Consider the following 72,089-nt stretch of genomic DNA (forward strand, 5'->3'; position numbering starts at 1 on the left):
ATTCAATGATGCCGTTATAAATTTTCGTCGCAGGAAATACAGTATTAATTTTTTAGGAGTATTTTATTTAATTTTCTTAAATAGAACATTTTCAGGAAAAATGGTATCTACTTCTCCAGTACTAAACGGGAATTATAAAAATTTGCTATTCGAATCTACACGGAAAGAACGATTTTATTGAAAGATCTAAAAATTTTGCTTTAAAAACAAATCTGAAAATAATCTTTTGTTGAATCATCAAAATAATTTGTTGGAATGTTAAAACTGATAAGCATTGCTAGAAAACGTTTTGATATTCTAGCAATCACTTTGACTTTTGCACAAAATTATTCTGATTATTGAACAAAAATTATTTTCAGATCTGGATTCAGTAAAATTGTTCTTTCCGTGTAGGACAAAAAATAGACAAATTAAATGGATATAATAAACGAAAAAGTAAAATTAAATACATGCAAAAAAATATATATAATTTTTTGTGCAATTCTATTTTATCCTATTTTTTTCCTATTTCCCAAGTATAGTCCTCGTTCGTGCAAAATGTACCATCAGCGACATCCGCAAGGGCCAGGTTTGTAGATCCGAGCTGTGCGCACGAGCGGCTGCAGATAGTCGTCGTCGTCGATTCCCCTACGACATAACTACGTATTATAGGATGACCACTAGGCGAGGATTAAGCCTCGATGTCATCGATGTGGCCGGGCATGAAGTGGGTATGGAACGAACAGTCCTTCGCACACGGACAACCAGCGCGCTGGTTATCGGCCGGCCGCGACCGCTACAAATCTTGGGCTATCGTCGGATCTCTCCTGGTTTTTGGTGGCTCTCTAATGCCTCTGCTCTCGCTTTCGAACATCGCGAATGCTCAGGGAGGGACCGTCGTCTACGGTGGAGAGAGAAAGAGAGCATGCGTATGTTTGTATGTGTGTGCACGTGTGTATATGTGTGTGTGTACGTATGCTGGAGAACGGGTAGGGGGCCGAGAAGAGGTCTCGTGGACTTCGATGGATATCCGGTATCCATATATACCCATCGGTGGCGGAAAGGGACACGGGAATCGGCAACGGCGGTGGTACTTGTGAACACGGGGGGGAGGGGGAGGAGCGAGGGAAAGAGAGAAGTCACACCGACGGTATAGATAGTAACTGGGGATCCCCATAGCTCTTGGCGTGGTGCACATAAAGAACAGAAACGTCGGGACATGTTCAAGACGAACTGCGCTTACGCGGACGCGGATTGCGCTACGAGGATGAGACGGCGAGCGGGGAGGGAGAGATCGGAGCGCAACGGAGGATGGTCGAGGATATCGGTAAAAGGAAGAAGAACGAATCTCCAGACACTCTCCAGAGGCGAAAGGAAGGGAGGGAGAGGGGACCTTGCGACCGACGCGAGTTCATTGGCGAGCCAACCGCCGAGGAATTACCGATTTCGATATCGTCAACAGTCTTCTGATATCCGATTCAGCGATTCTCATGCGGGAAAATTTTGTATATAGCGAGCTCTTATGATCTTCACACGCGGAGGGAGATCACTTCTCGTATCTGTAAGTACCAGTTTATTACGGTTACTCGCGGTGAAAAATCTATTATGAAAACGAAAGCACGCGTTTCCGCGATCTACATACGTTGCAAGAGATTGAGGCGATATTGCCATTTTTCTGCGTGTGTTCATCTGCATTGACGTTGCTCCACCCCCGAGATTTCGCCCGCCAGCGGCGAAGAGAGTTCCTTTTCCATTACAGCCGCTCCGCTCATCGACGCGGGGATGTGTGTATCGACGGTAGCGTTTAAATACCGTTGGGAGGAATGAGGGCTCGTTTCTTTAAGACGAGGGTTAGTTTAAGGGCCGTTCGAGAATCGGTAGCCTCTCCGGCGATGTTTTATTTTATCCTCTCCGCTCCATAAGATCGCATTCTTTACGACCCATTAGACGAATTCATTACCAGCCCCGGGCAATAGGTAGGTGAGGTTCGTAAGCCCTCTTTTCTCCTTCCCTCTCCCCTTTTCTCTCTCTTCATCAGTTATCCTTCCATCCCTCCCTCCCGCTCTTCTGCCTCCTCTTCTCTTCTTCCTGTCTTTCTGTCTTACACTCTTTCACTCCGTCTCTCGTCTCTTTTCATCCTTTTCCTTCGTCTTATGCGCGCGCGGAACTTGATCGTTTTCGTCCTGAATCGTCGACTTATCCTCTTCCCCCCCTTCTCTCTCTCTCTCTCTCCTTCTCTCTCTTTCCCCTGCCCACTTCGGAAACTGAAGAGGTCGATCGCTTCGTAATTATTATTCGAATGGTCGATCGAATCCGAGCGCGGATAGGGCATATATGTACGTTCTATGTTTACGATAACGTCGCCCAATTGATGCGCCGGCTGATGCACCCGGCGATTTAGATAGGGAAATCAGAGGCGATGCACCGATTCGAATTGAATGCACTGGCGATTACCAAGAGCGTGTACGCTCGATCGACGGTTTTTGTTACAGTATATATCGCGGCTATCTTCGCGCGCAATTGCGCGCGCGACGATAACCGTCGTTCTTTCCGCGCATGGGGAAGCGCATTATCGGGCGCGCAACGTTTTAGCGCTCGCGCGAGATCATTCGGTTTACCTTCTTTCGGATCGACGAATCCACGATCATTATGCTTGAGTAATTACGCGCCGTTGACCATGCGTAACGGGCGACTTCCGGCGAATCGACGGACGTTTGCGCGCCGGCGGCTTTAATAGCCCGACTCGTGGAATCGAGTCTTATCGAGGATTTATTAGGCGTTCGCTAAGATAGAGCAAGATTTAAATTCTTTATCGTTACCGTTACCCATCCGTCTTGCGTCCCCCTCTTCCTCCCTCCCTCCCCTCCGCCCCTCCTCTCTATCTCTCTCTCGGATTTCACTGGCCTCATCGGCTCCCTTTTTCGCCCTTCACAAATCCTCCTTTACGGTTTCCTTCGCTATTGAGCTCGCGACGGGCTTACCTTCTCGAATTTGGACGAACGTATTTCAAAGTCGATCCTTAATCGCGAACTTCTTACCTGACTTTACGAGCATTGATGACTCACGGCAATTTGCAATGTATAATATTACGTTTTGTATGTTAAATAAGAATGCGAAACGTTACTGACTCGTAAAATTAAACGTTCAACTTTATGGGTTACACCCATCACGTGTATTTCTGGGATTTTATGCGCGCTTTATTTCGTCCAACGTAAATTATAAGTACAACTATTATATATTTCAAATTTTTTTTTCTGGAGAAATCAAAACATTATTTCGATATTTCAAATTTTTTAAATCTTATATAGTACGAGTATGCTTCTATCTTTCCTCTTTCTCTGTTATTATGTTTTAACATTATATATACTTTTTAACATTAAATTAGATAATTAAAATTCTCTTAAAATATCTTAAGACCCACCAGAAAAATTACGTCAGGCTGGCGTTTACATTAAGCGTAAACACTCTGAAGATGTGCCCTGCACACTTAGGGAATCACTTCATTCCAATATTAATCGTTCGTTAGTCGAATCCGGAGTTGCTCGGAGAGATCGTTTCCCGCGACGGCATCACAGCCGCCGATCCTCCCTTGCGGAATAAGCGAGCGGAGTAAAGTAAAGAACGGTGGCGCGAGAGGGGGGGGGGAGGAACGAGAGGCAGCCGCTCGGCGCTGTATCAATTCATTAGCGCATTACGGTTAAAATAAAAGTATCCGCGTATCTGCGGCATGCGGCGTATCTCTTATGAAGAGGACGAGTAGTGGCCGACCGGTTTCTGCAGCTCCTCTATACTCACCTTCCCTCCCACTTCCTTGCCCCTCTCCCTCTCTCTCTTTCTTTCTCGCGATGTTCCCCCTCTGTCGCCGTTCTTCCCTTCAGCTCCTTCAGCGGACCGACCTTCACCGTGATTTGCTGGCTGGGCGACCACCATCCGGCGACTCGAAGTCATCATTATGCACCGCAAATGGCGAAAAAAAAAAAAGAAAAAAAGAAGAGGAAGAGGTAAAGACGACTCGCGCGAATCCAGCCGGTGTGGGTGAGGAGGAGTCGACGGGCGAGTGGGATGATCGGGGAATTCGTTGGATTCAACGAAGGGTCCGAAGGCGAGCGGCGGCCTTGAGGGAGATGATATCTCGCGAAACGTCTCCCGGCTGATAAGCGAAATCGTGCGCTCGTAATGTGGTATACAGAGTCACCGGTTTATCTAGTTTATCCGCCGACCATGTCTATTCTTTGCGGCTAACATACGCGGGGGTGAGTTTGATACTGATGCGGATACATTCGATGCGGTATTGTATGGCATTGAATTAGCGAGCGTGCAACGCGGACTCCGGACTTGCCTGCTATATTAAGGACTCCGTCTCTCTCTTCCTCTCCCTCCTCCTCCCCTCGCCTCCCTCCCCAGTCTCTCACACACTCTCTGGCGTTTACAAACATAAATTTGAGTGCCATTTCGTCGAGAAGGCGAAGACGAGATAAGCCACGCGCGGAGCGAACGCAGATGGATACCGGTATTCCTAATTAATGCAGGCATCTGCCGAAAGAAAGCGAAAAGTAAGTTTCGCGCTTAACGATCGCGCGCGAATCCGCGTTATTAGTTAGACATTTAATGATTGAACCGTCAGCCGTTTACTTAGCGACACACCATGGTGACTAATTGCTTCGAATCGACACTTACCTGACGCTCTCACGCACTCCGTATACACCGTTCAGATTAATAAGAATTAATCGAGACACACGACGGCGCCGGTTTCCTGAAATATGTAAAACCTTCACGACAGACGTCGGCTGCAAGCTGCTCGAATCGCCTCTTGATAGTTGCTTCCTCGATTTCTCAACCGACGAGTTGAGAAATTCACTACCTGTGACTCGTTCTCTCGATTTCCACAAAAAGGCCCGAATTCAAATTAATGACCATGTAATGAAATAAAAAATTACATTCCTTAATATTTGTAAGATAATTAAGCTCATCTCCATAAAACATTTCCGAAAAAATACGATATCGTTCGCGATGGATACTTTTTGTCGGATTCTTAGAAGATTATTATTAGGTACTCGATCGCTTTTCTTTGGACGGCAGGCGGGAAATAAATGCACGAAACAAACATACATTCTTAGTTTATAACATATATATTTATTTGAGCTTTAATTGCATTTTAAAATACAACCGAAATAATTAAATAATGACAAATCTGGTAAAATGGTTTCAAGAGTCGCGTATACATGATGCATATCTTTGTGGTTGCGTGTTTGTAAGTAGGTAGGTACGTTTCGAGCGTATCATTCGCACGGCTGGCTGTTCCTTTCCTCGAGTGTTACTGCGACAGTGTAACGCGTGTTTTCACGTGTGTACGCGTGCGTATCGCGTATGTATATATGGTGTGTATGTGTGTGTGTGTGTGTGTGTGTGCGTGTGTGTGTGTATGTATGCATGTATGCGTGTAGATAGGTGTACATGTGTGTCGCAGCCACGTAATCGTCTCGCGCGTTACGTTCATCACACTCTCAGCAGTCGTATATAATTACAATATAATAATATTAATATTATTATTATGTCGATAAATACTTTTAAAGTCCGCGATGGAAGAATTAGAGTTTACAAGAAATACGTATACAAGTTATGTTCCGTTCTTTTTCGCGGCCTTCGTTGTTGAGGGCCGCACGCAGCTGCTCCATCTTTTCCGGTCTGCTTCTAGTCTCTCAATCTCTCGGAAGCATTCTTTCTCGTCCTCAGACTGTCACTCTATATCTTTCTATCCCTCGCCCCCTCTCAAACACACAAACAAACACACGCAGACACACGCATGCACGCACGCATGCATTCTCTCTCGTTCTCTCTTTACTCTCTCGTCATCGTCACATTCGTATTTTCGTCTAATCCACTCGCGCCCTATGCTCCGCATTTATCACCACACTCGCCACGCCACGCATCATCGTAATATAATAATCGTAATTATATAATCAATATACACAGTAGTCGCGATAATTCGAGTGATAATAATGACAATATTTTACACGTAAAATGACGCGTTGGCTCGCTCACGGCGCAATAAATATTATTTGAACAAAGAAAATTTACAATGATCTACACGTACGCGTTTACGTCGAGAAAATATGCGTTCTTCGACGGCCATTCTTTCTTTCACGCATTCTTTCTCTCTTTCTCTCTCTCTCTTTCACCCCCTCTCTTTCACTCTCTCCGATTCGCTCGCTCGTTCGCTCTCCACCATTTCACGCATGCATTCGACTCGCGTGTACTTATTCAATTAATCGCGAGCCTCGCTATTGCACCGCGTCTCCGCACCCCTTGGCTCGTGTCACTTTTACACTCGCTCGTGTAAATCTCCACACCTTCGATTCGCTGCAGCAGTCGTGAACGCTCTCCGAGGCGGCTCTCGTCCGTGTCCCCGCGAGCAAACTCACCGGTTTTTTTTTTTCGTAGTAATAAGTATCAACAAAGAGATTCCTATACAGGGTCGAACCCTAGCCTATCCTATGCGCTAATAAACTACGGCCTTACGATCTAGAGGTATACATGCTGACGATCTTACGACAGATGATAGGTAAGCTTCCTCTTTTTTTTTCTCGCTCTCCATCTCTTTCTCTCTCTTTTCTTTCTCTTTCTCTATCTATCCATTTCTCTTTGCTCCAATCAATTTTTGCTGTTTCCTTTGTCTCGTCACGATCTTGCTCATCTCACGTCGTAAACGTCCTTAAGTATTTATAAAATCACAAACTTGGCCGCGTGCCGAGCCCCGTGACTCAGCAGTGCCGCGAGATATGGTGGCATCACAATTTAATTAACGCTCGTTCAACACCCACATCTTCGTCACACCCTCTCACGTTCCTTGGGCACGAAAGAAAGTAAGAGTCACTGGTACAATTCTTTAATTCTCATACCGATGGAAGGAAAGTGATACGGAAAAAAAATAATAATAATAAAAAATAAACGAAAGGCAAAACGTGCTGCGAGAAAGTCTTAACGACACGGAAATGTCGATTGTACAAAGTTATGCGCGTTCTGCCGTGGACTCGTAATTCCCATAGCGATTGCGATCGAGGAAAGATTCCGCGAAAAGCAGAAAAATTCTCTCGCGACGTTTCCCAATGTTGCACGTGATTCTATAGCGAGAAGGAAACATTCCAAACGATTACGCGCGCAGGTCTACTCTAGAGAATAATCTTTTCGTAACGACTAAAAAAATATAATAAAATGGGGAAAGAAGAGAGGGATCCGTATATAAAAAAAATAATGTGAAAGAGGTGTATATAAAACGGAATTTGAGGCCCCTCTCCAATGTAGAGTTTTTTTGAAGGGTCTGACGCACGCTAATCGTGCCACCAACCCAGGAATGATTAGATGCGTCCTCGATGATAGACTAAAAACAATCGCCAAAAAAAAGAAGAAAGAAACGGAAAAGGAGTCGCGTTGCGTTTGGATTTATTCTGCGAATGAACGAAATCTCTTACTATAATAATATCGTCGCAACGGCGAAGTCTTTTCGACGGAGATATCCACATTTAGGCTGAAAGAGTGCAGTGGCGAGGCTTAATTCTTAATGATGCTTAATTATGCGGAGTCCTTCGGCATTATTACGGAGCATCAATTTCAATTTCTATCTTTCACTTGTGCACGCACAAAAAAAAACTAATAAATAATTAAGATATACTTTCAATATAATAATTTGTTTATTTCTATTTGTAACTATTTTTTCTAATTAATAAAAGTAATAAAAAACATTTCCAAAAACGAGGTACACTACCGCTTAAAAGTTTGGATGGACATTTTATTAATTTTTGGAATAAATTATATTTTCTTTACAGATACAATAATCTTATTGAAAATATTAACACATTTATGAACATACATTATTTAAATAGAGTGTAAAATTAAAGAACTTATACATATGTAAAGTTAAAAAATAAATTTTATTAAACTTTTTTCGTAGAAGGCGAACAATTTAAGTTTAATTATTTGATTTTAAAGATTGTTTCGTATGTTTTTCTATGAAAGAATTATATCGAATAATATTTTCCACAGAAAAAGCAATACATAAAAGTTCTCGAAAATTATGGTATTCTTTCAGTGCGGGAATTAATTATAGGTAAAGAATGCAAATGGATAATAATCTAAAATATACTTTCGTTCTTTGCAAGAAGTACTTGAAATTCAAAAAAATTTTGCCAAATATGAATAGGTCTTCTTATATATAACATATAATATTATAAACATTTTATATTTATAAAATATATTTATATTTTATATAATATATAATTTTATCCAAAAATTGTAAAATGGTTCCTATTTTAAGTAGTAATGTATGTGTGGCATGACTTTATTTACCAACTGATTTTTTTTTATATCACTAGTTAAAGATTAATTCTTGTAGCAATGAGTCATAGTTGCCAACGTACAATATTAATTATATTTCCTTATTTTTTATTGAGCAACTAATAGGCTCATTATACAGAAGTCTATAATAAGGGTTGGAAGGTATAATTATGACGAGTTCACATTTCAATACTATAAGCATGCGAAAAAAGGATTTTTCTATTATTCATTTAAACACAAAAATCATCTTTCGTTCTTACGGCATTGAAATCTAAATTCAATAAATTTATATCGACTTCAATCCTTGATTCGTAGGTATACATTAATTACAAGAAAATTGATCAAAACTATGAATATTACGATTCAATTTATCTCGTCTTACAGCAACAAGAATATACGCGCAATAGGATTTGTTTCAAATGTATAGATAATAATGTGAAATTATTTTGTAATTATATAGCTCTCATAGGATCTCTTTTCATTATCAATATAGCCACGACACAGCCTCTTTAAGCATAAACCCGAAGACGTCGGATGCGCGACGACGTCCTTCGGCGCGGCGGTGTTCGCGGGGAAGGGGATGAAAATTTTCACATCGCTAGTTTTACAGTCGTTACAGTATAGATACACTTATGTACAAGTGGCACCGCTACTTACGGGGCTCGGACTATACGTACTTGCTGGACAATTGCTTTGCCAGCTCCGTATACTTGAGAAATTTGGAGTGCGGGCTCTCCTCGAGGGGCGCTGACTGCGACGGGCTGCCGTTTGCCTGCGAAAGCGGCGGCGACTTGTTGCGCTGCGACGTCGGCGGCGACGAGGAGTTGCGACTCGACCCGCCGGAAGTGCCCTGGGAGGCCGCCGCGGCGGCCGCGGCCGCGGCCGCTGCCGCCGATCTGCCGATGGTCAGTGGGTCCGGGATCACGCCGTCCTTGACGAAGTGCATCTTGGACAGGTGGTGCCTATACGCGCCTTTCGAAATGAAGGGTGTATCGCAGAATGCACACTTCATTATTGAATCCGCCGTGACCACGGCGTCGTTGCAGGCCCAGCTGAAAGCCAAGATGGCACCTGGTGTTGGACCGGGACCTGGACCGGTCACTCCTACCGTACTACCACTGCCCGTACCACCGATGGCGCTAGCTGCGGAACTACCGCCGGATCTCGAGGAGCCGCTGGCGCCGGGACCTCGCGTTTCCGTCTTGTCGCATAATTTCTGCAGTGCCGCGAGAGGATGGCTGCTTGTTTTACGTCCTTGCGAGTCGACGTTGTTACCGCCGCCGCCACCACCGCCGCCGGACAGGCTGTCGAACATGGAGGAGAGCGCTCCGAGACTGCTCGATGCCTTGGTGTCGGGTGTACCTCGCGGCGTAACCGATCGGTCGCTGCTGGTAGGACTGCTCGTGCTGTTTCTACAAGGACTACGCGCGACCTGTTCCACTTGGCTGGTCGGTCGGGGCGTAGGTGGATTCATGCGAGGTGACAGAACCTCTCGTCCATCTTCCGGCGTCTCGTGGAGGCTACTTCGTCGGTGATTGTAGGAACTCTGATCCTCCTCGTCCCTGCAGTCGTCTACTATCTCCTTCTTCACGAACACCTCCCTCGTTGACTGCGACTGTTGTTCCTCCTCGTTTGTGCTTCGCTCCTCTGTATCTTCGTCTCTCGGCTCTTTCTTCACCACCACGGTAGACGACTCCTCATCCCCGGATTCTTCTGTGGTTTGACGATGGCGACTAGGTAACGGAACGGCCTGCTTCTCGGGAGTGACGCGATGATGATGAGGAGGCAGGGAACTGGTGTGTCTTTCGTGACTCGCGTTAGACAGGTCCATGCGTCTCTCCGGTGTCATAGTGTCCGTTCTGCCGCTTCCTCGCTCTGATATCGAACTCGACTCGCTGCCGCTTCGCTCCCTTCTCGCCGCGGCATTGGTGTTGTAATGTTGCTGCTGATGTGCTTGCTGTTGATAAGATCGAAGTAGATTCATCGTTTGTGGATCCACCAGAGGTTTCGTGTAATCTACGCTCTCGTCGATGCCTAAACGCTTGAGAATGCTCGTACCCATAGGCGCGTTAGGTTGAGCGTGATGTAAGCCGGGCGTGCCGTGCCTCACGCGTGAATCGAAACTCTTCTCGATGAGCTTTTCTATTGCGTTCAAAACCGACGGCGAATTACCGACTGAACCGCCAGTCTCATTAGCGGTCGGTGTAGGAGTATCTTTTCCCGGTGTGGTCGCGTCGCTGGCCGAAGATGGTGACCGATGATGCCTCGACGATATCGAAGACGTTTCCTCGTTGACGCTCTTACGTCCGCTCTCGCTTGGCGGTAACGTCGCGGACAAATGATTCGACATGAGCGCGTTCTTCAGGAAGTTCCGCTGATTCGCGCCCACCGTGCCCGCGCCGATGCACTGGCGTATGTGCTCGACGAAAAGCGGAGTCTCGATCTTCTCGCCGCATTTCTCGCACGTGATTCTGCCAGCGTGCTTGCCGAGACTGTGAGTTAGACCGGCGGCGGCGTCGCCGTTCTTGAATTCGTTCTGCGCGCGTTCCAGTTCCAGCAACTTCCTTACGGGCAGTGACTTTTTTCGCTTCTCGCGCGTTTGCCGCCGACGTCCACCGCTCTCGGTGATCGAGCGCATTATGTGCTCCTTGTAGTGCGAATTCTTCACCATGTGGTTGCTCAACTCTTTCAGGGAGCTGAACGCTTGATCGCAAACCTTGCAGGTCAGCACGGCGCTAACGTGACTGCTTGTGGCGCCCGCACCGGGGCCACCATTGTTTCCGCCGTGAGGTCCGGACCCTCCGCTCGGCTGTACACCCCCTGCGCCGCCGCCTCCACCGGCGACACTTCCACCACCTCCGGCAGCGCCAGTAGCATTACCGCCCTTGCCATCGTCCGATGATTTCCAGGATATTATCTGTTCCTGAGAGATGATGTTGGTGTAATGTTGCGTTTGCTGCATGTGTGAGGTCATCTCGGCTAGCGAGCGGAAGCTCTGTCCGCACCACATGCACTTCAGAATCTGCCGCGTTTGTTCAGCCCCCTTGCCCAACCAAACATCCTGACCTCGCACGAGTTTCCGCGGCAGTGGCATCGTTTCCTTAATCAGTAGGTTCAAATCGGATGGACTTTGTTTGCTGCTAGGTGTAGCCGAATTGTTGCTGCCAGTATTGCCGGTGGATGTCTGCGGTTGATGTGGTTGTTGAGGCGGCGGTATGGTGGGCATCGTCGTCTGCTGTGAGTGAAGTCCCGGCGCTGGCGGCGGTACCGGCATGTTCACGCCGCAGTGCTTCGCCTCTTTCATGTGCGTCGTCATCGCGGCCAAAGTCGGGAAGCTTTGCTTGCACCATACGCATTTCAGAACGTCCTTCGCTTGATCAGCACCTTTATTCAACCAGTGGGATTGCCAGGCGCTATGACGACTGCTGGACGTCGTCGCCGGCGCGTTGGCACCCGTCGCGGTGGCGCCACCTCCACCGGAAGACGACCTGAAGAGATCCTCGCCACCCAGCTTGCTCAGCTCGCTCATTTTTTCGAGCGCCTTTGTAGCCTCGCTAGGTTGATACGGCTTTTCTAACGCGGCCGGCGGCTTCATCTTCCCATTCCATAGCTGATGATGATGATCCACCACTCCGCCGGTGCTCTTCGGCGAAAGCTGCTGCTGACTAGTAGCCGCTGCCGCTACCGCTGCGGCGAAATACGGAAAGTGCGAGGCCACCACCGGAGACGTCCAGGGAGACACCACGGGCGGTCTACCGTAACCGGATGCCGTGACTCCCGGTACTGTTTCCTGATGGCTCGTGGAGCTCGTCGTGGAACCCAGTCTCGATGACTTGCGCGGTGGCGGTGGCGGCGACTCTTCCGGGCCGGGCCGTTTCCTGCTGGGTACCGAAAGGTCCAACGGACCATTGTTCGTCTCCGTCGAGGAAGACGGCGTAGGTGGTTTGCTGAGATTTAATATCTGTTCCTCCTCGTCCTCCTCGGTCGAGGATGTTTTTCTCGTGCTAAAGTCTAGCACAGCCGGCAGGGGTGTCGCCGACGGCGAGATCTCCCCGACGCTGGTGGGCGACACCAAGAGGCCAGGGGTGGCGGCCGGTGGCGAACACGAGGAGGAAACCAATGGCGACACCGAGCCACGCGATAAGGGCGAGTGGCCAAGAAGGAGGCGCTGATGGGTCTGTTGCAGATACGCCGCCATGACGTGGGATGGTAGCAGGGAGTGAGTTCCAAGGGGTAGAGGCACGATACTACTTGGACTGACTGGGCTCGCGCTGCTCCTGGTAGCAGGTGGTGGGGGACTTCCGGTCGCTGGACCGGATGATTCCCGAGAATCTCTCGAGGGACAGCGCGGACTCATTGGCTCCCTGAAATTGCAAATGATACCGTGCGCTATAATTTCGGAGTACAGGCGCGCGTACTCCCCCCTTCGAGATCTCTCTAGGATTCGAAGTGGCTTATGATGGATGAAACAAATCTTATCGGAGCTTGGCGTAAAAGTACGAAACGTTTCGTGGTCGGGCAGTGCGGTCATTAATCATGATAATCGCGCGATAATTTTCTTGTAACCGATCCGCGGGCACCGCTGCATAACGCAGGTGACGCCGTGACGTTAATATTTCATAAGCGCGTCCGCCATAGAAATTACTACGCAAACAGCTTTCGCCGTGCTGTATGATGGGAACGACGGATACCCGGAATCATCGGTAGAGGTAAACGGAAAAAAGGCTCGCGTGATAAATAGAGCCTGGAGACGTTAGCGTGTTACAACGATGGTAAAAGCGATGGATAATTCACGCATGAAAACGTCTGTCGTTTGCTAGCGCGCTGCACGCGAAATGCGCCACAGCACATGAACGTACCTTGTAAGTGTACGCGACGGACATTACAACAGGATACGACAGATTATTATCGACTTCGACAACAAAAACACACTTTTGCTACGCGATGAGTTATTTGTCCGACCTTAGAATGCGCACGTTCACATCGGCGGCGAGTAAACTCCTCGGCTCGCGCACGGCCCCGCGAATGTACGATGTAATGACTCGCGCGAGGTAACGGAGCCTCCGTCCGTGGACAAATTACGATTAATTGCACGCTCCGACGATGAACGTTAGTCATCCGGCTCGCGACAAAAACCGCGCGGATTGGTCGGAGTGTGCAGGAGCGATCGATACCTGTCGCAACGTCATCAACGCGCGCGAGGATCGACTGTCGGATGGGAGCACGTGGTCGGAACGATTAGAGCCAGCGCGGTTGTCGTAATGGGTTGTATGTACAAGGCCTCTCGACGCAATGCGCGCGGCGCAACGTAGCGCGGCGCGACGCTCCAGGCCTGTCGACGGCTCGCTCGTAACTGACTGTTCCTGACTGAATGCCGAATGCGTGCCGCGAGATGAAAGGGGACCGCTGCCACGCATGCAGGGGAAGTTTTTGGGGGCTGGCGGGACGGCGCGGGTGTACGGGGGGGACGGCGAGCGCCACCGCCGCCCCCGGTTAGGAGGCAGCGCCTGCTAGTGGGGCATCGTCGGTGTGGGACGATGTGTAACACGTGCCTATCTCTATTAGCCGTGTGACGTCGCGCGCGGTAGACACCGATATCAACTCCGACACCGGCTTATTTATCCCTATCCGGAGCCTCGCCCCCCGCCCGCTTGTTCCGTTACCACTTAACCCTCACCGCCCGACGCTTACCTCGCGCATACATGTATTTACGAGAGAGGCTCCGTGACGATTTGTTGCTCTTAAACAACGACGTTGCCTCGTGTACACACGAGGCGCGACAACGGCGAACATCAAAAAGCCCACGGTGTCGCGTCGCGTCGCGTCGCGTCGGCGCGGCTCGCAATGATTTAAACGTTTTATTATAAGGCGTCTTCGCGCCCGGATAAAGCACCGAGTATAATGAGTCGCGCTGGTAGACAACGTCGAGTGAAATTTAGGTACGAACGTCCGACTTTATGCCCGCCATTACGCGTCGCTTCTACGATCCGCTGTAAGTGATTTGCGCCGAAGCGTCGCTCGCGTGCGGCTGGCTATCCGCGACTGATTTGCACGGACCGCTGCCTCGCATGGATAACGCTTGACATCGAGTGTCCCTTTCTTCGCGAACATAACACCCACGTGTCGGCGCGCAGAGACACGTGGACAGTGACACGTTACACATATAGGCACGAATGTACACAGACTCACTCGATCGACAAATGTAATAAGGAGGACCGAATAAAGTTGATGTAGGTATAAATTGCTACTGAGAAAGTGCGAATAAAAGTTGTCATACTTGTCGTTTGAGCTTGCATGAATGATATTTCTGGCCATTACTGTATACAGATTTTTTTTATCTTCTAGGCACAATTAAGTCTTTCAGGTTTCAATGATTATCTCTATTATTATAATTATCTCATTTTCATTTATGTTTAATAAAGAGAAATGCGCATCCGCGTTGCTTTTCTGATGCGCATTTTTGTGGTCGCTTTTCTCAGTAATCATTAAGACAATGTAATTATATACACAGAACATCGATTGTACAATGGATAGAAAATTATATAGATGCAAAATTCACCTATCTGGAGGTCCCGTGTCTCGCAGGATAGTCGGGTTTAACCTCGAGGTGGCGGAAGGCGGAGGCGTAGGTGGCGATGCCTCCTCGTCGTCCTCTTCGTCCGTTCCCTCGACATCCTCATCCTCTTTCGCAGCGGGCGCGCAGCCCCTCTCGCTGGGGCTAATGGGGCCATCCTCGTCGACGCAATCGCCCTCCTCGCCTTGGAGGTCCGTACCGGGCGCAGAGCCTTCGACGCCGTCCTCCCCTGAAACAAATCAGTAAAACAGCGGATTAGTGGACTAGATCAATTTAACAAGAAATGACTACTCCATCAACATGCCACATTTCATAAAATAACGGCATGCTAGCTGCTACATTTCCACTAAATATACGACGAATATTTCATCGATGGTCTTTTGCCACTTGTATAACGGAGCGGAAATAGTTATGTCGCATGCATTGCCAATCTAGATATCTCATTGACCTATCGGCGAATTTTCTATTACATTCGCAGATAAGACGTTGGACTTGAAAAATACGATTACATGACTCTGTATCGTTACCGAGAGAAAAATACTCGCTGTCAGTATAATCTTGGCGTGACAAGCGAGCAAACTTGTATTGCAGGATGTACTTATGTATTGCCAAGCAATTTAGAAATCAAAAAAATCGGACGCGAATACGTATCGGTTGACGACGTCGTGTGTATCGTCTTTTCTGCGCGGAGATCGTTGATGTAGGACGCGAATCAAATCCTTCTGTCACCCGCCGTATCTTGATAGAAGAGCAGAGAAGAACGTACGACCTAGGAGTGGAGATACTGAGAAATGACGAAGCTAAGTACCTAGGAGTGATATAAAGGTTTAGATGGCGAGTAACACAATGGCACTATCGGTTCATTTATCAGCCTTTCGCGACGACAGCGACGACGACGACGACGACGACGACGACGACGACGATGGCGATGGCGACGGCGACGACGACAACGACGAATACGACGCCCAAGAGGGAGAGGAAGAAAGAGAAAATGCGAGCTATGTCGGATACGTCGACGTCGACGACGACGAGGTATTGTGTGGCGGGACAAGGAGTTCCATCATCTGCATTATGAGTTTTAATCAAATCGTTTCCATTTGAACCCTTGGTAATGAACGGCAGACCTGTCGCTTTACGACTGTGCAAAGAACATGGCCTGATCTAAGATCGACAAATATTTATGTGGGGGAAATTACGTTGCGTAAACTTTATTCGGAAATTTCATATCGTATCTGATAAATTTGAATCCCTCACCTTGGTGTTACCTTTCGATTCAGATATTAATCACGCATGCATTGGAACGTCTCATTAAATTACTATCAGTATAGTTCTCTGCCAACGAAAGTAAAGCTACACTTGACAGACCCGGACGCGAATACTCGGCAACGCGGAACCCTCCTAGTCGCCATCTTGCTCCTCTCTGAAGAAGGGAGTGCCGTGGTCCTCGGTCGCGAGGCAATCGCCAGACCAAACGCGAGAGCAGGGCGAGAGAGCGGAAGGTGGTCAAGCACACCTCCCCTCGTAGAGGGTGGGGACAACCAGGAGCACCGTCCTACTTTGCCGAGTGACCAACCAAACGATCGTTTGTTCGCGGACAGGCCGCGGAAGAGGGAGAGAAAGGAGATCGCACATTGATCCGCGGGTGCATCAGCAACTAATTACGCAGATTTATGTCCCCATTGTCCATTGTCTCTCTACCGGGAGCGATTCTCTGGTGCCCCTGGCGTGGACCATTCGATGGAAGGCGACTGGCCGGCCGATCCGGTCTGGGACCAGCCGTATAGGACGGCGAGAAGGTGCACGACTGCGGAGAGAACGACAACGGGGCGACGACGCGAGGAGATAAAAGGAGGATCCTCTCGGAGGATCGCTCTCGGATGCGGGCGCGTATCGAAGAGGGGAATGCAAGAAGTAGTCCGAGGAACCGAGCGGGCGGACCACCGGCGGGCAGCCCCGCCCGCTACGAGCGTGGTCCGTCTTCTACCCTTCCGAGGGGCCCCCCTTCGGACGCTGGCTCGCGGGATCCGTGGAATCTAGCATTTGCGTGCCGCTCATTTCTATCCCTTCCTATCACCCGCTTGTCTCTTGAGATATTCTGGACTCGACGAGATACTGTGTCGAAATTTTAATCGTGCAGACCGTCAGCACCGCGCCACCTCCGTCTCCAGTCAGAGACTTCAACGAGCGTTACTCCGTTTCCGGAAGCAGCAGATGTCATCTTGATATGCGATTTTTACGTACGTGTGTGCGACAATTATATTTAAAAAATCATTTTTTATAAACGTTTATCAAAAAGATAAATTATTTAATTATTTAATTATTGTATAATTGATTGATTCATTGATTAGTTCAATTTTTTATTTAATTTTCTTCAGAAAAAAAATATATATATATACATGCGCACGACTTGCTTGTTATGCTCCGAACGGGATTTCGATAATTTAGCAGAATACCGACTTGGTCGTAATGACAAGGGTCATCGAGGGTTCCGCGACTCGAAAGTACTCCATCGGTGATCGGGATCGGTCGGATGTCGACGTCGGGGGCTCAGTAGGATGCAAATGCTCGCACGAGCGGAGTTCGTGCGGGGCTATTGGCAGGCCGCTAACAAGGACCGCACCGGGTTGTGCATCCCGGACGTAGTCCGCCGTAGATACGCCTTGGGTATATACGAGAGGAGCGTGGCGTACCGAGCTTAAAAGCGGCCGAGAGTCTTGACACTCGGCGAGATGCTACCGACCGATATCCGGCTCCTCCTGTCCTTGACTCACCCGAACCGGTGCACGTTAGAAAAGAAGCGCAGCGTATTAGCGGCCTGTGCTATGCGAGAGACGCGCTATCTACGATGGCGATGGGTTCTGAGCCAATAGCCCGCCTACGACTCTTGGTCCAGAACAATAATTAGTCTTATCGGCGAAGCATCCGCTTTCGAGCCCGTTACGATCTCTGCTTGATTTTTCTGTGCATTTTCTCTCTCTCTTTCTCTCCTCTCTCTTTTACAAATGTGTGTCGCTGTGCATTCCCTATCTTCCCCTCTCGCCCCTTTGTCGTGTCTCTCCTCGCCCGTCTTCACGACAAACCTGCGCACGAGTTACGGATATAGATAGCAGACACCTGCATATATTGGTGTACACATGTTGTGATGTCCCAAGGGCTAACTGGTATTGGTACGGTATTAGCTATCCTATAAGCTAGTCGTAAAGACGATCCAGTCGTAAGTCGAACAGCCGAACTAGTCACGCACGCTTTTCGCGCGGACGATCGGCACTAATTGCTGATAAATCCCTCCGTATGCGAAGTTTTGAGAGTGTATTGTGAAAGAAAACTATATGTCGGCTTTAATCAATTGCGTTAACATCGCGAGTTTATGGAGAAATATATTAATCATTCTTTGAATGCATACAAATAAATTCCATTATCGCAAAATATAAAAAGAATTTCAAGGCCGGCGAGATAAAATAATACTCGCGATAAATATTATCTGCATTTCCGTATATTTTATAAGAAAACCTTAATTTAATTCATTTAACAATGCGTATGAAATATTCAGAAAGATATTTTAGGCACACAGAGATTGCTAAAATATCCCTAATTTATCACAATCCAAATTAAATCACAATCTAAGATATTTATTTCTTACGTAATCTTTTGCAATTATGTGATGTAATTTAATATGTCCTTCAAAGAATAAAACTGATTATTTTCCGTCAATTTTTGAACGTATTCTTTTTGAAGCCATTCTTCCGGAAAACGATTTGTCACTCTTAGACGTACGAAGGCGGAACGAGTCGCCGAGATGAAATGCGGTAAGCCTTACAAATGGCAGAACGAAAAATAAGGTGTTAAGACAAGGATCCTTTAGTGCATGTTCATAAATTGCGGCCGTGAGTAAGGCGTAAATTTTAGCGTTCATAGGCATCCGCACTAGTGCCAGCTTGTGTACTTTAGTGATTTACGCGCAATCAACGCGCTAAATCAGTTAGGTTTGCTTGTAATTAGCATCTACGCCGAACGTTCATCCAGTAAGAAAATTTATAACGCAAGGTGTCTGTTTAATTGTTTGTAAAGAACCTGATATGCAGAGCGGCAGCTTTAAAAGAGACGTAAGATAACCCGAGTACTTTTTCTGTAAATACAATATACAGAGACAACTCGGCGCGATTAAGCTTAGGCGTAATTAGAAAAAAAAATCAATAACAGTGAACTTAAAACATTACAAATATCATATCTAAAAAGGTTATTAGAAGCTGTTCTCAAGCATTGAGGATAATCTCGCACATTATTTCGTAGGATACCAAACTATATCAATCGCTATGCAATCTGGATTATGATGATATTCAGACAGAAAAAAAAATCTTCCTTCGAAAATTACTTTATATCTATCGATTCAATGTAGGCACCGGGCATTTACAATCAACTGTGTGGGAGCTACTACGTACATGAGCATCTACCGGCCTTTACTCTGTTTCTCATTGTCAGACAGGCCGTCGGTGGATACCGGTAATTACATAACCACCGTGTTAGAATGTAGAGCTGCGTACATCAGAAAAGATGCTTCGCGAGAAGCCGCCCGGCTTCACGGTGCACGAAGTTAATATCTCGTCTCTTCCACGTCGGGACGGCCGAGCGAAGTTGCCGGGACGCCTTCCGAGACGGATCTTTGATAAGTAGTACTACTCGCGCACGGTTATCTCGGCGAATATCCCGGGGAGGCGCGCAGATCTTTCTGTCTCACTCTTTCTCCCGCGGCAGCAATGACGCCACGCCGGGGCAAGTAACCGGGTCGAACTTTAGCAACGTCCTGGCAATAAAACAGTACATAATAACAAGCCGGCGGCTGCGGCGGCAGGGAAGGAACAAAAGGAGAACCCGGAGGAGGACAGGAGAGGAGATGAATTTCTGATGCGAGAACCGTCGGAAGGCTGGCGGGGAGAGTGACAGGAGGCAGACGAAGAGACGAACGGATGGACAGGCAGACAGACGGACGAACGGACGGGCGGACAGAAGGACGAAGAGGGACGGCGAGAAGAGGGAGGCCTCGCATTGTGATTCTCTCGCGGTCTGCCAGAGAGTGACTGACGGGTGAATCCGTTTTCTCCTTCCTCCGCGTCTCTTCCTCTCTCCCTCGCGCGTGCCTTCTGTCCTTCTTTCCGTGTCTCTTTCGCTTCCCTCTCCTCCCCACCCCACCCCCCCGTCTCCGCCATCCTCCCCGCGTACACCCCGCGATTCCTCCTTCTCTCGGAGGCAACCGGCTTTGAAAGCCTCATACTCAATCCGTATTCGAGAGATACAAGACGTTGATTTACGACTTCCTCAAGTGATGATCCAGATTTTTCAGATCGATCGGGAGGGTCGCGCTCCAAGCCCAGAAGAATATCATTCTTGTTTCGAGAGTTTGAAAGCAAAGACGATTATAAGATATTCTTAGAATAACATAATATTTAAAATACCATTGTGTAAATGAATTGAATAACAGTTAGTGTGATAGAAATAGAGCAATTAGTACAATTTTCCCAATATTTACGCATGAAGTAATTAAAAACTGTCGCTGTTCAGGTCTTAATTTCGGGTCTTTAATCAAGCCAGCATCACACTGAATATATACCGTAAAAAATAAGATAAGACTAGAAATTATTGTTCGAAATTTATTTGAATGACAAAGATTACGATTTTAAAGGAAAAATTTACATCCTTAACAGAAATTAAACTAGTGACTATTTTACTCTCAATATGCTTCAAGAAACATATATCCGCGGAGGAATTAGATCAATGCACTCGGTATCGGGGACCACAAACAGACTTCTTAGCATTCGATCCCTTCAGACTCGTCCTACTCTCTTTCGTTCTTTTTTTTTTTTCATTTTGGCCCTCGATCTCAAGTCCCTTGAATGTCAGGTGGTCAGATTCGTGACTCACTTAGGTGTTCTTTAGGACGACGTGAACAGAACAAGACGACAGGCTCCAACCGAAGACGGAGTACCTTCCTACCGTTGTCTACCTGACTGATTGACTGATGAGGCGACTGTTATCCTAAGTCAACACTCACTCCATCAGCCTGTCGAATTTCCCCCTCCGCAACGAACCATTGCTGCGTTCCTTCGCTGCTACTCGCGTCATCGTAAACAATGTTCCCCGATCAGATTCTACATCTATATGTATAATTCCCGAGGTGGTCCATCGAAAGAAATTGCTGACAACATTGACGACCCGCGGGTCCATTAGAAATGCAAGTAGAAAAGTGCGATTAGGATTAAGATAAATGTATGAGACACTGGTATACTTGTTGAAATTAAAAATGTTATTCTAAAAAACAGCGTTTGTAACGCGAAATTTGAACTGATAATATAATATTGAAAGACTTTAATTCTCCTGACTATAATGAAATTTCACCTACGCAAATACAACCTAAAATTTCAATTCGAGTTATTCATCTGGAAATGTATCAACATTGCATGTTTCTTAGCCAGGAGAGACTTCGAGTCACACAATCTGTCACATACGCATTAAATATACATATAGTCTGCGTAGAGACCATCGGTTAACCGTTTAAAAAGCGATCGACGGATGCAATGCCACGCTGTGGGGTCCGATGGAAGCGGAATCCGCACAGAGCGTGCTCTCCTTCAATTTTCCACGGATATTCCGAAGTCGCGGCACTTGGACACGCCTCGTTCAATCTCGCGCGATCGACAAGGGCTGTGAAAACCCCGAATCCGCGTCGCCCGATTGCTTTTCCCTGCTGCCGTCGCCTTCTCTACGTGTACTCGAAATCTTTGCCTCTTCTCTCTCTCTTTCTCTCGCCCTCTTTCGCGCGTCCGCCTTCCAGCTACCCTTTCAAGTTGCCCCCGCCTTGAAATACCGAGCTCGGAGATCTTGGATTTCCGGGGCCGGTGTTTCTCTGCTGCGAAAATTGTCGTGCCGCCTCGTAACAAAATCGCGCGAGCTGCCGCGAATATTACGCGCCGCAATCCACGGAGCTTCGTTCGCGCTTTTCATCTCGTTCGACCGAGCGCTACGAAATCTGACGTCTATAGGACGCCTGCCTATGCGCGACTTCGACTGGTATCCATTGATTCGACTGGCGCTCGTCATAAACTAAAGCTAGTCTCAGACAATAGTCTCTAGACGAAAATCTCGGTAGCTTTTCGATTGTCGTTTTCCGGCGGTTAGTAATCATTCAGCGAACTTATATCGTAATTTATTAACATTACACGTTGGCGCGTCCCCTCGGCTTGCCGTACGGCTCACATTATGCGACACGATATTTTTCGTTATTTTGACAGGAGAAATCCAGGCCTGACTTTCGCATTTGTTGCCTGACACACCTGATTTCGAAAAATGTACTTATATCAATCTCACGGTAATAATATTATCCGTATAGTGGATAATAAGGAATAATACTGAAGAGTAATACTGCTGCGGCGGGCGATATAGAGTCCGCCTAACTGCACGCGTACGCGCGTGGCGATAAATTATCGCGGCGGGGGTGAAAACATCGCACAACCGAGTGATTATTTATCGTAGAGGCCGATCGTGAGGACTTTATCACCCTGTTGGCGATCATTCCCACACTACATTCCCGCGCGCGCTCTCACCGGATGATAGCAGGTTACGCTGCGTGTGCATCGCGCACATAAACTGTTAAATTAAAGTCGATCCTTTCGTTGATCCACACCGTCGATAGGCTCCCCATTAATAGCTCGTAATTTACTATTGACGATCATGGCGTAATGGCTAATTAACATTTGCGAGATTAACACTTCCGCATATAATTTTATCGGTGACATCGGCATATCTCGATTTCGATCAAAAACATTTTGCGCATTAATTATGCACAAAAGAATTTCACACACACGCGTAAGAATAGCGGCAGTATTTCCAAGAAAAATTGAAATTATCATTCTCTAAAGCTTTATCAAGATAACTAACAGCTATAATTCTTCTACTATCACGCTCTATAATTTATTCTTAACCACGGAGATAATGAATATATTCATCGGTAGTTAATTTATTTTAATAGACAAGTGAACGCGAATTTGATGTTAAGAATTATATTGATAACTCCCCCCCCCCTCTCTCTCTCTCTCTCTTTCTCTCATAAACAGATATCTGTTTCACGTAAATAGTTTAAATTCTGCTCAGAGTTAATTTTACCTTCTGACGTCATAGAAAAATTAATATAAATTATAAATAAAGTCGTTTCGTCGTTACGCGCGGTTCAGCGAAATTCCATGGAAATAAAACCCAGTCCTTCAACACGTTTGCTCTCTCGGCGCCCGCTAATCCAATTTGCGCGTACATGCGACAAGGATGAGCGAGCTCGATTCGTGTATTAATTCGTTCTGGCGTGGACGCGGATTGTCCGCGCGCGATTAGACGTCGCGCCAACGTCGCAGTAGCGCGTTAGAAACGTATCCGAGATCCGGGATGATGAGTGACCCGGCGTAGGGGGAGGGAGGGACACAAACGAGCGGCGGGGTATAACCGAGCAAAGACATTTGGGCTTGACGGTGAGTGATGGACAGGGAGGTCCGGCGACGCGCGAGAGCTGTGTCCCGCGAAAAAAAGGTTGGCGTTTTGGCAAGGCACGCCGCTTCGCCGCTCGAACGCGTGTACGAGTTATTAACGTTCATATTTTAGTGACAGTCCTTGCGTAGTGTGTATCATGCGCAAGGGGGGGGAAGAGGCTGCCCGGCACACGGCGAATAACCTGCTGGTAAAAGATATTTTTCGACGTTGTCAGTCTACGTTTCCTCCTCCTCGTCTCTTCGGAGACGTTAATCTTCGCAGATCTGTTTCTCCTTTTTCTCCGCCCCCCCCCTCTCTCTCTCTCACTCTCTCTGTCTCTTTCTGTTTCTTTCGAATGTAACAATTAAAAGTATCTACAAATTGTACACAATGCAAACCCGCGTCTATTTTTGGAACTGTAGCATAATATGCGAAAATAACCGACACGCTATTACATGCATTGTTAATCTCGAAGAATTCCAAAACACGTTTGATGAGTTGCTATTAAACGAAGCATCCGACAAACAACGATGCAAATTATCTCGTTAAGTTTGCAAAACAAGACGACTAATGAAAATACTTAATGTGAAAATCAGCCAAGTGTTACATATTCTTCGAGTTTCCGAAATTTTGTCACGCTCAAATATAGACGGACGCGCGTGTAGTTAAACGTTTTATGATCTCTTATTTTTACATCTGACAAATGCACTCGATCCATGGGATCAGATGTGACGAATATCGCCTTCGCTCTCACTCAGTGAAAAATATATTTATAATGAGGTTGAAGCGTGAAATCAATCCATACTGAAATTTCAGAACGCGCTGTCTGCGGCCGCTTGATTTAAAGGGACGAAAATCTCCCGGTCTCACGTCAATCGCGTCTCGATCGCAAATAAAAGTCGCCAAGTTAAGTGGCACTCGTTCGTCTCGAAACTGGTCTCCGAGCACATCGCCGCGATAAATTTAATGCGGCCGCGCGAAATAATTTACGACGCGGCCCGAAATATAGCGGACCGATCGAGCTAATCGTCTCGCGCGTTCTTCGTGGAATGGTATTAATGCTCGCGCGCACACGGAGGCGCCGAAGATGCGTTCGTTGATGCAGGTACGACGACTGAATGATGGATGGACGGTGTGCACGTCCGGTAAGACCGTCCGTCCGTCCGTCCGTCCGTTCGTCCAATCGCGCAACAGGCGACAGTGATGATCGATGCGTCGCTGCTCCCGCTGCTCAGGAAGGCGAAATCCGCGAACTCGTTTCGCTCTTCGTTAGTAGCATCCGTCCCCACGGCGTTTTGCATTAGGCGAAAGTCGGGATCGGTGAGGAGCGCGATTAATATCCCGAACTCGAGGATCCGCGACGCGTTTATTTCTCTCTTTAACCCTTAACGGCGACGCACAACGTCCCGACGTCGCGCGGCTTATCGTGATATATTACCACTGAGAACGGAAATTAACAGATTTTTCCAAGCTCGAAATATCGTCGGTTTGGGGCGTGGATAGGATGATTCGGAAGATTTAATTTTTGACATCTTAACATGCCAAACATAAAAGTACATAAAAGTTAAGATTGTTAATAATCACGCTATAATCACGACAGTTTTTAAAATACAGAAATTAAAAGGATAGGTTGTATCACGCTGAAAGATGTTTCTTATATACGAGTTCCCTCTCTTTCTCTCTCCCCTCTTTTTTTCTCTTCCCTGTCTTTCTTACTTATCAAAGAAGAAGAAGTAAACCTTTCAAAATCCTTAGAAATAATAAGATGCAAACAAGAATAAATTGATGCGTGATAAAAATCGTTTAACATGCATGACATTTCTTTTTCGGATAATGTTAATCGTGCCAATCGTTTTTAGACGACCCCCGAACGACGATAATTTAATTAAACCATTCTCGCAGTAATCACGAATAAAATCAACGCAGCTGTCGGGAGCGATGCTACGAGAAACGGGATCTCGTATGGATTCGACTCTTTCGTTCGTCCGCTGGCCCTTCGCGCGATTTCTGACGGCTTGAACCGGACGTGGCCTGAAGAGTGAAGCCGTGCAAGTGCGGTACGGCGAGGGCGCCGCGAAGAACGGGGGCGGGAGGAAGGTGACAGGAGGACGCCTTCATCACGATATCCGTCACTCTTCTCCTCCCCCCTCGTTCGTCACCCTGCTGCCTCTCTCTCTCTCTCTTTCTCTCTGTCTCCCTGTCGTGCCGCTCGGCGCCTTCTCGCCCTCCGCCGCCTCTTTCTTGCGCTTTCCGTCACGCTGCCTTTCGAAGTGTCAGTCCTGTTACCGACTGCCGGAGCGGAGGCCGTGACAACAATAATTGTCAGCGAAGTAACATCTCTCAAGCATCGCGAGGAAGAGAAAGAGCATGAAGGTGGCGGCGGCGGGGCCGGTGGGCGCGGAGCCGCGAGCGCGCACGAGGAGGAGAAAGGGCCGACTGGCCTATTTATAGAACCGGCAACAAACATAGAGCAGCTGGTGTCGATCCGTCCGGTTATCGCCGCGTTTACACAGCCCCTGTCATATCCTCTCGCGAAGTGGCGTTGCGACCGCGCGAACCACGAATATCCACTTCTTTTCCGGGTACCGCGGAAGTACAAAGAGCGAACTGTGAGCGAATTGTGCGATTTCTCGATTTACATCAACGAAAAAGAAAAAAAAGAGATCGACGCTGGTATCGTACGAATTTAATTTCCGCCAACTGTTAGAATCAGTTAACGCTGCGTGGCCATCGGTAAGCGAGTATACGCATATGGAAGGCATATGTACGCTGCGCTGCTGACTGCAAAATATTTAAATAATGTTCAGCCTTGCTCGATAATAATCTATTTTAATGATAAAACAATTGTAACGAGATTATAAATAATTTTTAGGACAAAATAAAAAGAATATTTAGTAAAAAGAATATTTATCTTTAATCTAGATGTATTATTGATTAGAATTTTTTATTAGACAAAATTATAAACGTTTATTTTGCATACGCGCGCATGCGCGCGCGCACTTTATTAAATTATCGCAGATGACATAAAATCTTTACGCAGATGTAATCTCCTTCCTCGAGAGAGGTATGAGGAATAACAAAAATTCGCGCGCGGAGAGTATCACTTTATTTTTCGCGAAGACATTGAAATGCGGCTATCACGCAGTTGGAAAGTGTAACATAAGACGTATGTAGATCGACGATGTGTGTGCCCGTCCGATCGCCCCGTCACGGCCCGAAATAAAAACTTCCGTGACGAACGCTCAACGTGGGATGCAATTGGCGAAGCGAGCGGCGCGGCGGCGCATCCGGCGCGTTTTGACGGGCAGGAAGAAAATAAGGCGCGTGACCAGTTCGCGTCTTAATCCCAAAGAAGAGTGGATGTGTTTCCCGTGAAACGGCTACTCCGTCGTCGTCGTCGTCGTCGTCGTCGTCGTTGCTGTCGCCGTCGCCATCGTCGTTGTCGTCGTCGAAGCGAGCGGACGAGAAAGAGGGAAGACGGTCCCGAAATAGGCTGGCGGGCCGCGCGAATGAGCGAACGGCCGACTCACCGATCCGTCCTAATAAATATTGTGTCAACGTAAATAAGTGCGATGCCACGTGGTACTCCGCCGCGAGTGCTCCTCCGGCGAGAGGCGGCCGGAGAAGGTGAAGAACGGCGGCGCACCGACAGAGTCGATCTGTCGCCCGGATGACGGACGGCTGATGTACAGAAGGACAGGTGCGCCTCTCGATCTTCTCTCCTCCCCTCCGCCGTGCGCCTGCTCGCCGTTCGTCTTCTCGTCTCTCGTTCTCCTTAACTTCGTCTTCCCGCCGCTCCGGCCGAATCGTTCTTGTGCCCTCCCACCCCGAAGCTCCAACGCTCTTGCGTTCGTTTCGCCTTGAGACGGCTCGCTTGGAAGCGCGGCGAGTGATTTCGTACGATGTTGCACGTAAACGCGCGGAGGCAGATGTTGTTTGAGCGTTTTCTCACGACTGTATCGAATCGGTGGAGAAGAGAGGGGGGAGGGAGGGGGAGCGAGTTCTTGCGTTTGCCGCCAGCGCGGTATTGAGATTTCGAGGATCGCCATCCACGATATATCTGATTGCCGCCTCTTATCGCCCCCCGGATGATCAGTCGTTAGTCCAAAGTGGATTTTTAATTAACGCGCGCATTCTCGTAATATAATTTATACACATCCATTCCTAAGATTCTTCACGTACAGGCTTCGTTACGGATTAGTGTGAATGGAAATTAGAGAAGCGCTCTTGTCGTTCGAGTAACGGATGGGTGACGCGGACGGCAGGTGCATCTCTCAATCTTCCTCTCTCTCTCTCTCTCTCACGCGGCCGACCTCAGTTAATTCACGTCCAACGACAAGCTTCGATTCCCCAACGCAAATAACTCGCGCCTTAACTCGCACTTAGTATCTCGTAACCCAATGCGCGGCATTTTGTACGCGCGTTTCTAATAGCGACAAGCGATTATTTTTAGTCCTTCTTGCGCGCGCAAACGGCTCTCTCGTTCGAATGGAACATAATCGTTGCGCACAGGGAGCGCATTGTACCTTTGTCATCCTCTCGAGAACGTCGAGCACCCGACGCGTCTTCGCGCGCGCGGCCGAAGAGCGCGGATGTCACTTGCACGTAAACTGGATACTTTAAAGTTTACGACGCCCGTTTAACTTTTGGCATCGCCGAGCGCGCGCCCGCGCGCGCTATTCCGTTTTTCCGCGCGCCGCTCGGTCCGCTTTCCGCAACCATATGGCGAGAGTTATTTACACCGTATGCCGTGTCGCTCAAAGTCCATAAGTCACCTTCCCGCGTGGCGGAAGACTTAGGGTGGTGCCACTTCATCGGTGGACAGCCGTCTAAATATAGCCCTACTAATATGCCGCGGACTGCGATTTACGAAGCGCTACCGACTATCATCCCGATGGCCCGTGCGATGAATCACAGTTCAAACGGCGACGATAAAAGCGGCCTAAAATTTGCCACGGCGTTTTGTCGTTGTAAAACTTGTCATCAGCTCGTTGATATTGTCACTTTTATCACAGTCCACAAAATTTAATTGTGTCAGTTCTTAATAGATTTACATTTTTTAGTTTGCTAATTAGAAATACTAAGAGATTTCAGCATTCCAATTTACGATATTAATTGTATCATAGCAAGATTTGTACAGGATTGCGGAAACGATGTACACACATGTAATATGCATATTCGTGCATGCCAAATCTTGAGCGTTTCGTCAGTTTGAACTATTAGTACGTTTGCGCGATAAAATTATCTGAAATTCCACTGCTAGAGAATACTTTAGCTAAATGTGAAAAATACAGAGGATACATATCACCACGTTTTTCCTATTACCCAAACACCGTACCGGCGCACCGTGTAACACGTATTTTAAACTAAACGAACTGCGCGGCACCCCTGCCCCCGGTGAGCCAGGCATTCGGCAGTATGTGCAGTTGGAAATGTTGGGGAAAGTTAGAGGAGTAGAGTTCGCTGAGGGAAATACGCGGCAGGGCGAAAGGAGGTGATGGCCAGAGGAGGTGGAGAGGAGGTGGCAGTCAGTCAGTCACTCAGTCCTCCGTCGCTCGGAGCCAGAGCAGTTCCAGCGTAGTCGTAAGGGGGCCGGGACCGAGGTTGGAACAGATTTATGCGACACACATGCGGCAAGGCGTATAACTCACTCGTTCGCCCATAATATCCACCCCCCGGGCCCCGCCGAATCCCGCTCTGCCCCTTTTCCTGGCCCCCAAAGGCATCCAGATGAGAGACAGACGCACCAATACTGTCGAACGAGACCGACGTGGCGATATTTATTACGTATCGGGATTATGTTACCCCGGTGGTTTCCATCGCGACGGGGGCCCCGAGCGTTCTGGAAACGCGCGAAAAACGATTCCGTCCAGGAAGATCTAGGCATGCACTCTAAACTCCAAAAGTGTTTTACTATATATATACTCGCAAAATCCGAGTATCGTTTCCTTGAACACATTATTTCGAATTGTAGACATTAAAGAGAGTGTTAATTCGATCATCGCTAAATGACATCTGATACTGAAACATAAATACGGCTATTTAATTTTGAGTAAAGAAATCGATTGTTTCGTTGGGAGCAAAAACGACATTAATCAGATGGCAAACAGGTCAATCGGTTTAATCAAAGAGCTATTACTGAACAACCACATTTTGGACCACATTTCGCACCGAGATTTGGAATGTCGCTATATCTTTAAATAATCACGCCGCTATTTTCGCCTGTTTCCTTGGCAACGAAACGTTTCGTTCGGAATCATCGATATCGCGGAAAAAGCTTTTTGCGCGCGAACGTTCCCGTAAATCCCGCGGACTTCTCGCTTTCGTCGGCTTAGCGTATATTCCCATAACGCGAATAAAAACGTCGGTGCAGCAGGATATGGTGGTCAGAAACGTTCGTAAATCGAGGAGCCCGTTTGCGCGCGTACGGCACGAAAGGGACCGGGGGGAGCAGAGCGAGGGAGGAAGGGAGGGATGGAGAGAGAAAGAGAAACGGCGAAAGAGAGTACCAAGGGGGGGGGAGAAAGAAAGTCCTGTATATGGGGTTACCTATGCCCATACCGAGCCTAGTTAGTCTGGCATCGTACCACCTTTGTTTGTTCGCCCCACCGGTATCGTCACGACCGTACGTACACAGAGGACCGGGCACGCAAATCCACATAACGCACGCACACACGTCCGCACGTACGACGTCCTACGCACACAACGTCCGCCGCAGTAGCCGTAGCATTATATCGTGAGCACAGAAGTAATTTATAGTTGCAATAATTTATTGGGTACCATGGGGTTTATACTTGCCTGACGTGTAGCCATCCGTCACCGTCAGTGACGTCACCTCCCTCCACATAATGACTACCTACGCCCCTGACTCCTTCCCCCTCCGTACGATCCTGCCTCCTCCTCATCCTCCCCCCTCGACCCCCGTTCGCCCCCCCTCCCCCTCCTCCCTGACCTGTGTGTCTCGGTGCTGAAGCGTGCACCCTTCTGCGTAACCAACCCCACTCTCTCCTGACGCGGCCAACTAGAGCATTCGTCTAGTTATATTATACTTCCAGTTTGCTGGAATACGATATTACTTGCTTGTGTCGAAGGTAAGATAATGAGCGATGCGGGTCTAACGTGGTTAAAGGCGCACACGAACACCTGCGACTTCTACTACGCGATTAACGTTTGCTGATATCCTATTTCCCACCCGTGAGAAATTTACTCGCACGAGGAAAAAAAATGTAATAAACAATAAATTTTATCTTTATCCATACTAGCCGTCAACCTAATTTTCAGAACTCTTATCAAAGTGTATCAAAGTTTAGAACTTTTTTTTTAGAGAAAAGTCAAATCTTTTTACATTATTAATATTCAGAAAATGGAGCATTAATTTCATTTAAAAAATAATTGGAATTTATATTTAAGGAATATAGAAAAATGCACAAAAAGATAAATAAAGATAAAGTTATTAAAATAATTTTGTAATTAATTTTGCACGTACACACAAACGATATATACGATACATTAGCTTTCATAGTCAACAAAATTTATTTTCAAATATGACTTGTATGCGTGTGTGAGTTGTTCGAACATTATCGCAGATCGTTTGATAAAGCGATAAGTAAAAAAATATTGTCCGAAAATTCGAGCGGAGGAACCGCTTCGGGAGGGTCGTCATCTCGGAGGACTCGGGCAATAACGATTTTTCACGGGGGCAAAATCGCAGAGAAGCGCTCGTATATTCTCCGTGCAGCAGAAGTTCTGACGGACAGCGTCGAGTAAGACGGGATGACGTGAGGCCGCGATACGTCAAGCCTCCTCCTCCTCTCCTCTCCTCTCCTCTCCTCCCGTCCTTCTTCCACACCGACCTTCCACCCGCGCGTCTCCACATCGCCTCTCACCTTCTTCGATTTCACGTACACGTAGTGCGAGCGCGAGAGTCAGCGTCGGTGCAAGTGTTGGTAGTGTCGTTGTTGCCGTAGTAGTGGTGCCATCGCAGTCACCAGAGGCGCCTTCTGATGGCTGGCAGAGATGACGAGTTGGTCCAGAGCTAGATATGCTCGTCACGTTTCTGGCTCCTGAGAGGAACGACGAGGAGGTGGAAGCGAAGGAGGAGGAGGAGGAGGAGGTGGAGGAGGTAGGCAGCGGAGGTGGGCACGCGGGCGACGGAGCGGCAGCGGTGGCGGGTGGCGGTGGTGGTGGGAAGCTGAGGGTGCGAGTGGAAGTGACGTTGACGGGCGTTTGTCACTGTCCTCGGCAAATAATATCCAGCGCAGCCCGCTACACACTCACCCCACCGCCTCCGCAAACCTTCCTCAGGACGAGAGGCCCGCAGTGGAAGTCACGTGTATGTATTCCGCGAGTGCATGCGCCGGCGGAGCTGGTGTTCGTGCCGGCTTTTCGTATTATGCATCCGTGTAGATACCTACATACCCACCCTCTCGCACCATCACCACGGGGAGGGAATGGTCGTTCGTTGTACATTTTCTCGTTCAACGCACTCACCCCGCCGCGCGCGCGGTCTTGCTTTACACCTCGCGGCGCTACTTCGCGACTGCCTTCCCATCTTCGCCACCCTCGTCATCGAGCCTCTCGCACTTCGACGGCTGCGTCGGGGGGGTGTGGGTGGAGCTACAATTTATCGGCGGCCATTGGCAACTCCTTAATTAAATTCAGGATCGCAGATAGAACGAGGGAAATGGATTGTACTGGTATTCGCCGCGACGCAGAGAGAAAAGACTCTTTCTCTCCCCTAATATTAACCGGACTGCAATCCACGATTTTATCTTACCGCAACGCGAAGACTCGTCCGCCGTGACAACCGGATGCACGTTGTTTCGTGCGAGATATTCTCTTATAACGCCGTTACTGTCGTAACGTTTAAATGATGGACATACTAATAATCATCAACATCAGTTGGACATCATCTGCTTACCATATGTCACGTCAGTGCGCGCTTACCGGCCCACGTGGCATCGAGTCAATAGAGTGGAACGGGTAAAAATGATAATGAATTAGAAATTAGCGGTATGAAATATGGAACGTGGCTAATTATCAGACGTCTCGATTTCCTGTTCCCTTGGAGGAGGATAATTAGTGGAACTTATTCGAACCTGTCGCGGCAGACAGGTTCTGCGCGAAGGAGGGTGATGGGTTCAACACGGTCGGAAGGGGTCGTCGAAATAGAAAGAGGCAAGGGTGGAGGTCTTGGCGACAGCCGTCAATCGATTGTCAACCGGGTCAGCCGACCAACCTAACCCGAACTTCAAAACCCCTCTTCTTCAAGCTTGGTCCCTTCGTTCGTGTACGCAACTCGAGTTGCCTTCTTCCCGTTCTTCCTTCACTCTCTCTCACTCCTTTTGTTTTTTATTATCGGAAACTACTTTGACGTAGATAATTACTTTGAAGAATGGCGAATAATGACGAGGAAGCACGGGGGTAATTGTGACAATGTCAGTACTTTTCTCGTAGTGGATAATCGACGCGTTCGGAGATTTCGTTCGTTGGACTTTCACAGGACTCGTAATAAACTCCTTCGCTCGTTCTGACAACGTTCTAAATTGCGGTTTTCATAATTATAGATAATGAAGCAAAATTCGGAGCTTAATTCGACCCCGGTGCTTGCATACGCGGGTTTTTGCAAAAACAAGTGGTCCCATTTACAATTTGTTGGATAATGACGATCTCTCGTCGGGTTCGTAGAATTTCGCCCGAAACCATAAACCGAGGGCTGTCATTAACAGCCCGTTTATCGGCTGTTGCTTCTTCTTGCAAAGGGAAGCTGCATGTATCTTGATTCCACGAGCCCTCGAAAAAACTATCCGTCTCGAGAAAAATTAGAACAGCGTATCACATAAATCCGCTTATCCCGGACGCTCGCAAAATTTCAAAATTTCGCACGGGGCATTTACGTGCCGATGCGCACTACAATGAACTATACATTGAAATGCAGGGTGCGCGTGTAGTTCACCTCGCAAAAGGGTGGAAACGTCAAGGGGGAACTTAATTGAGCGTTCAAAACCGCGGTGTGTTCAATTTGCTTCGATTAACGTCTCTTCTCTCGCGCTGTGGGAGCATCGGCACAGAACGGAGACGGCGAAGGGGAAAGACGAATGTCCCGACGGACGAGGGTAGGGTAGAGAAGAAGACGAAGAAGGAGAAGAAGAGAGGGACGAGAGGAGAGCGGGAGGAGAGATGTAATCAGTCTCTCGGACGCGGGGTGACGAGCTGTCTCTCGGCATGACGACTGGACACGAACGTCCTCCACCCTCTCTCCTCCCGACCCGTTCTTTTCAATGTTCACCTTCGCCACCCACCCCCACTTCAACAACTCCAGACGTTCTCCCCCTCCCCTTCTGCCCCACCTGTCCTCTCGCCGATCGGGCTTGATAGGTATGGAAGTGAGAGCCACAGTACGTATACAATACACCTACACTTGCGTCGTCCGAAGGGGTGCGGGAGGAGGGGGAGGAGGAGAGGAGGAGGAGGTGGCGGTCTGTAGGAGTAGGCACCCTCCTAGCCGCCTTTCCGGACCCTCCCCACCGTCGATATCAAGACTGCCGTCCGACAGATCAATGCCGTGAGCGGCGACGACGCCTGGGCGTCCACCGACGTCTCCTCGGACGGACGACTGGACATGGACGGACCCTCGAAAATCGGCTGATGGCTTTGCAAGACCCAACCTAGATTGCTTCCAAAGAACCATTGTGCGCACTCGGTCGCTCGGGAACCGCCGCATCAAGCCGCATTGTAGGGACTGATTAACGGCCGAAGCTCACGGTCCGTCGAAACGAAGTCGTTGAAACGAAATGTATTAAGATCATCATCTATTTGTCTATTTGTGATGTCAATACGTAATTGATAATTGACAATCGTAATGATATTACGAAACATTAGCATGGCGTTACTTTAAAGCCGGAAAAAAATTTGCTATAGAAATTGCACCACTAAAAAGTTGTGTTGAAATTAAAATTAATCTTTAAAAAGTTAAGCAAGAAGCGAATAATTAATGTGATAATTAAGATTTATTAAACTTTTTTCTTTCTCGTTAAACATCTAATTAGAAATTCTTTTTATCACGGTACAAAGTAATAGCAGGAGAAAAATGACACGATAATAGTAAAATTATGTAAAAACGCATAAAGACAAACGTACGAGATCGCGATGAAATTTATGCCGGTGTCTAACGCAGGTTTCAAAAGTAAACATAATGTTTTCCGAAAGGATCGATGAACGACAGTATCTGTTGCTTCCTGAGAGCGCTCCTCGAAAGAGCGTAGGTGCGTCGCGCGAGCACAAGCTGACGGACAGACGGACGAATGAAACCGCACCCGTATAAGCTTCATTGCATATTCAGCGAGTGAAATCCATCCGGGCGGGAGGATTTTGTCTTGAACTCCGCGCGGAGCAAGATCCGGGGCGGGAAGGACGGCGAGGTGTCAACGCGGCGGGAGGGAACCATGACACGAGCCATTGGACTTCGGAAAGGAGTCAGTCCTTCCACGGGACTTCAGAATATCGTTCTGCGGGCGGTTTATTGGTTTTGTTTCCGGTGGATCCCTCTTGGGGGTGGGGGAGGGCCTCGGCTCGCACGATGCTGGGCAGGAGGGAGAAGGAGAAGGCGAGAGACGTTGAAGCGCGGCCGGTGTGATTACGAGGGTGGGCGATGCCGGTGGTGACGCCGAGTTATTCGAGAGTAAAGCGGGGAAAAGCCGGAGGAGGGAATTCGGCCTGGAGGACGTACGTATGTAACTACGCTGTCCCTCCTTCACCGGGCGGACGGGAGACATGCATTCCTCGCGTTTTCCGGAGTGTCCACTTCAGCGGATCGTCCGGGGAGGAAGGGCGCGAGCCGCGATAAAACTAATCTCGGTGGAGTGCGAAGTCTCCCTATCTTGTCCTGTCTTCTCTTCTTCGTGTTTCTCCGGATTCGACCGAACAACGGACATTGACGACGACAACGGCGCCAACAGACGCCAATGGGATCGAGAAAGAGAGACGGAGAGAAAGAGTGAGAGAGAGTTAGAGAAAGGGCGGGGGAGGGGAAGGAAGCGCGGAGAACTCGGTGGCGGCAAATTGACGCGCGACTGACTGCCTCGATCACATAAATGCGGACAAAACGCAAACTAACTTCAACTCTCGGCGGTTACGAGGACGTCGAGCCAATACGCGCACGTGATTCCCGACTGGCGTCTCAATGGACGTCAGAATCACTTCTCTGCCAGTCATCCGTAACGAAGGACGTACATTCGCAGACGGGAGCAGATACTGAATATCCTACATGTAACGCGGCAGAGTTCGCGCTAATCTCCGTAACGCACAATCGAGGTACGTAATATAGACGTAAACCTCAAATGGATGAACGGGGCCGGGGCTTTGAAAGCGAGCTTGGCACGGTTTATCCTAAGATCACGCTTGTCGATGAAAGGCTTGTTGTACGTAAGACACGCTATCGAATTGCCTTCGCCGACGGATTGATAATGAGATTCCATAACATGCTCTCATTCGTAAGATCTAATCGCGATTATTTATTACAAATATCGTATACTGCGTTTCAATCGGTACATATATATTTTTTTAATAATATTCCATACGTGAGAAAACGAGTTCACGCTTAAATTAATCTGAAACGTTCCGTGTATTACGTTTCAATCATTCTTACGAAAAGCACGATCCGGATTCGATAAGTGTTGATAGTTCCTTGCTGCAAAAGCGAAGAAAGAATTTTCCGAAGCCAGTCTAAAGGCACAACAAAAGTGGCGCATTGTCCCGGCGAGGAGAAAAGAACAAGAACGAATGGAAAGAGAAAGAGGAAAGGGCAGAAGAGAGAAAAGGCAGAAAGAGAGAGAGGGAGAGGGAGAGTTCAAAGTGATTGCTTAAAGGATCGATTAAAGCATCCGTCGAAGACAGTGTCGAAACGCTTCAGTCCGACAGTTTGAAGGAAGCTGGACGACGACGATCCCAAGGTCCGACATGGCAAGGGGTGTGGTACGTGAAGGGTGAACGTGAGTTTGCAGTAACGAAAGAGAGAAAGCCCCGGCCGCCTCGGTTGCGTGCACGCGAGTGTATGTGTGTATGTGTGTGTGTATGTATGTGTGCACGCGCGCGCGCGCAAGTATATTCGACGGAGGCGAAGAGAGAACGACCGAGATCTGAAATGGGAGCGAGCGAGAGGTCGGCTGTTTCATCTGTCACCTGCAGACGCCGCCTTCCTTTCCGTCATCGTCCCTCTCACCCGACCGGCAGCCACCCCCCCCGTCCCCGGCGACCCCCTTTAATAATAACAACAATAGAGCTGGACTCTAGCGGCGGTCGGTCGCCGTCGTGGCATGTGGACCGGGGGTGGACGTCAGCGAGAAGGGGTCAGGAGGAGACGGGGAAGGAGTGGTGTCGGTGGTAGGGTATGGGTCACAAGACGGCCGTGTCACGTCCGCTTCCAGCCTCAACCCTCCTCCTCGACAGGTCCACCCCGCGTGTCAACCTCATCCAGGGACGTAGAACGTCTTCCTCGGGCTCAGGTGCATCTCACGCGCTCGCGAATTCGAAGATCCGACATGTGTGTTCCTCAATTGCAGGATCGGCAGTGGGGGGAGGGGAAGAGTATTCCTATTTACCTCGTTACATTTAATATATGTTGTTCATTGAAAGCAATGTTGGATGGATTTTCTAGATGTGTACGCGTCGGAAGAGATGATGTGTCAAAGGTATTTATGATCCGGCAAATGGATTGGAAATGCGGATGGAAGTGCATATCTCGGACACACATCTCGGAAGCGCGTATTTTTCCGGAAGCGGCCGCGAGAACCGATCCGTCCCTGACTTCATCCAGCCCCACCTTTTACCAGCGTCCGTCCGTCGGCTCGTCTCCCCCCACCTCGCCTTTCGCGACCCTTATTACACGTCGCGGCTCAACTTCATCAGGGGGATGTCGCACCACTCTCACGAGTACCAGCATTAACCTACACACAGGGGCTACGTCACGTGTACGTGCACGCTACGTGGCAATGCTAATGTCCAGGAATGCAACCGTGTACGTAGATGCATCTGCAGTATTTCGCGATAATGGTGCACCACGGGTAGGGGCGAAACGCCTCGTGCCTCGTGCAATGTAATTATAATTTTGCGATATACGTATTACAAAAATATAATGCAACCTCGCGTGTTTTCCAGCCACGCACTCGGATGCTCGCGAATCACACAGATCGAGAAGCTTTCACTATACGCAGTTATAATTATCACATACGCACATAATATGATATATTAATTATATCATATATATTCATTATATACTCATATTAATTATAGAAATATTTTTCAGTATTCAGGATTAGAAAAGTATATCGAAAAGAGAATAAACACCTCGTTTTCTGAGTTGTTAATTTTGTTTCATTTCAATAATGGATTATCTAATGAAAAAAAAGTGAAATTATATTGCAGATTTATAAAACAATTTCCTCGAACTTTAATAATAGTAAATAGTAATAGACGCGCGAAGAAATAGGATAGGAGAACAGAGTTAGAAATACAGTTTCAAATAAACGCGTTACGCAATTTCGCCTACATGAAAAATCTCGTAGGTGTGTATAAAACGATTAGAATGAATATACGACGGGATTTCTCCGATTTTATTATGAATGATTGTGCGGTCGTTTGGGCAATCAAACGGCATCGCTCGGAAACACACTTTTTGTCGGGAACTTCGTGATTTCGCGCATGAGTCACGGGAGCGTGTCCGGGCCATTAATCGTCCGTAATTTCATTCAATTTAATTACCTGGCCAACGCGCTCAAACCGAACGGGGCATTAAACCGTCCATACCGAACGTAGTGTTTGCATTTTAATACGCGGGACGGATGTTTCCCGGTTCGCGTAACACTTTCGCGTTACCTAATAATAGACGCGTAACGAGCGCGTTCCTCCTGCATCGGTTAGCGGCCAACAATTGGCAGCCACGGATTGTATTCGCGACTCTTTCGGAGTAATTCTTTCGGCGTGTTACTCACGAATTCCCCGCGTCTTACAACTGGCTAATCGCAAAGCGTCTCAAAAGTTTTCTTACCTGAAACAAAAAAAAAGAGAAGCTGGTCAGACGCGAATCAACTCAATGCGCGAATGGAAACGGTTTCGGGAACTTATTTCTCCTTCCAACGAAAGAACGAGTTCTCACGAATATACATATATGAAAAAGAGAGGAACTGATGAAACATCAGTGATATAGGAATTCGCTGGCGAGCAAATTCCGTTAATTACAATTGTATAAAAATTTTCCTCTTATCCCCCAATTGAACGGAATTGAACGGATCATCCACATTCAACAGTGCTACGCGATCTTTCTGTTGAATGATTCAAAGGCTTTGATGGACGACAGACTCCGTATTACCGATGCGTCGTGCAAATCCGGAATTTCATCGTCGATAAATTTTTTTTAGGCCCCCCCTCCCTCGATCGATAGGTCGATACAAAACCGAAATAATTTGATAAATGCATGGGCCATTGCGCGTAATGACAACCTCTCGCTACGTTTCGCCCCGGGCGTCACACTCTGCCGGTTCCCCCTTCACCCCTCCTCTCTTTTTTTTATTTTTTCCGCCCAAAAGGTAATCCAATCGAGAACGATGATTGAATTATTAATTGAATGACGCGCGTGGCTGGGGTCACACGCGTGCTGCCGCGTATCCGGCCTCTCTCTTTCTCTCTCTCTCTCTCTGGCAACGATGAGACGGTTGCTCATCGCGAATAATTCGTCGGGCTTGTGCAGCTAGTGCCTTTTAATGCGTCTCGAAAAATGTATCGACAACCGATAAACCGACAGAATTAAATTTCTCCTCTTTCCCGTGCTTTTACTGCAGTAGCAGCAGCGGCAGCAGCAGCAGCACGCCAAAAGGCAGGCGCGCGAGCGTGTACGCGAAAATAGATTTCGTTTTAAATTCCTGGCCGTGCGTACGCGATTTTCAATTAAAAATTTATCAGCACGCCCGATGAATGTATATTCGATACTTCTTTCGCTATATATAATTATGACAATGCGCACTCTCGTGTCGGACGGATCGGGTATCGCGGATATCGGACAAGCTGAGCAAGGTGCCCTCTTCTGCGCTTCCCCTCCCCGTCACGGCGCGTTTATTCGCCCGTCAGCGCGAAGCTCGGCCGTAATCCGCGAGCTCCCGGTTCGCGCGTCGCACCGTCACGTCGAGCGAATTCTCTTTCGGATCGACTTCGGAATTAGCGCGCGGGCGCTCCTGAGACGGAGATGAGGCGCGGGACGAGAGGACGAGAGACAAGAGGGAAAAGGAATATAAAAAAAAGGCTGCGCGTTCAGAGATGGTAAGCCATGAAGGGGGGGCTTTGTCTCGATCTCTCGTCGACGGCGGCCTTGAATGATCTCGCCCTCGGAAATTTGATCGACACCGGTCAAACGGGTAGACCGGACTTCAAACGTGCCCCTGCCGCTCTCCTCCTCCTCCTCATCCTCCTCATCCTCCTCTGCCGCCACCGCCGCCGCCGCCGCCACCCTTTCCTCTCTCCCTCTTCCCCGCTTCCGAGTTTTGTTCAAGTGGTCGGACGTTGGTTGGAAAGTCCGTCTCTCGCGGTGGACAGAGAGAAGATGACGAGGTGGAAGAAGCGGCAGCGATCCCGTCTACCAGGGAATAGTCGGGAGACGGGCGCGGCGGCGGTGCGCGGCGTGGCCGGAGTAACTCGGAAAGTGTCAGAACGATAATCTGACGCTGGCAACGTGATGGACAGGACGAACGGTCCACTTCGCCCTCAACTCTCACGTCTTCCCGCCATTCCTTTTCCTTCTTCGTCTCTCCGCACCCGTCTCCGCACCTCGCCGCTAATGCAAGACACACCGGGCTTGTATTAAATGCCGCCCGTTTTCACGGACGAAATATCCGTCCGTCCCTTTTCGCGCGGCGATAAAACACGCAAATTTTAGCGCGTCGCGAAACCGTCAAGACGCTTCAATCTCGACATTACGCTAATACGACATTACGATGTGCGATAAAACATATATATATATTTCAAGTTTTTAACGGGTATAAAAACAAATATTATACATCTTAGTTAAGCATTTTAATATTTATCGGCGCGAACCACTAACAACTTTGACGCAAGCGGACTCGAACGAGCCTGTGAAATAAGATTAAAATCTAGACGCTTATGCGTCATTATGCTCGTTGCTCCCTATATGCTGATGATATGTCGTAATATCGTAATAATCTTCAAGAATCAACATTATAATCCTGTCGTGTCGAATAAGAATTAGAAATTTTCGCAAGAATCGCTTTCGCGAGACGGCGCCAATTTTAAGGCTCTTTGTGCCGCGCGCGTTGCCGCTCTAAAACGAAGAAGATTAAACGCGGATTAAGTACTGACTTTACGGTGCCAATCCGCCGAGAGCTGAGATAGAGACGCGTGTACGCGAAATGTAAATAGGAGCGACGGGATAATAATGAATGCTCGTGGAATAGTAATGAGAGGCAGATGCGCTGATAAAGAGGAGATAAGAAACGGGAGAAAGTACGTATACGCACACGGTATATCTCAGGGGCGGGCGCGAGTACATGAGTTACAAAGAAGAGGGCGATCAATAATGCTCTTTTATAAAACGTACAGCGTGTGACTTAAAAGAGAATTTAGACGTTGATTTAAGCACGCGGCTAACGTGATTTATCGCCGGCGCTGGTTCCGCAACGCACGACCCGTAACATTTATTGTTCTTCCCCGAGCGCGTACGTACGTATACGTACGTACGTATCGCCTTTTTTCCCTCCTTTTCAGAAATTGAAAAAGAATACGCGGTCTCTGGGAGAAAGAGGAGGCTGGTGGGCGGCGAGAGAGGAGGAGGGGACGGGAACGAAATCGGAGACCATCGCAATCCTGGGAGAAACCTTTCGCTCCGACGTCGCTCCGGCCTGACGCGGGCTGTCGCGACGAACGAGATCAGGATTTATCCGCAAAGGGAAGCGCTCCGCTTGCGTGCGCCGCCGCCGTCGCCGCCGTGACGGACAACGCAAAAAGTGATCGTTCGTGAGAGAAAGACGTGGATGTGCAGCGGGTCGCACGTGGAAGACCCGCTATAGAGATCCCCGTTATGCAATACTCGTTAATACATCACGATTTTGGCCGACGCGCATTTCACCGGATAAAACAACGACGCTGTCGTCGATTCGACGACCTCGCTGAAACGCTAATTCAATTTCGTGAGACGATTTTGCGCGTTGGCGCATCACCTTTGGCTCGGTTCGCCGTTTTTCAGCGAGCCACGTGTCGAGCAACGAGAAGGGGAGAGGAAGGAGGGACGCGGCAGAAGGAAATAAGATAAATCGTCAAGAATTATACGCAAGGCGGTAACGAGAGGTTGAGAGCTAAGCGACCCCGGCAAGTGGTCCATTTCCGAATATTAATTCCAGTCTCGTCACGTTCGAGTCGTCGTCTGCCGCTGCGGCGCGAGACGAAAGCCAGGTGCATCGAGGACGGATCGAGGCCGTCGCGACGAGGATGTTAATTGCGACGCGACGCGACGCGACACATACGGGGCTATAAGGCGCGAGAGCGTTTCCTCGTCGATCCGTTGCTTCTTTCTCACCCGGTTCGCCCGATTGATCCCGACAGACGTAGCCAGACTGCATATAATCGAAATAATTCATTATACCGAGCGCGATTGGCCGCCGGGCGCGCAACGCTCGCCTGTCTCTCGCGCGGCTGTGGAGGAAATCGCATCGCGACTGATAGGTCGAAGCGATATTGTCGCAATTTTCCTAATTACAACGAATGAAGGAACACCGACGCATCGCGTGGCGAGTGCAATTAATTCACCAGTTACGTTCGCGAGATGATTCACGGCCGACACGAGCCAGATAGTAATTCTTTAGGGATCGCAGCGGCGCGAAACGGCGAGAATTCGACATCCCCCGCGCACGTACAACATTCACGCCCTTGCACACGCGTATATCAATGTAAAACATCGTAAACCATTATGAGCTTAATTCTATAATAATGATTGACGTTGAAGACCTCCTTTCCTGCACCTCCGCGCGGACGCGTGATGTTAGTCTGACGTGTACGTAAGTCTCTCATTTGTAATATTAACGCGAAGCTCCGCAGCTTGATAAGCTTATTATTTATAGAATCAGAAGGTACGATGACCCGCGGCTGCACGCTGTATCCACGTCGGGGTTTTGAAAGCGATGGTTTATGACTTGAAAAAACAAAAAGGAAGAAAGAGAGAAAGAGAAAGCGCGGTGGCTCGCGTCACCTCCCGACATTAGCGTGGATTCGATAACTCCCGCCGCCTTACAAGGACAAATGCCGTGAATCCTCCTGCGCGAAGGTACCACCTGCGCACTTTCGGCGGCAAGTGCGGGGGACTGCCATTGTGCCTTCTTTTCAGTGAGCTCACCTGGAATCACCGGGCGGCGATAAAATCTAACGAAATCGGCTGTCCCGTGGGGAATTAAAAATGAGGGTGGAACGCCCGCTGGCAAGCGGCGGAGGAGACCGTATTATCCGAGTCGTCCTTATCACGCGGCCTCGCATAAATCCAGCCGGGACACGCGAGTGTCCTGTGGCTGCACTGCCACGAGAATCGCGATCGCGCGTCCTTCCTCAGTGCGGCTCTGGGTAGCCTCACGGATGGATTCGTAATGGAAGGTAATGAAGTATACGCCTCGGGCTTCGCGGTTCTCGCGCGAACCATCACTGTGAATAATTTCATTAAAAAAAAAATATACTCGCCGATTTTTCAATATCGTGGCAAGACGCGCGTATCCCCTTCAACGTCAAAAGTTATCAGCGTAAAACGCCGTAGCTGTCCCTCGCTTTCCGCACCTATTCCCGTTTGAAGAACCCTCACCACGAACGGCCCTGAAACACCGATGAATTTTTCTGCCCTCGTCCGGAGAAGAGTGTGGTCCGTTATTAACCCGGGCGCCCGCCGGAACGACCCGACATCGCTCAACCGCTCAAGTCGTCTCCGCGCCTCACTCGGCGACTCGTCGCCGATCGCCTCTCCTCTAAATATCCTTCGAGACAATATAGCGATCCTCGGTAACGAGTTTATAAAAGCGATCGTCGGGTTTCTTGTGGGGAACGGGCGTCGCTGATCGCGTCGCTGACGATCGTTGGATAAGGATTGACAAGGTGTCAATTACGGATGCATAAATGTGAATAGGAATATCCATTAGACTTATATCTCTGATTCATGCTGATTGAACTGAAGGCTTTGATATTTGTTACGAGAGATTCGAGGAGTTAATTAATTCTGCTCTTCTCGCCGGACTGTCTGCTGCGACGAGCAAGAAAGTCCAAAGTATATGTTACAAGCGAAATTAGAATGAGGATAGGTAAGTGTACAACTTGTAAAGACGCGTCTCAAGTACCGAGGTATGAAGTTCCAATTCAACGCGATGAAATAAGCGAAAGAATTTTTCTAAACTTTAGGAAGACGTGTTCCATAGAGTGCATCGTAGAACGATACACACCGCATGTAATAAACACATACGAGACACGCAATAAAGCGTACGTAATAAACGCGTAGGTACACACGGAAATCACATTGCTAATGTAATGAGCCAACCATATACAATTTAAGATCCCCCCGATCTACGACATTACCATGTGGTATATCGTATAAACCCATCATCGAAGAACATAATTCTGTTTTTATCCTAATTAACGTCGCGCTTAACTGCCTGCCACGATCTCAAAAAGAGAATCTCGTTTTAGCTGCTTCGAAGAGATCATTCATCGGCAATATTTATTTCGCGGCTGTTTCTGTTAAAGCACGACACTTTTATAGAATTGATATGCGTTACGACGTGATTGCGCGAGCGCAATTGCGTGAATTAAAATGTAGATAATGCAAATGGAAATATAATTATGGATATAATTATGTATGCTATATGTTAAAAAAATCGTGACATGAAAAAGCTAAATCTTTCTTTTTAAGAACAAGTTACAGTTGAACTGACATTTTCATTTGATCGAATCTAAGCGTATAACAAGAATTTTTAAGGAAATTCTAAGATTTTTCGAAAAATTTCCTGTGCCGCCTTTAACAAATATTTAATACAAGATTATATTATCACTGGCGTGGTCGAAGCTCGCATTTTTGCAGTCAGTTCGTATATCTCGCGATGAAATCATAATCATAATACAAGAAGAATACAGAAAACTTTTTCAGAATTTCAAAAATCAATACAATTCCCATCGGGATGCATCGGCATTGATACAAAATGACGACCTTTTAGAAATAGTGGTACATGCGCGCGCGGGAGATCGCGAAGGATCACGCTGGCTCATTGGCTGATCCACGAAGCTCGTGCCGTCGCTTTCACGCGATCGCCATGTTCACCCGGTCCTCCTACGACCATCGACAGAAATAAACGATACGTCTGGCAATAAATATCACGGTATTATAATTAAGCTAGCGGCAAAAGGGTATGGTGCACGGGCAATGTGTGCGGGACACGCGAGACAGAGCGCGAGCCGGGAAGCAAATAGATAGATCTTTCATTGGGTGATCTCTGATCCAAAGCCACTAAGACACGAAAATATAGAAAATATGTTCTTGTACGTATTGATAACTCTGCAAGATCGATCGTTCCCTTTAGCAGAAACAAAGAGAGTTTATTTACAGAAACCGTCTTTGCAGTTAATAAACGTGACTTGTCTATCTCTTTAGAGTTAATGCATAGTTCATTCACTGTTATAAAAAAAAAACCTGTTTACATCTAGATAAAGATACGATATTGCAAAGTTGTACTTATTTTAAACAAATCAAAAGTCTATTTATGTCTCAATTTGTTCAACCTATTGCAATAATGTAAACGGCTAACGATATAAAACTACGATTACGTAAAGAGACGCGACCTGGTTGGATGTGAGCCGTGAATATAAATCGTTTTAAACGTTTATTGTGGCGTACTATTTCAGCAACAAACGACTAAGCAACGCCTAGTCGCATTAGCTGGACGGGAAAAGATACATAGGAAGATAACGCAAGATACACTTTGATTTGTTTAGTCTGCCACAGGAGGGACGTTGGGGGAAGGAGGAGGAGGAGGAGCAGAACGGCGGAATGCATCAACGCCACGTCAAGGAGGCATTGTTTCATCGCCGCGGCGCGGCGCAGCGGCGCGGCGGCGACGGCCGAAGAAGACGCGGCCTGGACGCGGGCCGAGGAATGTAAATCGATGCGACGTATCCGCCATCGCGCGCTAATTTAGAGCTGAGGAACGCGCGAAGTTGCGTACTGTCACCCCGAAAATTCATCGACGACGTCGACCGGCCGTGCCGTGTCTCACGTGTGACGCACGCCTGGGAGATATAACTAGTCACATACATATTGCACGTGCATCCACTCCTCTCCTCTCCTCTCCTCTCCTCTCCTCTACTCTCCCGGGCTGCGCGTCGTTCACATCGCCTGTCACGCCGCGCGAAGAGCGGAGCGGAGCGCGCGGTATAAGAGAGCGGAATGAATCGCTGCCACTCAAGGAGCAGCCGTCGGATGCGGTGGATGGACTGACAAGGCCGAGTTGGAACGTCGTGACGTTGAAGACGCGATGCTGATATACGCGTCCACTACCGCGTGATGCGCGCAACCAGCCGCGCTCGACAAGCATCCCGCCGTTCTTTCCCCCTCGAGTCCACCGCGAGAGAGGAAACCCTCTCTCGCGCCCTCTTCTTCGTTTTTATCTATATAGAACGCAGACGTGGTGTGCACACACTTCCTGGCCCCGGTTTACGACGCACGCAGCGAGAGATATTACACGCTATACCTCGATCGCGCGCGGGGCTACTCTCCGCGTGCATGGCGCGGATAGCCTTGTGCGGCATATTAAAAATGCTTTCAGAAGCCCGCGCGCGTCTAAGATTAAAATAAGCAATCGGTTTCCCGGTGAACGCTAAAATTAAAACTCGCGAGTTTCGCTGGAAGTCCTTCCTTCTCGAAGCCAACGACCGTGATAGTCAATCCTCGTATAGAGGCCGAGTAATTGCATCCGACGTTACGTAAAATCTCGGCTCGACTTGTTGCGAACGAGATCAAAAATCTCGTGTAACCGAGATGCGACGCGTATACGAAATTAATTTCGATAACACACGTGGTGGACCACGTCGTCTCAAGATCGTCCTTTATCAACGGTCTACCTCGTATAGAAATGTATTACGCGGCGGATCCTGACGTTTCCTTCGCGTAAGTCGCCTGCGACGAGGATCTTGCTTTCTCCCGCGCCGAAAGAAAACGACGATGATGAAAGTGTCCTCGATAAATTTCCCAATCCTGCAACGCGTGCGCGCGCGCGCGACATACGAATGTGGCCTTGCCAGTCCGTCAGAGTACAGCATTGGCTTTTCGAGTGGCAGCAACCGATTCTGCTCGACTATGCCTGCTCGCTCGAGCGCTTGCATCGTGTCAGATGAAGCGATGATAAGTGAATGTTCTGTCGATGCGTATGCACATGAGTTGTCGGCACTTACAATCGTACATACTTACTCGGCGAGGAGTAAAAAGTGCTCGGGGTATTATCGAGCGCCCCATGAAATCATCGGTATATTTCGTTCGATATTGCGCCCGTCATCGCATTGCACGTACGCACCGAGCTCTCCCTCACGTGAATTTTGCGCTCTTATACCTATACACACTTTCGATATCGCGCTTTCGTTCTGGTATATCATAGTAACGCAAAGGAAAAATTATTCATGTTTGCCGGTTTTTATTACAAGGAAAAATACACGCAGTAAATATATTCGTTAAACGTCACGTCGAACCGGATCATCACGTGAATTCCCCGCGAAAACTAAACGCTTCCCGGTATGACGCTCTGTCGTAAAACCATCACGATAATTATCCTGAACTTTCGACGGGGAACTTTCCGACACACGAAACGGCGCGTTTCATTGTACCCGCGGGATGGGAGAATCAATCGTGCGCGAAAAGTCGCGCACGTTCGGCCGATTTTTGCGCTCGCCCGGCATAAATCGCGATTTTCCCATCGCGCGCTGCATGCACGCTCGCTCGAGCGTGGCGGCACGGCGCCCCATCTCACCTCACCTCGCCTCGCCTGCGGTTAATCGTTTCGATATTTAATTTTTCTCGCGTTATTAACCGAGCGATTCCGCTTTACGTAATTCTACGATGGTGGGCTCTCTCTCTCTCGGATTGCCAGCCTCCATTAAGGAGACTCGAAACAAGAGCGCGCACCGGCCGGCGCGGCGAGCGCGTGCGTGATCGCGCGACGACACGCTCGAGGTTTCAATTCGCGCGCACCCCGGCGTCTTGCATAAATAAGTGCACGCGAGAACGTGGACAACTTGGCAATGAACCGGCCGGCGCAGCCGGGGGTTACTTACAAATCGTTCGCACATTAATTTCCGCCGAAGACTAATTCCCGATGCGCATATTAAGCAATAGGAGCGTGTCGCTCACGGACATTGTGCGATTTCGCATTAAACACAAGATCATTATGTTCGAATAAATGAACGATATATCACTGTCGCGCCGAGCCGTGTGTCGGGGCGCGCTCGCCGGGAGATGACGTTGTTAATCAATCAGCCGCCGCGAGGGAGATCGCGATCCGATCTAAGCGATCGCCGCGGCATTAAGGCACGAGGACAGCCAGTGCCTTGGACGCGCGGCCTAATTACGCGTTCAAGCTGTGTAAGCGCGAAGCGGAGAGGGAAGCGAGTCGAGCGCGGGATGCGGGACCACCCCGTCAGCCCGTCCCGCAGCACGATCCCCCCCTCCCTCTTTCCGCCCCCTCTCGACGAACCAACCCCGAGCGAACCGCAAGCAAACCGTCTCTTCGCCGGTCGGTGAGCAGCCGCAGCCGCTGTCGCGGACGACTAATATCTTGTTCTTTTGTTGCGCTTCGCGGCAATTCGCCTGCCCGTGCTTGCAACGAATTTCGGGCTGATTATTCGGGGCGGTGCGGTGGAATGATGTCGGTCGGCCGGATTAAAATGCTCGCTGGCTAACGGAGCTAGGAGCTGTAACGAGGGTTGCAGCAACGCGGCGGATGCGTCACCCTCGGGGGAGGGCCCCGCTTCCTTCTCCTCCTCGCTGCTTTACTTCCGAATTTCCGTGCCGTATCGCTGCGTACCGTTTTATCGCTCAGCCGACGTTGCCACGTTAGACCTATCATCTCCATCCCAGAGACGTATGATTCACTTTCGACATTAGCGCGCGATTCGCAGAAATTTTCTTTTTATGATATACGCTTAATCTAAACTCAACTGTCTCTAATCTAGACTGGACTCTCCAATTTCAAGAAAATAATTTGCGACACATCACACAGCTTCACAAGGGACTAATATATTCCTAGAAAGAAAAAGAAGGATCTGTGCGTAGACGACAGAATTAGAACCACGTAATATCAATAATAAGAGATGCAATTATAACGCGGTCGAATAGTAGGCGTCATATGGCGTCAATAATGAAATCGGGTCGATTGAAGTTGAAAAGATTGAGCAATGGGAAAAAGATTGCGATATAACTGCATATGCGACTCTGGAATAATAATCCAACACGGAGGATTGCGTCTTTTTTTTTGCGTGCGTCCACGCTGACATATAGTCATGCTACATCATCAACGACAGCTAACGAGATTCGACTTTCTATGTTATAATCGAAGATGTCACGCGGCGGGAGCGACGAATGTTGCCGCGCGAAAAGAGGGTCGTTCTCTTGGCCGGTAATAATAATAAAAATTCATGCGACACTTTATGGCCACCATAAAACACAGAAAGCCAATGAGAGAGGTAGTTGTATAGAGAAAGAAAACGGGTACACACAAATTACGACGAGAGACAGCCGTCCAATCATCGTTAATCGTATTATAATGATTATGTAAAACAAGCACTTTAAGTATTGCAATAAAAAAATCTGAGTGCGCGTACAAGGATATACATTTCAGCAAAAATCCGGTCATGTACATACGCGGGACAGGAGCGCGACATGTAGAATCGCTCTATAATAAAGCTTGTTTCGCGCCTCGAAAGACATGTTACAAACGGTTAAATAAATATTATTATCCAGCGGTTGAACAAATTCTCGATCGATCGCAGACACGATCTAATAATCATCACCATCTAATAATAGATCGATGATCGTGTATATGAGTATCTGTATAAAGAAAATAACGCTGACTTGCTATTATTCAATTATGGAACGAAAGACCTCGACACGATACGCATTGTATAAATATCCTTTTAGCTTACTCTCATTCGCGTTCCGCGCGCAACGTGCAAAATTATAATTACGTCTCCTCTCTTTATACAGACGTTCGCCAAGCCCGGCGAAACCCCGCGCGCGAGCGAGAGTAATGATGAGGTAACGTTTACCTCTCGAGCGACGATTCTCGTCGCCGGGGACTCCCCCGCACTGCGCGAATATAAGGACGACCAGTTCGAAAGCGATAAAGAGGCGATCGCGAGCGCGCCGCCGCTTCGGGGTTCAGAAGCGGAAGAACGACGGCCGCCCCGTGGAAGACGGCGGGGCGACGAGAGTCGGCCGTTAGCGCGTTTTACGGCGGCATTAAGCTTCTCTTAAATGACGCACGCAAAGTGCTCCTGGTCGCTCCCCCCTCGTCCCCCCGCCTCCCTCGCTCCCTCCTGCATCCACCTCTGGGCCAGAACGCTAACCATCCTGGTCCACCCACCTACCCAGCCAAGAAGCTGCTTCCTGTCGTGCGAAATCACCTTTTCACCCAGTCACTTCGCAACCATCCTCGGCGCCCGCCCCTCCTTCCTCTCCCCGCCTTCTCCTCTCTCCCCGCCCGGTTTTAGTATCCATCTGTCCGCGCGTACAGATTTAAACCGACAATTCCTTCCTGCCTCGGAATGCCATTGACGGCGAAACGGTGTACTTTTACAGCCGAAAAATTGTTACGTGTTAATCAACGAAGAGTATAATTGCTGCCTCGTGTAGACAGAGTGAACTTAGTACACACGGCACTTTTCTCTCTCGAGTAAACAAATCGACGACTGTTAAATATAAAATAATGATTAATGCCGCAGGGTATCTTCGAATCGAGATTCAATCTTTAGCGTGATGCATCGACGATTATAGTTTTGAATTGTAAAATATGGAGCAAAACATGAAGCTCAAGCACGCAACATGATCTATGTATATGACATACTTGATCGAATATCTCGCGCTACTACAAGATAATAATAGTTCATGTACAAAGTGATGTCTATCAGTATTTATACCTATCTAATAACGACCACGCGATCATATGTCACTGGAAATAAAAAGACCGCATTAGAAGCTAACATCAGTCTATTAAACGACAATAATCGACTATTTAAAATTTAATAGCTAAAACGAAACACTATAATTATATAGTTAGTAAGGCAATAATCAATCTATTCCGTTCATAATAAAGTAGAAAATGTATATTATTTTTGCAATTTTACTTTTTTTCTTTCATTTTTTTTTTTTAATTTATCGCATTCAAAGATTTGCAGTAAGTTATCATCTTCGATTGCATCGAAAATGTAACCGAAAGATATAAAGATGAATCGATAAACGTCCCGTTACTTAAACGTTCATGCAAACTATAAATCTGTTTCGTATATACCTCCTCCTCGCAGCAAATTACCGCATTTTACGTTACTACAAGGTATTATTACACGGTCAATAACGTGTACTTTGCGGATGCAATTGAAAGCCCGCCCCGCCTGTACACGTAAAAACTTGGCGGGGAGGGGGAAAGTCGAGTGACGTAGACGCTGAATCGAGGGGTGCCAGGACAGTCAGTTTGTATAAAAGTGGATCGAGAGGATACCTGCGACAGAGATCAGACGTCGGGCGTCGCGTGTGCGCTTGTGCACGTGCACAGGGAAGAACGCGCGCGCACGGGAAACACGGAGCGGAGAGAGAGAGAGAGAGAGAGATAGACCCGCGTCGGGGCACATAAGTCCATCCCCAGGGTGGGCGGCGGGCCGCGTCGAGCGCTCTCGAGTATTGACAGATATTTAAATGAATATTCCTCGGCTGTTAGGGGTCCTCTTTGAAATCAAAGCAGAAGGCACAACGGTTCATTTAGACGTGCGCCGATATCCCCCGCCGTGGCTCTCGTGGATACAGAATTTCACTTGTCACGTCGTCCGCGGGTTATCGCCCAGCGAGACGATCTCTCGCCGGGCCGAGGGTGACACGGGGAAGGCTACCTTTCGTTTGTCGCACACACGCACGCGGTCCCATACTTTTCCCCCGCTTTAGATCTTATTACGAGCTTGTCGTGCGATAATATTTCCCATCTTTCAGTTATCAGTCTGATTTTTCTTATTCCTTGATTCCTAATGGAATGCCTTAACAGCTAAACAAGTTGAAAGAAATGCAGTAAATTATTTCTATGTTACAAAGTAATGATGAATGTCGACCGGTATGATTAAAGTGATCGAGAAACACGCGCTTGGTCAAGAAAGATCCATTTAATATTTCCTGAATTATGCAGAATCAAACATTTTATGACTCGTAGCAGGCGGAATTAAAGTTTCATCGAAAAAGTCATACGTATGTTTTAGCGAATTTATTGATCGAGATAAAACGCTTAATATGCTGATGATAAACTTGGTGGTAAAACGTAGACTGGTTGGAAACTGGCATTCATGAAAAATATGAAACGGCGAGGAGTAAAATCACCATCAATGACGCGAAATTAGAATTAATGGGCCTTCTGTAAAGTGAAAGCGCGGCTGCACCACTTGGACATGCTTACGTTGGGCCCGCAGCTGTCAAGTAGGAAGATTTACATCAACGGAAATATAAATTATCGTGTCGGATTGACAGCGATTTCCCGAGAAAACCTTCGGCTGCGGTTTCATATTAATTTATCTTTACTTCAATGTGATACCAAAACAAAAAAGAAATAAAATTGTATTTACCTAATTGCCAAATAAAGATCTGATGTTAAATGATGATAGGGTATGTGCATAAGCTTGTCGTGAAACACAGTATATAAATATTTCACTTTACGACAAACTAACAATATAGAATTTTTTTTTAATTTCAAGATATTTTCGTTTCAGAAAATTAGGATTATAATTACTAAAAAAAGAGATTTATAATTAACTCCTAACTTATATGAGCTCGCTTATGTAAAATAATTGTTAATTATCATTACGTCGTATAAAAAATTTAATTTGAACCATCACGAGTGCTGGGAAATATTAAATGGTAAAACGATCTGCCCCAAGTATTGCGGAGACTCGCACATTTTTTTTCTGCTACAGAAAAAAGGCTCATATTCCGGTATCATGCTGATGACTGATAACCCCAATCGGTCGCAGTATGATAGCAAAGAGGAATTTCCGCGCTCGGTAAATGTACCATAATCGAGCGATGAACACGGCTGCCACATATATATTTTTTTTTCCAGGCGATGAGAGCCGGGCGAGAGGACACGCGGCAATAAATCCCCGCGGCCTCTGCGCCGCTAATTTTCACGAAGCCCGTTGCATGCACGTACCTACGCAAAGCGTGCCCACGCGATGCACCCGGGCAGGTGCATCTGCATCGTTACAGCTAGAACGCGGACGTGGACGAGGATATACGCGGCGCGACGGGGTCATGGTGTGGCCTGGAACGAGATCGGCGCTGTTACCGAACAACCGGGAACCCGATCGTGTCCTTGTAACTTTTATCGAGGGACAGGGGAGGGGGGAAGCGACTACGATGAGACGCGTTTCGCGCGGAAAATTTATTGCCGCCGCCGACGACGCTTGTATCTCGACTGTGAGAGACGCACGGCCGGGCACGAGTGGCCTTTTCAAGTACCTCCTGATGTATTTCGCTGATTAAAGCACGTTAATTTTCTGCCGCGAGACGCGTTTTTACGACGGCGGGCCTTCACGAAATTATTAACCATTAAATGCGTACGCACCGGGACGCCGCGCGATCCAAAGGAAGCCTCGTAAATTTCTCGCCGCGCGGTTTCATTTTAATATTTATTTCGCAATCCTTATTATTATTCTAAATACGTCCACGTTCGACGCGTTCCTTAAAAGCGTGTTGCTCAGAGAACGGGCGCGAAATAATTATAACATCAGACTCAGATCGAGAATCGGAATAAAAAGACGAGAAGAACACATTGCGGCAAGAATAATGTTACGAGTCGCAATTTGATCGGAGAAAGTTAAAAGCTGTTTTACTCTGAAAAACATATATATTTTTTTTTTCTTATAAAAATAATTTCGCGCAGATGTTTTACTTGGGATAAAGAACTTACTTCATTTCGAGAATTAAGTACGTCGAAAGTGTATTGCGCAATAACGCAAATCGCACGAAGCTGCGCGATTATTATCGTTTCTCGAATTTGTGAATTTCAATTAATACGGTCCACGCTGCGGAAATTTCATTTCAGGACCACGATTTATGCTTAATTGCCTGCGAACTTCCGACGTAAATATTTCTTCGCAGATTATATCTCCGCCGACCGATCTCGCCACATCGCGGGCCAAAGACAACGACATTTTCGTTAAGCGAAAATCTACGGCGAGCGTCCTTTTCAAAAGCAACCGCGGAGAGAGAGAGAGAGAATCCCCTTTACGAAGTTCGTTCCGCGGAGAATTTCTTCGTGAGCTGCATTTACAAAGAGTCCAACTACGAGGTACATTAGTCGAGATTATATCCGGCAAAGGAAGTCGACCAACTTTCGAAGACACTGTTGCAACTAAATCTCTTCGAATCTGGCGACGTCCAAAGACGTCGAACTTTTGCGGAGTCAGCAACAAATACACCAAATGCAACATAGCGGATCGTAAAGCGAAAAGTATGCACCGCCGAATGCTTTATTGCGAATGAGATGTGTCTTATAGATATTGCATCTTTGTATTATATAGAATGAAAACAACTGAGTCCCCTGTCTCTTCAATTGGCGCCAAAATTCTTGTAAAAAAAAAGGAAAAATACAAAAAATCTTCACGTGGACGATCCGTAGGGCATTTCCACCACGTGAGCTCTCAACGTGAATTTATTCTAGACGCGAGATTTATTTACCACATCATATCATATTATGAGTAATTAATTGGACAACATAGAAGAATGACATGAGGAGCAAAGAGCGTCCCAGTAATGGATTTAGAGCAAACAGGCGTTCCCGCTTTGCTATTATATACTCGGCTATATAAATGTTTCGCAAGTAACAATAGTTGCCTGAAAATACGCAACCGCAGGAACATAATAATTGTTCGAAACAACATTATTACCATTACAGAAACAGATTACATTATCACGAAAGTGCTGCGTAGAAATATAATCAAATATTTTTATAAATAACACGATAAATAATGCATATATATATAAATATATATATATATATATATATGTATTAATGAGATATTTATTTCATTAACATTTTATCGTAGCTTTTTAAATTCGATGTGAATATCTTAACGTTTTTCCTATTAGTAATTTAACTAGACAGAGAGACTCTCGAAGTTCTTAACGTACGGAACGTGCAGCTTGCTGCGAATTTAACTAGCTCACAATAATACGGGAATTTCCGGCAAGGCCTGCGATCCGAGAAATCGGAGCTGATTACGTGTTTCAGATAGATCGAGAAAAGTCGTCCGGTTATCGCTTTGCGGCTCCATTTCGAGACGACGTCCGGGCGACGTAATGAATTACGGCGTCACGTTGGATTTGCAAGTGAGACGAGTCTACAAGTTGCTCACAGTTTGGATTGTCTTTACCGTTGGGCGGTCGGTTACACAATACCGTTATCGTTCGATTTATTAGTTTCTCCTGTCTCGCTAATTACTTTCCTATCGCGGGAATTCTGGCGTCGTAAGCCAACGACTTTCGCGTTGCACCGCGCGTACGTACGATACATACGTATACGAGTTACATGAGATCTGCAAGTGAAAAGAGTCCAACCAGTTGCTCTGTTTGCCCTGTTCGCATAACTGCTCCCCTCGAATTCGAGTTCGAGCTGCTCGATTTGCTATACTCTTCTATTTGATTGATCAATGCTTGTATCCTACACAATTGTCAATAAAATCGTACAATGTATAAATGTACATTTACGAAAAAAACATTTATAAAAAAAAAAATATCGATACCAATACGTGCAAAGAAAGAAATTTCCTTATTGTTATTTATTATTGATACTCTCTAAATTTTCTGGAATGAATCTCATTCCAAAAGATTAAAAATACTGTCACTCGGCCACTTGAGTGGCAGTATTTTTACTCTTTTGGAGTGAGATTCAAAAGAGCGGAAAGTCACTCCAGAAAATTTAGAGAGTATGTAAATTATCAATGCCGATTTGAAATGATTAATGTATGTATTACCGTTTTCTTTATAAATTTATTAAGATTCTAATCCGTTATATATATTTTTGACCTGTTCTGCTTTTGTAGGAAAATTTTATTTTATTCCGAATCAGATTTGTACTTAATAATATTCACGATTTAACTTTGATTTACTGCATATATATTCGTTTATAACAAAATTCACTCATTGTTCCGTGCCATGTATTCATGACTTCTTATCTTCTTAATTACTTTTATATTGTGAAGTACGGGAAAGAGTCGAGTAGTGGAATATCTTTTTTTCCGTTACAGGCTCACACGACTAATACAAAAAGAAGAGCGGCAGGATATGTTAGCAGATATCTATCATACGATCGGCTGTAGCAGCTGCACCGGTATCCTTTTTAGAGGCACTATACTAACACTTTATATAATCATATAACGTAGATCTGTAGGTGGTGTAAGATGACGAAGAGATCGCGATTGTGAGCTCACGTCGTGTCTATGTCATTCAGCGGAATCGACAGAAGGATGCAAACCGTTGTCTCTTAATGTATAGCATCGACGGCAATAAACGGCAAATGTAAATTTGTGAATCGCGCAGCGAGGTTTACTTTTGATAGCATCCGTAACGGAATATAATGACCGTCGTACGATGAGATGTCGTTTCGTGTAATGCGAATCCGAGTCGAAAACCGTGTAAACAATTTGAGAGCATATACGCGCCGTATATCTCCAATACTTGCATTAATTTTTACATCTTTTTCAACTTAATCGATATTAATTAATCACGTATACCTGTTGGTCAGGAATGCGGGAATAAAATGCTACGCGTCTAGTTTTCCGAGAAACGATAGCCGAGCTCTGATGCAGAGAGACATAAATCGAGAAGAAAATGAGAGACAGAAAATCATGATTTACTGAGTTCTTTCAAGGTAACACAGATCGAACTGTTACTTAAGAACATCATAATCGCGAAGGATAGTCCGGTCCGAAGGACGTACGAGCAAATCTCAGTCGATATCCGTTCGTCCAGAATGTCATTTATAACACTTGGTCGCGCTTATCGATCTCCACAGCACGTTGCCGATCGCTTTTGCTCTGCTACTCGCTTGTAACCGTCGTAAACAACCGATTTACGGCTAGGCCAGACCGGTCCGTCGGCGATAATCGGTTAATGAGTCGCAACGTGTTTCCCGGTATTTCCCAGCATTGCACGAACGCATCTATGATTCCAGAGACTGCAGGATATCTGGATCCCGCCATTAACTTATTACTTTTGTTATTACTCTATTTCTAATATTATTTAAAAAAACCATGTATATTTAATCGAATCTGCACATATTCGAAATAAAATACACAAACATGATTCAGGTACTTGTACATCTCGCTTGAACACTACAGTGCACCAAAGAAAGGTAGCAGAAGAAAAAAATATACGATTTAATTTTAAGACAATTCTACAAATCCGTGTAAAACCGTGTGTGTTTTGCAAAAAACAAGCAACGAGTCATCTAAACTAATATCTCCAAGTGGCTACGAGTGCGGCACCGGTTAATCGCCGATCGATCTCGTTTCTTTCCCGAGCGAGCGAGTAATACCGCTACGCGGCGCGCGAGGAGAAGCGGTATCTCCTCGGGACGTGAGAAGTGCAGGATGCAAAATAAAGGAATAAAATACGTGCGTGCGTGCGTACGTGCGTGCTTGCGTGCGTGAGATGTTACATATGGATATTTACCGGTAAGGTTATCACCGCGTTGCTGCGGCCATCGGAAAGAAGGCCTGGGCTGCTGCTTGCTGCGCATATCTCCCGTCCGGTGCGGCGGCTCCGAGCCGCTCGCTTTTCAAACGATCGGAGACCACTACTTACCTAAAAAAGAGAACAAGACAGAATAGTCAAAATCTCGCATTGTTAAGTTTCTTAGTGAAATTACGCAATGTCTCGGTGATTATAGAAAGTCAGATTCTGACAGCGAGACAGGCATTAAATTCTGGCTAGACGTCAATGGAAAATGGTTAACGGAAAATGTCATCCACATTTCTAGAACTTTTTTTCGGACGTTCTTTTTTTCTAAAGGTACAATGTAAAACTAGAAAAGAAGGAGAAACGGGAGCCATGTAAAGAGAGCAAAACAATACACCGAGGTAGGTAGGCCCGGCTATAAGTCAATCATTTCTAACAGTGTCCCACAATTCGAGACATCTTATGACTCGCAAAATGTTGCGCAGCCAAAATCAGGTTTACACAATTCAAAATACAACACACAAAATCAATAAATCTCATACGTTTCAATGCTGCTGTCTGGTCTCAGGTTACTGATCGTAAAAATACTATTTTCTGTCAGCTAGTGTCAGTCCAAAATACCGTCAATAAATTCATCCCATGTCTCGTCAAAATTTATCTCATACATATGTATATTTCCTTAATTGTATTATATTTATATAATATTTACTGACATATTAACGTTATATATATTAACGTTAAATTGAAGCTGGAATCAGACAACTTCAAATTGATACTTTCAATTTTTCCAGCAATTATTATTAAGAAAAACTATCGACGCTTTAATATTACAGCCATTCTTCTTATGTTTAACTTGTAGTATACATAGCATGGAAAAAAGGCATGCAACTTTTGAGACGGCTGATATTAAATGGGTGGATATATCGACCGGCAAACGTTGATAGCTTCTAAGAAAATCCACGCTTTTTCACGACGAGTCTCCCAATCGACGCGACGCTCTCGTGATTCCCCGGCAGGAGGAGGTGGAGAGCCACCCTACTCGGCGGGTTTTTACGAAGGGTGCCAAACCTAGGATCGCGTCCCGCGTCGCAGCCCACCCCCTCCCCCGCCGTCCTCCCCTACGTCCCTTAACCACCCAGTACCGACCATCGTAACCAGTCGTATATCTTTCCGGCGTACGCCCTCGAAAGCGGCCGCCTTTGTTTCAGATATTTATGAGGCGTTTTAATTCGCACACCGCGTCACCCAGCCGACCGGGGGGTGGGAAGGGGGGAGGGTAGTTGCCGAACGGAGACCGGAGAAAGAGAGGGAGCGGGGAAGGGGTGAGAGAGCGCGGGGTTTCTGCACGGCGCGGCGTGACGGAGCGAGGCGCGAAGGCATAATAGGCATAAGGGTGCCCCGATAAAACGCCAACTCTCCCCGTCTCCACCCCCCCTCCCCTTCTACCTACCTTCCCTTTTCCAGACGTAGGCCATAAGCGCAAACAAACTCTCGCTCGTATATCTCGCCTCAATGGTTTCTACGTCGGTGCGCCAGGGGCGTACTGTATCGTGCCGCCGCCGTCGCTCTGCTTCACTTTTCTACCCCTCCTCCCCTTCCCACCCACCCTCCCGTCCCTCTCCCCCGTTCTTCTCCTCCATCTAAAAACCCCTTGCCACCCTCTACGCCCACTCTCGACCCTTCGCGCGAGCCAAGGAAATTTCTTAACCCATATTCGGGCAATATATCGCTCGACCGGTATGTATACACCGATTTACCGTAATATTCTTTGAACGCGGTGAGTTGCGAATCGAGCTACTTGCCTCCTCTCTGGATAATTCGCTCGTTACGTAATCCGAACAAGCGAGTTTCCCCGTTTCGCTTTCGACGAAGTTACGTTAACGAGCCCCCGATTTGATTACGAGACCGATCTTGACATTTGAAAGAATTATTGAATGATATCTTTTTCGCGTAATTGCCTCCTCGATATGCGAAAATAATCATTGTCTTGACTACAATTAAATATTTTGTTTTCTATAGATATATCTTTAAATGGAGCTTCGTTTATAAATATCGACGGATATCAGGAAAACTACGGCTGTGACTGAAACTTGTAAATTAAAAGTGTGAATGTCTGAATCTCGAGAATGTAAAAAAAGACTATCTCTCGAAAATAAATGTGAAAAATAGACAGTTCCTTAGACGTACGTGACGATAATAATTTTACAATTGCGTCTACTATAAATAATAAGTTAAATATTGAGAACGTAACAGATGTAATTCATATTCCTCTCTCTACTTTCTCCTTCCACAATAATATATCTCTCATATCGAATTTTGGAAGTGCTTAGCAAAAAGTGGAAACGACTTGAACATTGAATCGGACATTCTGCCGACTCCGTCATATATCTCGAGAGATAGGATAGCGCCGGTGAGGCATTTTAACATTTTTCTCCATCGCGCCAAGAGCGATCAATTCAAAATAGAATCGCCAGCACGATCGCATTAATGACTCCCAACTAAGTGCACGTTTTTAGGAACACACTACATTCGTCTCCCTGATCCACGATCCAAGCCTGCTATACGTCCCTTTACAACAACGCCGACGTCTCCGTCCACCTTCCATGGTCTTCCACCAGCAACCACTTCTGCCTCTCATCCCCCCCTTCAGCCGCTTCGTGCCACGACACGCTGGAGAGGCAGCCGCACTCCTGCTCATGCTCTTCTTTACGTGCAGGCGAGTTTAACAGTAACAGTACGTCACCCTGTCACTCTTTCCCTCCCTCTTCCTCCCTCAATCTCACTCTCGCCCTCTCTTTCTTCCATCCTCGCAGCGTCTCGCCCTATCTCTTTTCCCCGACCCGTTCTCTCTCTCGCGCTCTCCTTAACAGCCTTCACTCTCTAAAAGCCTGGGTGTGATCTATGGCGGGACGTTGCGTCACTCGGGGAACAGATGCAGGGCTCGTATATTACTCGGCCATATCTACGAGCAAGACGGCGAAGAAGGGAAGGGGGCGAGAGCGGAGAAAGGGGGATGTAGAGAGGGCGAACCTTGCTGTACGGTCAAAAGAATGGCGAACGTCACAAATCACTCGGCTTTTGTGTGACACCCAACCCTCGCTTCGAATTTTTTTCTTCCCGGGGTAAAGAAAATTTACTTGTTGACGAAGAGATTCCTGCTAAACGTCACGGCAGCGTGCGCGAAGGGGGATTGTTCTAAAAATTGAATTTTTCGTCGCCATGGAATTTTTCGCCTTGCTCGATGAATGACGGCCATTCGGAAGGCGAAAGAGCAAGTTTAATCTTTCGCGATGAAAAGTCCATTCGGATCCGACGTTATTTTAATTGCGTCAAAACTAACGTCCGCGAGCGGATCGAAGTTTGCGCTCTGCGAAGACGCGAATATTTTTTTTTTTTTACGAATGTGAAGTAGATTATGTGCGCCATCTCGTCAAACGTCGAACAATCGACGAAGTGTCGTGCATTCTCTAAAGTTTGCAAATTGCATTACGTTAACACAGCGTTTCGAAAACGTGCCGCGATTTGTTGATATCAATACTACGAATTTTCCAACTGTCGAAACAGGAGAGAGAGAGAGAGAGAGAGAGAGAGAGAGAGAGAGGGAGAGTGACGAGGAGCTTTGTAAACAAGCGAGAGTGAAGAGGAGACGGCGCCAGAGTTTCCGACTGAGAGGCAACCGCATGTACGTTTTGACTAACACGACTTGATAAGACGCCAGGGCGAACCGTATCTGGCCGTATGTACGCGCGATCGAGGGTCTGTCACTCGATTAATTAGGACGCCGCCCTCGATACGTATCGCAAGTTACGCGAGTATACGAAATAAGTTCTCGCTTTTCGCGAGCGTGGCCAGACAAAGGCACGGAAATGAACGAAACGCAACGAGAATTCCACTTGCTCCACGTGCGAGAGAGCGTCTCCGTGTACGTGCGCCCGTGGAAACACTAGCCAGCTGTCTACGTTACGAGGGCAGAAGGGGAAGAAGGGTCGAAGGCGAGAGAAAGAGAGAGAGAGAGAGAGAGAGAGAGAGAGAGGAGAGAGGGAGACGGACCGAATACGCGCATCGGCGGAGTAGACGCTTCCAGAATCTCATAAATCAGGTCAGGGTTGGCGACGGGGGCGGCTGCCGCCGCGGTGGTTGCAGCGAGGAGGAAGCGAGGTGGCTACGATGCGGGAGGGTTGTTAGGTAAAGGTCGACGCACAACAGTCCCATGCCGACTTGCGCGCGCACGCTCGTAAAATGCTTGGCGCCAATTCCATTCAACGGCATGGCTTCGTATGACGGAGGGATGCAGTATCTCGAGTGGGTCGTCTCCCAAAAGCCCTGACTCCGCTCTGTCATGTCTATAACGAAGAATAATTCGCTGCGAACGATATACGTATAGGTCGACGCGAGAATTAGGTCTGCTCGAAAGTGGGTGCGAACCAACACGGCGTGGTTTGTTACAAGTAGATATTATTATATATTAAGCGGATAAATTGCGCGGACGTAAGACGGCGTAAAGCTATTTGCTACGAAAGTATATATCGGAAATTGGCAAGCGCATGAAATTGGCGAAGGCGCGGAGAGTAATCTACGATTATGCCACGGCCTATCGACTATCGATGCCACGACGAGTATTTTATTGCAGACTTCGTCGACGATAAATTGAAGGTTGACTCGCGAATAGTTTAATAAAGGATCGGGGATTTATCTCGGGAGTATCAGCGTCGCGCCTCGCGGTACATCCATGCTGCAGGAGTACCTCGTCGCGCTCCTTATTATCGTCACATCTGCGTAATATTCGCGACCCGCGGCAGCGTAAGGCAGCCTGAAGGCGTAAAAAGAACTCATATACACGCGGACGATCGATACATGAGACTCGACGAAGCGGCGGAAGGGAGGAGGGAAAACAGCGACGTCGGAGGCGATTCGGTGGGACCCCAGATGGAATCAGTGCAGTTTGCGGAATATTGGAAAACGTCGGTCCGCGCGAGAAGCCGAAGAAGAGAAAGACCGAAAGACGGTGGAGTGTGCGAGAGTAGGGCACTATTTATGACGCGTACGTGAATTCTGAGAACATTGGGGATACGCCGCGTTTCGCGTCACACCGTCGCCGTGGAAAAAGGACAACGGGACGTTCCGAGAGGGACGTGAACAACTGCAGGTCCGAGGTTCTTATACGTAGGGACTCTCGTGCGAGGCGCCACGACGCGCCACGACAAACGTTCGCTGGCGAACGTGAACCGTTCCCGCGCGCGACTTCAAGTTTCGCAGCTAACGACGATAGTAAAGTGCGAGCGTGCCTTAATGAGAGGTGATAATTAGTCGCCGCTAATCGAAGTCTCTCTTCGAAATCCTCGACAGTCTTCCGGACCGTAAAATTTGAGTGCTAGCGTTTACTCGCGCGAAGCTCGACAGAGGAGGATCACTTCCCTCGCGGAGTCTGATAATGATTTCTGCAGGGAGTTACGAAAATATCCGCGAACAAAGATACGTTAAAAATAAATAATCATTCTTATTCTGTGATGTTTAATTTTAAAGAATTTAAGAATATACATAAACTATATTATATATATAGCTGATGGTTAAGCTCCATTAGTCTCCGTTTAAGCCCGCGTTGAATCAGCCCGATGAAGTACGTCCCCGTTATTTTTACCGAAGCTTCAAACTTCGAATTTTTGTGCGCAAGAAATGCAAAACACGCATCGCAACGCCGCGAGCCGTCGCCAATAAAGATCGAAAATGAAAGCGGGAGGGCGGGAGAAATGGGCCCGAAATAGCGGAACGCTCGGCGCCCGCGACGTCTCCCGAAGCTATCGAGCGTTAAGCGATCTCGAAAATAATGAAAAAGGAATGGCAAGAGGTTCATAGACTCGGGAATGGCGTCGCGAACTTCGCAGCGTCGCGTTAAGGGCGTCCGACAGATCAAAGACGCGAGATGCAGAGGGGGGGGAGGGGGGAGGGGGCGAGAGTGAGGACCCGGTGCGGCGGATGGCATCCGATTGATTCATTGGACGCGCGTGCCTGGTTTCAATCCACCAGAATAGAAACCGCTGCCTCGGCACGCCAGACCCGCGGCTAATCCATCCAGCGTCTTTATTGCCGCGCGACATTTATAAAACGCCGGGTAAGAGACGAGGACTCTCTCCGCGATCGCGTCCATTCGTCACCGATTATAAATCGTCAAGATCCTCTTTCTCTTTCCCTTACTCGCCTACAGTCCAAACGTCGTCGCGGCTGTCCTCCTTCGCTTCATCCTCGCAAAGAACGACGCGCCATCGTCGTCGTCGTTCATCGCGACGGCGAGCGACGACGCCACGCTCGGGTGCGTAAAACAAAGTATCAAACGCCGCCATCATCTCAGCTCGTGTTTTAGGCTGACTGGAACTGCGACGCGCATTGGTAACACGCGGAGGACAGCGCCCGAGAGCGAAATCGACGAAGGAACGAGAATCCATATATATACCTCGTGCAGTAAGAGCGACAAGGTAGATTAACTGCGCGATCCTCCCGGCTTTCGTCATGGATCAAACGAGCTTTGACTGGCGAACGCAAGACTGTATCGCGATGAATTGGCTTGATACAACGGAGACGCGGATTTGGCCCACCGGCGCGGATCGGGTTTCTAGGGTTACTCTAAGTTTTCGGGTAATATAGTAGGTGATATGTGGACGCATTCCTCGCAAAGTTTAGCACGATTTATAAAGGTTTTCGTAGGAATCGTGTTGCAAGTCAGGTACAAGAGATATACAGAAACGTTGCAATTTATGTTAGCTCGCGTTACCGCGGAGAGAAGGAGGAGGGCGCGGCTGTATAAAACATTTGATAGACTGACCAAAGCGAAATTGATGATTTGACCACATGTCCCCTGGTAAGATGTGACTTGAGTTAATAATACGTATCTGCCATCGAGTGACTTTCTTAACCGTACACCGAGCTATGTACGATATATGACTATTGCATATCTAATTTATAGATCTTAATTGGGGTAAGTTTAATTTGACATTAATGATAAACACGTCTGCATATTATTAGCTGTACCAGTTTAGCGCATGTATATAGATGATTTGTAGATCTCATCATTATATATCTCCTTCTAGGTTTCCGCTTGGAAATATTTCAAGCAAGATAATCGAGGAAGGAGCCTGTGATCGCTTATGCTAATCCAGGTGCACAACCAGAAAAAGTCCAGGTATCGAAACGAAAGGAGCCATACGGTCAGCAGGTGAAACACGCACACGCGGCAATTTGATACTATTAATAATCTCTACACTAATCGCCGAGCGTAGAAAGATATCGTAGTCGTAGAGGGAAACGCTCGTATTACTAGAAATAAGAGGAAAAAGAGGTGAACAAGCTAGATAACAAACTTGTAAACTTTTTCGTTTTCTGAAAATAAAGAGAAAGATTTATGGTATTCTTCGCAGTGTTGTATAAAGATGCTTATTAGCATCAGTATTTAATTTGTGAATTTATTATTCTATCTTTAGTTTATGATTGCGTTGCAAGCCCGACGTTAATCGGCGCGTAGTTCAAATGACTGAGGATGTATTTAGAATGAATTTACATAAAATATTATTAGACACCAAGATCCAGCCTCGACTGTTGAAAGCGCTGTCGATTTAATTCATAATTTCTTCACAAAGTATTTAAGGTGCTTATTCGCATCAATTATTAAAATTTGGAGATTAATTGTGATTTCTCTATATTCCATCTTCACGCTAATGATTGCGTTACAAGTCCAACACACATCGATTCGGCGCGCAGTTTAAATGGCTGACTAATGGGTATAAAAAAATTCATATAGAAATATCAGGCACCAAAATCAAGCCGTGACCACTGACCATATATAATAGAAGGGGCTCTCAAATATATTTGTGATATTCACTTACACGATTTATTTCAAATATTGTTTATATATTAATTCATATTATTAATTAAAATATAATTCCATATTATAATTTCGCTCGATTATTTCTATATCTCCTTTGAGTTACAATATCCTAAGCTTAACTGCAACCTTTCCCCTATTGTGGAAGAGGAAACGTACAAAAAAAAACTGAATCAATCATTCGAAGAAAAGACGAGAGTGTATTCGCCGGCTGATAATTATATTCGCGCGAGTATAGTTCATTTGGTTGGCGGGTATTCTAAACTGCTACGCGCGCGTCGAACGAAACAGGGAGGGGGTGTGAGTGGGTGAGGGGACGAAGTAGTAACCGGGCCAGATAGGTCCGGCGTTTCCCTGGCGAAGGTGTAGCGAAGATAAGACGCTCGTTGCGCTGAAGCGTCCCTAGGTAGCCGTCCCGAAGCGTCACGGCGCTCCGCCTCCCCCTCTCGTCGTCCCGCGTAACGACCGTCGACGGTACCAATCCTGGAGCATCGTCGACCCCCTCGTGTAATATCGCGCTCGCGCCTCTCGCCGTCGTTATCCCCGACTTCTCGGTGTCTACGGTCGAAAGACTACGAGTCGACGACGAGTTTGCGCACGCACACGCCCGCGTGAAAGGTTCACGTCAGACGAGCGAGAATCTTCAAGGTACTATTGAGGATTTTTGCAGGAAGAAAGAGATAGACAGGGAGAGATAGGTAAGAAAGTGGCGTGTACACGGAGGAAGATATAGAAAGACGCGAGGGGGAAGGAAGCCCCTTTAATATACCAGCACCGATAGCCGAGTGTTTCGAGTAATTGGGAAGTAAAACAGCTCTCCGACATGCACCGGGGGTACCTCTTCTTACTCCCGGCGGTGGCGGCCATCCTTTTCTTCGTATTCCTCACGACGGCAACCGAGAACGTGCCAGCAGGGAAGGAGGCCTTCTACTTTCCAGGTTTCTCGACTCCAAAGATGCCCGAGGGGGGGGGGGGGGAGGACTCGCGGGAAGAAAAGAGTCTCGGTATCATCCCGTGAGAGGGCGAGAGCGCTAATTAAAGAAGCCGAACCCATCTTTTCGAGGATCCCGTCGCGGCGCGGATCGAGTGCCTGAAAGATCCTTTCACGATTTCGAGAGTAAGGTACGTATCTTCTTGGGTCAAGGAGCTTCTACGGGGGTAAGAGCACCGAGGGTTAAGACCATTATCGTCCTTTTCCTCCTCTCAAAAGTCAAGCGCTTCTCGAGCGACGAGGGTCGCGAGTAACGAGTAGCCGTCCTCGTCTATCACGCAATAGAAACCAAATCGAAATTTCTATTTGCCACGATCTAAAAGGAAATTAAAAGAGATATATAGTATACGATTCCTTATCACTTCCGTGTCATTTTTAATTGTAAATGTAAATGATCTTCGGTAATATTCCCTTAAGCCTTTCACAGTGCCACAGACATCAACGCATGCCATTAAAAATGTTAAATTAATCTGTTTTTTTTGTACCTTAAAAATAGATAACAAGTCGAGTTCGGTAAATCATCTACAATTTGATAGACATATATACTTTATGACATTATTTACATAATGCACGAGGTGGTCTTGTATGTTTTCTTCGTTTCTAAACTAGGAGAAACTGTTCCCAGACAAAATGCCGGAGCGCGTAAAATTTCAGCAGCAGGTCCTCCGTAATAATTAGCCCCGAAATCACGTATGCTGGATCGAGTATAATCTATGATCCCACGATCATTACTCCATAGTAGAGAATCGACCGAAAGTGCTGCTAATAACACGTGCGAGTAGATTCCTCCTTGTGGTCACTGATCAGAACGATACCTAATCGTCGCGCGTAGAGCCGACGAGGCGGAGGAGGAGAAGGAGAAGAGGAGGGGGGAGGGGATAAGATGCCCGGCGCGTCCTGGTGATTGCAGAGTCTCGTGGTACGTCCTAATCGCCGTAGATGGGCTCGGATAGGCCGCCCTCGACCTTATTATTACCGGTTGGCTCGATTCTGTGCGCGTGTCCCATTACGTGGACGATTATTTGACTGGTAGGTTGTGGCCACGACGGAGTCTCCCGACGAGAGATCGGACGAGGCAAAGAAATCGAGATGGAAGGAATCGAGAGAAAGGGGAGAAACGAGGGGAGAGGAGAGAGAGGAAGAGACGGGCAGTTCGCGAGAAGGGGCAATTGGAATGAGAAAACGGAGAGCGAGAGAGGTCGAAAGAGAAAGAAGAAGAAGAAGAAGAGAAAGAGAGAGAGAGAGAGAGAGAGAGAAGAGGGAGGGAGAGAAGAGGGAAGGAGGGAAAGAGAAGGACAGAGGAGAGCAAGGTAAGTAGGTATAAAGGAGCGTAACTGGACGTGAGTTCAATACGTGGCCCTCGAGCACAGCTGTCACTGACATCGCCGCAATTCGAAACTGACCGCGACAGCTAACCTCGGTACCGCCGAACCACAACGGCGGAAACTTATACCGGCCTTCCGATTGATCCGTCCAGGCCACTCACCATACGCCGAAGGGGATGGATTAGTCGGCCGGTGGCCGATCCACCCTGTCGGCTATCGTGCCGGAATCTTCCCCGGATACCTTGCGCAAGCCTCCTGGAACGAGTGCCGATGACGTCCGGGGGTGCTTTAAAGTGGACAGATAGCCGCTTAATGAAGGGCCGCGCGCGGAGATGAGCGGCGCGAAATATCGGGAATCGAAAACGTCAGAATCGAAGGGTTCTCTTAACTAGAAGCTGACATAAATGAGGCGCGTCCTTTTTCTCGAAATAAAACACAGCAGTGCCAGGCGATGCGAAAGGCGATTATAATATCGCGATTAAACCTATTTCTTTCGAGAAGAGATTCATTTAACGTCGACATATCGCGCGAGATATCGCCGACAGTTTGATTCTTGCGCTGGCAATATCAGGTAGATATCGGTAGATCGGTAGGATCACAAGAATGGTGGATAATAAAAACGGATCCTCCTGAAACGCCTGGGAATTAGGAATCATAATGTCGGCGCTCCCCCTCTCCCCCTTAGAGGGTCCTTAATGGGTGGACGCCAAATAAGAGGATTCGGAAATGGCGCAGTCATCGTAGCTCGAGCTGAAGGAAAGTTGAAATCGCGGTAGGTAGTCTTTCCTTCGGACGAGGTCGGCACAGGGGTAGCCTGGGTAATAAGAACGAGCGCGATAATAGCGCGGCAGAGCGGCGTGGCGACGGAGTCGAAGAGGAGACCGGAGGAAGAAAGAAATAAGGAGCAGATGGGAGGAGGGGAGGAGGGAGGGGGGGAGACGAGCGAAGGTACCCGGTCAATCCTTCGTGAGGAGAGCGAAGAGGTGATGGATGGAACGTCAGTCATGGTGCAGCCATCAATCTCCCGTACCTATACCTTTATTATTTATTATTCCTGCCGTTGCGGATACTCCTCCTCGGGCGCTCTCTTTCTTTCCCTCTCGCGCATCGGCGGGTCCAAAAGCCAGTGACGAAGCAACGCTTCAGGTATAAGGTACACACGCGCGTCGCTATGCGCAAACTTCATTTCCTGAGACGATCAGACGATACCGGGGGGAAGATTTGTCGTGAATTATTCGTTGCGACAGTGTGATTCCGGAAAAGTAAAACTTTCGAGGTTCGCGGTGCACGCGAGAATGTAACCTAGATCGAATAACGCCCGATGCATTTAACACGCAATAATAATAAAATCGAAAAAAATAATGGTATTTTTTTTGGCATCAAAAACACTTGCGAGAAGCGTTAGAAATTATGCGGACGTCCAGCAAGACACATCCTGTAACTTTCCCTGATACTCTTACATTTCCTCGGGATTTTCTTTCTGCGAAAGAGAACAGAAGGGAAAATCGAGAGACCGTAGTCAAATGGAAGCCTTGATTTTTCGACAAAACTCAGAGAGAAGGTTATTTATAGTTCTTCGAGACAGATACGACAAAGGGAGACGGTGGTTGATGCATAGTGCCGCCCCTATCGGCCCTTCACAAATACAGCCACGCAAACAGGCGTCCGTATGACTGCGCGAACCATGCGATCGCCCCTGCTGCGTCACGGAACAAATGCACGTTCGGCCAATCATCGTCGTATCCACGATGACGATGACGACGTAGAGGATGACTCTCTGCAGCTGTCAATCCCGTAGAACCGCGGGGACGTCAAGACCTTGGCTGGTCACTGAGCCGTCAGGACGAGACTCTCTTCGGATGGAAATCACGTTCATAAATCAAGAAACTTTTACTTCGTCAAAGACAACGAACTTAACGTCGCGATGACGATCTTCTTCGAGAGAGCAGTTCGTCATTTATCTGCGTGGGGAATCTGCGACTTGTAATTTGCGGGTGCCTCCCTTGCGATAATTTACATCGAGCTAATTAACAAATAATAAACTATTGAAGTAAATAAATGTTAAATACTTTGATATCTAAAACTTTAGAGACTAGAATCCTTTCAAAATATGAAAATAGAATAGATCTAAAATGAAACATAATTGAAATATAAAGAGTTTGTCCCGAAAAAATCTTGAGTCTCAATTTTCCGAAATAATTCAGTTTTTTTTATTACATGTAACTTGTAGATCTCTGCGCAAGAATTAAAACGATTATTTACTGACATATCAGTTGTCGCGCAGTATGATATCTAAGTTTTCTTGAATACGTCGGTACATCAACGTACGTGTATTCGCTCATATTAGTCGTTCGCATTATTGTCAATGAATAAAATGTGGCACACGGTAAAGGTGAGAAGTACGCACTCGTAATTATGCGCAAGTGCATTCGCGGAACGCACGTGTACCGTTAAATCGCATTTACAGCTGTCCGCCTTGCAGTAGTTTGTGCAACCGTCTATTCAAATATAATAGCGGATTCTCTTACGAGTGGGCAGTACGAAAGGCCCTCAGGGGGCCTTTTTTCAGGCGACATTTTACGTTTCGACACTTGGGCGGCCGCCGTGCTCGCTCGACAGCTTCCGTCGATAGGCCATTGACTGTTGTTCGGTTCCGAACGCCAGTCGAGGTATCTCTCGACGAGGTCGAGTATAATATCTATCGCAATTTCGCGTCGGCGTTTCCAGGCGTTCGTCTGGCGAAAGAAAGGAAGAAAAAAAAAGAACGAGAAGCGGCGTCCTTAGACCAACGCCGACGGCGCGACAGTAATTCGCGATGCGCCGCATGTTTAACGAGTAATGAATTCTGTTAGGCATTAACGGCAAGAGGTTGCCGCGGCTCATACACGCCAGTCAGTCGCTATTAAACATGCGCGCGTGTATACTAATCCGAAGATTACTCCGACTTATGAAGAAATCGCTCGTCGAAATAGAACTTATTGCGGGACAGGCAGGTTTATATGGCGGAAGTAACCTTTTTTTTTCTAGAAAGCCCGCGTGTGAGTCACTTTACGATAACGCATAGCTAGCGCGATCGCGTATCTGCATCAAACTCGTTCCCTCAATTTCTATTTAGATATATCGTTATCGCCAAGGCATTCACGAGAAGATCAAAATCAAGAAGTTAAGTTCAAGATTTCTTGATATCAAGTTTTTAATCATCAGGTTAACTCTGATTTAGCTTGAGTTTCCGATTTATTTATTCAATAATTTTTTTTCTGCGTAATAAAGTAAGAGAACGCACGTGTATAAAAATTTGATGTACCTATATGTGGGTAAGAATTTTTAACTGATTTTATTCCAAAAGTTCTTTAACGCTGATTATCTTTTTATAATTTTTCATAATTTTATGAATATCGAAATTATAAGTAAATAAAATAAAAACGAAATTTAATAGAGCTTTGACTTTATCTTGATTGATACGGTACTGTAGATTTAATATCAAGAAGCTAGAGAGGAGTTAAATTAGCGCAAAAAAAGGAAGAGTCGAAATTGCTCATGACCTTCCACAGATGAGGTCTCTCGTCATCTTGTTGCAAAGTCACACTCCAGTGATTCATCTATGTAGCAAGATCGATCGTATCTTCGATTCCGCTTCTTCGGTGAATCGCTTACGAGAATCCTCCCGCGGTGCGGGGATAAAACAGTAATAACATGCGTCAATCGTCAGTGAAATTGCCAGCGTAATGTTCATTAGGCGCTAATTACCTAATAATTCTTTCGTCTTTGTCCATTCTAAGAAGAATAATAAGAAGAGAAAAATATGAGAATATCTACATGTATTTTCAGCGGTGTATCGAATTGTGTTCATGACCGCGTAAAAATAAGAAGAGATCATCGATCATAATTGGAAGTGAGAGCTTGACGTGACCGCGTAAAGAGTCTGTTTGAAAATTTGCAAATGAAGGAGAAACTAGATGGCGTACATGGCGAAAGGTTGCAACATCAGGGACGGCAAAAGTCGACGTCTTAGGCGTTTTAAGTTTCCCTAGGTATTTGAGAAGGCATCGGGCAACTCGATCTCTCAAGCCGGACGCTACACCGTAGAATGCTTACACCTGAGCCTCTTAGATATATTTTTTTTTACATGAGCTAAACAGGTCGCCCACCTTCGTCAGAAGAGAAAAAAAGGGCATTGTTACAGAATTTCACGTTACAACTTTGACCGAGTCATTAAGTCTATAACGACAGGCTTCTCAAATTCGAGTTTTTACTTTTTATATATATGTTATTTAATTAATATAATTTTAATATTAAAAAGATCATTTTCTATTGTATTATTAATAAAAAGACTGAGAAAAGTAAATGAAAAAAGTAAATGCGTTCTAATCCGATTCATTATACATATATAATAAATAGTCCTGTAAATGTACAAAATTCGTTTAATACATTTCGAAATCGATTTGTTCTGTTCAAGTTATCAAACTTAAAATAACGGCATAAATAATGCGCCGGACACGATACAACATTTATGCAGC

At 47.2% G+C, this 72,089-nt stretch overlaps 1 protein-coding gene across 1 annotated transcript; it reads right to left on the reverse strand.

The window, feature by feature from the left end:
* Positions 1-8,977: 8,977 nt before the first annotated feature.
* LOC105453417 (protein tiptop) lies at positions 8,978-57,500 on the reverse strand. The gene is made up of 3 exons (XM_011695362.1): positions 57,378-57,500; positions 14,870-15,113; positions 8,978-12,674 (listed from the first exon to the last, which is right to left on the reverse strand). The coding sequence occupies exons 1-3, from the start codon at positions 57,442-57,444 to the stop codon at positions 8,978-8,980; spliced, it is 4,008 nt and encodes a 1,335-aa protein (XP_011693664.1). The 5' UTR covers positions 57,445-57,500.
* Between the last annotated feature and the right edge of the window lie 14,589 nt (positions 57,501-72,089).

Source organism: Wasmannia auropunctata, unplaced genomic scaffold, assembly GCF_000956235.1.
Source record: "Wasmannia auropunctata unplaced genomic scaffold, wasmannia.A_1.0 LD336000.1, whole genome shotgun sequence".
Classification (NCBI taxonomy): Eukaryota; Metazoa; Arthropoda; class Insecta; order Hymenoptera; family Formicidae; genus Wasmannia; species Wasmannia auropunctata.

Coding starts and splice junctions, on each gene's coding strand:
- LOC105453417 (XM_011695362.1), bottom strand. CDS start 57,444: ATGCGCAGCAAGCAGCAGCCCAGGCCTTCTTTCCGATGGCCGCAGCAA. Junction 15,114..57,377: donor ACGCGGTGATAACCTTACCG/GTAAATATCCAT, acceptor GATTTGTTTCAG/GGGAGGACGGCGTCGAAGGC. Junction 12,675..14,869: donor GACACGGGACCTCCAGATAG/GTGAATTTTGCA, acceptor TTGCAATTTCAG/GGAGCCAATGAGTCCGCGCT.